The sequence below is a fragment of the Thunnus maccoyii genome, chromosome 22 (assembly GCF_910596095.1).
Source record: "Thunnus maccoyii chromosome 22, fThuMac1.1, whole genome shotgun sequence".
NCBI classification, from domain to species: domain Eukaryota; kingdom Metazoa; phylum Chordata; class Actinopteri; order Scombriformes; family Scombridae; genus Thunnus; species Thunnus maccoyii.
This window is the reverse complement of record NC_056554.1, coordinates 271,827-341,523: the sequence shown is the minus strand read 5'-3', so window position 1 is coordinate 341,523 and position 69,697 is coordinate 271,827. Positions and strand designations below refer to the sequence as shown.

The following is a 69,697-nucleotide window of genomic DNA, read 5'->3' as shown; positions in this document are numbered from 1 at the left end:
TTTCGGAGAATACCGCAACGAACAACACATTGAGCTTTAACACCTCTGTGCATGCTCGTAGCTCACATGCCATCTGAGGGGGCCCACACCATGGTGTCTCATGCGAGTATAAACAAGGCTTTAGTCATTAAGCCTTTTAAAAAGATTTAAATAGAACTACAGGACAAGATCAGACATCTTCCTGATCCACTACAGTTTGCATAGAAACCTGAGGCCAAACTGTCAACAATATATTTCATTGTCAAATGGAACATTTTACACTTCTCAGACAATAAAGCCTTTAGAATGACCTTTACTCTAGCACCATCCTCAGGACAAACTTTTTGCCTTTCTGTTTTTTGTATTCCTATACTATTGGTAAGAAGAGCTAAACCATCAGTGTGTTGTTTGTTCTGTCTAAAACTTTTTGTACTGTGGAATGTAGTGAAAATTGCTGACCAGGGATGCAGAAGAAGAATGATGGATATAGCAGGTGTGGGTCACATCATGATGTAAAGATGAGTCAGAAACTGTAACATTTAGTATCTTTTCCATGTCTGCATTTATCATGACTAGTCTGTCTCCTGACTCATCAGCAACAGTAGAGGGCTGTGTGTGTAACAGCATATATTTTATATTGTTAGGTCTTGTTAGGCCTAAATCTCAGTTTGAGGCATGTACCTACAAGCATGATCGGTGACATCACACCTAATTTGGAGCCAGTCCTGGTCCAGTATGCAACACAAGTGTGATGTGGAAATTTGAAGCCTCCGGTGCACATACACTGAGAATGGACTTTACAGTGAAGTTGGAAACATCCTCTGTCCAACAGTTAAACTTTTAAAATGAAATATATTTGCATATTCATAGATTCTGAAATGTTCACTGAGGGAGGAGAAGTACATGTCATTTTAAGGAATATAATACGGGTTTCTTTTCCTGGAAATGTGTCGTAAAACAAGTGCTCCCCTCCTTACTGAAGTGAGCCACCGTGGAAAGGATAACACATTGGCTTGATCAATCATGTCTGAGTCTAAATGTAAACAAGACAAAAGGTGTTTTTCTCTAAAACTATGGTACAACCTCCTGATGCTGATATTTTTATCAAAGGTGAAAAAACTGACATAGTTATTGTTTTTAAATATCTTGGCGTGACACTGGATCCAAATTTGAACTTTAAGAAACATGTTAAAACCGTAAAGTACAACTCAGCAAATTTTAGACATATTAGAATCTGTATCTCTTTGGACGCAGCCAAGATATTTATGCATGCTATGATTCTTTGCTATATGTCTTATTGAATCACATGTTGGGGGCAGGCTGGAGAAACAGCCATAAAACCTCTTATATAAACAAACTCTAAAAACTCTGGACAAAAAGCAAATGCATTTCCATCACTGTAGGGTACTGGAGAAATACAATTTACTGAGCTTTGACAATTTTAGATTATTCTCACATTTGTGCCTAGTTTATAAAATTTTAAATGGTTTGCCCCTCCTCCACTATGTCACTTTGCGTACACTCGCTCAGTAAGTTCTATTAGATCCTCCAGAATATCCTCTATACAAGATTGTACCATACCATTTCGTCACACTGCATTTGGGCAGTCAGCTTTCTCTGTGAAAGCCACAACTCAGTGGAATGTCCTACCTGATGATATGAAGAACTGTAGTTCAATAAATTAATTCAATGCCAAATTAAAAAATCTACCGCTACAGCTGTGTGACCACTGAGTCTAGTTTACATTATTCATTTCTAATTGACATTGTAGGTGTATGTGATGTGCTGTTGTGTGTGGCTTTGTATTTTGTATTTGGTATGGTGTGTGATTGTGGGGGACTACGGATGCAAATTAGCTTCGAGCTAACTCCGGTGCAGTGCATCTTTAATGTTTAAAACTGTACACTGTCCCAATCAATAAATCATCTGCGGTAAAACACAGAGTGGACTTCTGAGTTGTCTTTCTTTTAAGCAATATTACACAAGAGGGTGTGCTTTGTGCATGACAGTTATGTAGTCAGGAAGGCGCTTGCACCTTGCCTACTTTTGAGTCACTCACCGTCACTGTCATGCGAACAATGACGGTAAAGCACACCCTTGTGTGATATTGCTTAATACTAAGCACTTCAGACTGACCTCTGTTCATCACTGACTTCCCTACTACTGCTGTAGGGCTGTAGCCAGACAATAAAGCTTGAAGTTAAGGATTGCCAGATCAGTAACGTGTCCCCCATAACCTGCTCTGTCATGTTTTATCACAAAAAGCCACATTTTGCAGAAAACACACAAACCTGGAAACTCTGTTTATGCTATATCTTAAAGTTGGGCTAGCTGGCATTAGACTATCTGCTGTGTTAAAATCCCCCAGTGATATACAGAAGTCTTCTTTATTGTGGGAACATGACATTATGACTTTCTATCACAGTGATCATGTCTGTGCATAGGAGACTGTCCTCACGAGAAAAAAATCAGTGTTTGTTTAATTATCTGTTTAAAAATCTGCTTTGAACAATAATTAGTGTCTGCTATAATTTCCCACAAGAAGGTTTAGTTACATCTCTCTTCTTCCTCCTCACTGAAAAATCCAGAAACTAGGAATATGCAAATATTTGCTTTGTCAAAAGCTTAAATGTTGGACACAAGATGTCTCCTACTGAAAATGAAAAGTCCATTCTCAGTGTATGTGCACTGAAGGCATTCAGGTTTCCACATCCCACCTGTGTAAGTTACTTACTGGACCATGATTGGCTCCAAATGAGTTTTGATGTCACAAATCATGCTCGTAGGTACACATGTTGAACTCAGATTCAGGGTGAGCTCAGAGAATCTTTCTTCCTTCAGCAGAAGAATGTGAAAACAAACTCGGCACAAACATCATTCTGCACAGAGAAATTGGCAATAGTTGTTGCCATTAGACATGTAAACTATATGACCCATTGGCTGCTATATATATATTTTGTGCTTCTGTGTAGTTCTGTAATGTAATATATCAAAGCTGGTATCAGTAATTTCTGTCTATTTTTTTATTTGTTTAATTATCTATTGTTGTTGATTTGTTCACTTTCATTTTTTTAATTTTTCTATTAGTTTGTTGTCAATTTATTTTCTTAATTTATTTTACATGTAATTATTCATCTTATGAACTCATGAGAAAACATATTTATTCTCTTTGAAGTGATAACTCAGTTATAAAGTTGGGTCAGGCTGAGTCAACACAGACACATATGCAGTCCTGCTGTGGCTTTGTTTCATGCCAGTGCAGACTTTGACAGTATTAACAGAGAACATAGTGTTCATTCCAAATAGTGAGTGTTGCATTAGTGACTGTATGTGGTTTGAAAAGAGGAAGCTGAGGTGGCCTGGTGGCTGGGATGATTAGTAACAGGAAGTAAGTCATGGAAAATGAAAGTTACACACTGGAGAAAACTGTGTGTTATATTTATAGAACAACATGAAAGTAACTTAGTATGTTTTGGCCAGTCCTGACTCATCACAAGTATGGGAACTCCAATCTGCTTGCAAAAGAGATGTTATGTGTTTTTCAGACACTGATGGATCTCATTTAACAGCAGAGAGATTATTAGTTTGGTCTTTATATTCTTTAACTTGCATTTCCAGGCATGATCTGGGATTGTGTAAGGATGGGCTTTTTGTAGTTATGCGACTCTGTGACATGAGGAGCCTTTGAATTTATACTAAGTTATCAGAGTCCCTCATGATGAGACTTATCAACCTCATCTGGAGAAAAATAACTCTTTTATGAATAGCCAGAACATAATAACAATTATTATTACCATATTATTATTATCATTATTATTATTATTGTTGTTGTTGTGATTGTTTTTCTTCTGTCCCCCCTCCCCCTTTCCCTCTCTTTCTCTCTCTCAACCCAACCGGTCAAAGCAGATGGCCGCCCACCAAGAGCCGGGGTCTGCTTGAGGTTTCTACCCGTTAAAGGGGAGTTTTTCCTTACCGCTGTCGCCAAGTGCTTGCTCATGGGGGAATTGTTGGGTCTCTGTAAATTAAAGAGTACGGTCTTGACCTGCTCTATGTGAAAAGTGCCTTGAGATGACTTCTGTTGTGATATGGCGCTATATAAATAAAAATTGATTGATTGATTGATTGATTATTATTATTATTATTATTATTATTATTATTATTATTATTATTATCATTATTATTATTATTATTATTATTATTATTACTATTATTATTACTATTGTTGTTGTTGTTATCTGTCTATCGTTAGTTTGTGTAGTGAAGCTAATTGTATAACTATGCTGTATTACTACGATAAATGTCAAAACTCGTTTCCAGAGTTTATTTATGAATGCTGCTTATTGACTGTAACGTCATGTTAGCGCCACTCAGTGGTACCAGAAAGTATCTACAGAACATCCTTTGTGGGGTGTTCAAAGCCAAATCCGATATATTCAGTGTCAGTTTGGTGTGATTTGAAACTCTGGTTTTCGAAATTAGTTAATACGAATAAATTTAAAAATCTATTCCAGAAGATGTTATTAATTCTGCACATATCACTAGTATATAAATGATTATGTTGGTGTGTTACATCACATGGCGCCGTGGCTTAGTTGGTTAAAGCGCCTGTCTAGTAAACAGGAGATCCTGGGTTCGAATCCCAGCGGTGCCTTTTGTAGTTGTGTGCCATTTAACTTTTACAGTGACTTAAGTGTAACAATGTCACGTTACAATGGACAAGAGTCTTTTGGAGAAACGCAACCTGACGTCACTGCGGCTGAAGGCTGCGGTGGCCAATCACAGCCGGAGATCAGACTGCTCAGAGTTGTGAACTCTACCATCAGGGAGTACAAATACGTTACTAGGACGAGGGGAGGACATTTCTCTTCGTGTGATAACGTTAAAAGTTAAGTTATACTTTTCTGTCGGCTTCCCGACTCATTTTAAAAAAGAGGAGAGAGAGAGGGAGAGAGAGAGAGAGAGAGAGAGAGAGAGAGAGAGAGAGAGAGAGAGAGAGAGAGAGAGAGAGCGCAGCTATGGTCGAGCGAGCTAGAGAGTGAATGAAGAGAGGGAACGCTGTTAGTTAGAGAGCTGGTGAATCAGCTCAATAAAACGTTATTTTCTGATTGTTTCAGAGCGGTTACTTCTAGAGCACAAATAAACACGCCCACAACCCCACACACCTCCGCTCGACCCTGCGGCTGAACGCAGCCCCGCCTGATTTGATCTGAATAGGCCTTACACCAGGGACACACAGCCTACCTCCACCTGAGCGGTGCATGTGTGTTACTGACCTGCTGCGGTTCGCACGCTGCTGCGGCGCAGCGACTGCCAGCTTTATCTTTATCTACATAGAGTTTGACTTTGATAATAGCCATCAATAGAATGTTTCATATCATTTCATTATAAATTTAATTTATATTTAGTTTAGAAAGTAAAATGTTAAGATACGTGTGCTCAATTGTGAAAAATAAATAAAAATATGTAAGGTGAAAGCGGCTTTCTTTCTGACAGGCATGGTGGGGTCTGGTTGGGGATACTTCTGTCAGCCACATACACTCCTCACAAAGGACGGGGTTTTTTTATTGATTACACGGATTATTCCGCCAGTTAAACCCCCGCTGTCACCGCTCCAAGTGAAGAGTATCCCTCCAGATGACACCAAATTCCCCAAACGAGCCAAACACACTCACACAAACACACCTCATTACTTTCAGGAGGGAAACTGACAACAAATAAGAAAAGTAACAACACCAAATCTCCGCCTGGAAGCAGGTGAAACAACAGGCAGGAGCCCCGGTTTGAATATCACAGAAAGTGAAAAGAAGCTCCGTGTGTCACCGACTGTCCGTGCTGGAGTTCCCCGCCAGAGGAGTTCTCTGCCCCGGCGTGCACCACGCAGGCTGACACGCAGTACTGATACGTCATGTCTGTGACATATTCTACAGATATAGACATTGAAACTATAGTGAAAGGTGTAATGTTTCTGGTATGATATCAATATGACTGTCGAAAGATCATTCCCTCTGTCTATTTTTGTTAAGAATAATAAAATAAAAATAGGCGGGACCCCGAATCTTTGTTGCCATGCAGCAGCCGTGGCTTGGCTGTGTGGCTGCTGTAACCTTCAACGTGGGCGCCGAAACGAAATGGAAGAGGTTTCGCGACGCACACGCACTGCTCACGTAAACTGTGTGTCGCAGGCGTTATCCAGGACACTTCTATAAAGCACAACGCTTTTAATGTTTCATAGAATAACAGAATTAGCTTTACAAGGGTAAATCTCACATTACGTACCATGTTTATTTCGATAGTTCCTACAAAGGTTGTCACTATCGTTTGAGATCGCCGTTGTGTTTCACCAATTACAACACCCCACAAATTAAAATGTCAAAACGCTGCGAGCAGGGTTCGAACCTGCGCGGGAAGATCCCATTGGATTTCAAGTCCAACGCCTTAACCACTCGGCCATCGCAGCTACTGTAATCTAACAGAAGCACATTGCCCACTTGAAATTACAATAAATGGTATAGCAATTGGCTTATATTTTTGTATTTACATTTAAAAAGATTATGACACGAACGTTATTGAATCACGTTTTGCAGTTACGGCAAGAGTTAGGGCGCTTCTCAATACCAAGTACGCCAAGTTTGGACTCGCGGACTTGGGAGTTGGGACTTGGCAAGTTCGACTCGGGAGTAAAAACTCTCAAGGACGGTAGGACGCAGTATAGTCATTCTGCTATTGGAACAGCAGTGTACTTGATTACATGACGTCACCATCTCGGTTCGTCTTGGCAATAGGCGTACGTGTCTACGCCAGTTATCTTCAATGTCATGTACATTTACAATAAAACGAATTACGATATAAAACACAACCCTGCCTCTTTTCGTTTTCATTAAAAAAATATGAATATGTGTATAATTTATGTTACAAGATCTGTAGCCTACATGTAAAAAGCCAGTGGAAAAAGTTTGTGGGAGTTGTTGGTGGTGAATCAACGAACAGAGAGAAAGTAGAAAGTGAGAGAAAGTAGACTTCGGACATGGGAAAATTTGAAAGATCGTATTGAAATGGATCAGATGCAGCTGTACGCTCTACAAAGAGGCTGCCCAACTGAGGAGGCGAATCTGACAGAGGAGAGCCAGGATGTGGTGGAGGATGGAGAGGAAACGTGCCATTTAAGCATGTCTCTATAACTTTGTACATCTGTCTAATCATTATGCTTTGCTGTTAACCAGTCTACTCATTTCTATGTAGACTTGACAGTTCACCTGGTACGCCTACATAAAAACTAATGTAATTTAATATTGTCTCAAGTCTTCATTAGATAGGTGTCGGTTTATTTTTTTGTCAGCTGTAGTTTGTGGTGCTGTTGAACTGTACAGGGTTATATTGGGGTATTTTTAATATTTAGTCTATTCTCATTCATATAAATGGGATGGACAAACAACTCCCAAAAACATTATATAAAAAACTTATTTACTTCACTTAAGTTAACATTTATTGCAGGGCTGTTTTATTAGACTACATTAGCTTTATCTGGGCCTACTTAATAAACTAGTAAATACAGGGGAGGTTTGATACATTTAATACTTTAATATTGAAATGGATTAGCCTACATTCCACATACATACCTTGTTTTTTTATCTTTTTGGTACTCAAACATCAAGATCAATACTCAGTCTGACAGGCCTGGTATAGTTAGGTGCATAAACATCGCTATAAATCAATGCAAGTACATATACCTCATCTGTGTCACATATATTATTAGTCATTAACCAGGACAGACTTCAACACAAACAGGACTTTTCATGTCTATGATACAGTAATTATGTAGGCTACAGTAACTTTTTGACTCAGAACCTGGGAAAACAGGTGTGCCTTACGCTACCCATCAAGTAATGAAAGAAATAGAAACCTTCTCAATCATAAGCAAGCACCTGATCAAACAGGTCAGATGTTAGAGGGAAATTTAAGGTTTCAACCATTGACAATTCATATTGGGAATGCAGTTGAATAAATATGAAATAGTAAAAACATAAATAAGCGATAAATACATAAATATAACAATTAATAAACAATCTAATTCTAAAAAGAACTTTTTTTAACAGGACCAAAGTCCCTTGCAAAGGTATGCACAAATGAACACTAATGTGCCTATCCTCACCATGTTTTTTTCTAGAGCTGACCTGAGGCCAGCCTTCAGGCTATCCAGGAACAGCATCAACATGCTGGTCCAGATGCTGCCCAAGCAAAAAAAAACATGGATTGAGCCATGAAACTGAGGTGCTGTACCAACACAAAACTGTGTTGGTACAAAGGTCAGTGATTCATCACCTGCTTGACACTCCCTTGGGGTGTTTCCATAGATGCAGTACAGTAGACTGTAAAAATCATCAGCTTTCTCCATATCTTGAATGTTCTTCGTTCATCTTTATTGGAGTAGACTAAGCTTATTGGGTGGGATTATATATATATATGTATTTTTTTTTTTTTATGAGACTGGGAGATCCCCACACGTATGCACATAATTGACTCATGTTGATGATAATATCTTTTTATGATTGGAGTCCAGTAACCACCTACCGAGCAGCTGAGGTTAAGGGTTATTTCAACTTTTTTATTTTTACTACTGTTTTTATTTTTAGAGCATTTATTGGTTTTGCTCATTCTGAAATGACACACAGTATTCTTTTTTTATTATTTTTAGCTGGCCAGTATTTTAAATGGTAATCTAAACAGCCTGTCTGAGATTCACTGTAAATAAAAATAAATCCAGCATTAATCAAAAGCACTTTTCACTCCTAGAAATGTTAAACTTTGTATTAATTTGCAGTGACCTTTCCATCTAAGGGGACAAGTGGACCCAAACCACGCCAGCAAAATGCCCCCCCTACAGCATTACAGAGCCACTAGATCCCTTCACTGTAGAGGTCAAGTAGGGGAGTGCATCTTTTTAATTTACTTTCAACATCTCATTTAATGAGTGGTTAACAGTGAGCTACCAACAAAATGTTTTGGATTAATCATGATTTTTAAAAATCATTTGGGAGCAATGTTGTCCACCTTTGAAAAAACTAATACTATACTACTATTAAATTATAATTTCACTAATTTTCAAGTTGTTTCCTATTATTCTAATGTGGAAAGTAACTATATATGAATGCCATTAAACTTTCCTCTTCTCGTCTTCTCTGTATTAAAATATCCCTCTTCATTTAGGTGCAAAAGTCTCCTGAGGTCTCCAGAGATCTGCCTTGAACTACAAAACTACTTTTTGTCCTTTTTTGTAGTGGTGCCTTCAAGGACTGCCAAAGGGGGGTCTCTGATCTCAGGGACCAAAACAATCCATCCACCATGTTGTTTTCTCACTAGCAATAGGAAAAAGGCGACACTAAAATATCAGTGTATTTGGAAGAAAACTAGTTTTGTCATATGATGTTGGAATCAGAGATATGGCGCTACTGCTATGAGGAGGAATGTTGTACTGTAGACACAACAGAGTATGGAGGAGGAAGTGAATATTGGAACTATGTTACAGCCACAGCCAAAAGACAGGCGCTGCGGCTTTGAAGCATCAACTGGGTCCATTGATGACTGGTGTGTCTGTGGCAGATGCAACACAATGGAGACACCACTGACAACGAAGAAACCCTGACCATTCTGAGCTTCAGGTGGACAGAAAAGCTGAATCTAACATGTATTTGGAAAAAAAATATCTTCACAATATAATGTTGGATGCAGACAGGTGGTTACTTATTAAGCCGGATATCGTACCATGGACACGAACACAACAGAGTGTGGAGGAGGAAGCGACCACCGAAGCTACATTACAGCCACAGCTGAAAGAGCGGCTCTTCGGCCAGAGTGGCTTTGCAGCATCGACAGGTGTCCAGTGTGGATGGAAAGAATAGAGACGGAAGTGAAAACTCTGCGCTGCAACAAACTTTGTAGTACTTTGGTGAACCTGACTTTGTTTTCTCACAAAATATTATATCAGACTTTGCCAACTCTGAGTACTTAATAGCAGGGTCATTACTAGCTTTTTAGCGACCCTATGCAAAATCTTGTTTGCCCCCCCTCCCACTTCAAGCACTCATGAATACACACCAAATCTGCATCATGTTCCATATGCATATAAATGAGACCAAACGCTACTTTTTACACATTAAAAAAATATTTTAATTTAAGGAACTTAGCTGCATTGTTAACATCATCATCACCATCCTCAAAACTTTCGCTTTTTAGAAGCAAAGTCATCAATGATTTCATGATAGGACAGCTGCTGTCCAGTCTCAGGACTGATACTGATTATGGCAAGACTGCTGAGGACGCTTGGTTATGTAACCCCAGCAACACCTCATGACCACAGGGTACTTAAATGAATATTGGACCAGTGTCTATGTTCGTAGGGAGGGGTTGATGGTAAAGGACTCAATCAGTAGCTGGAGCCAGAGGGTAGGTTCAATAGAAGACTTTATTAAAACTTTCCTTTTGTAAGAATATAAAATTACACAGCCTAAGCTGGCATTTTTAACAAAAAATATACCTTCTTCATGTGCAATGAAACAGTTTCACAGTAGGCCTATACAAAACCCATATTTCAGCAGGCAAACATACTGTTAAAACCATTAGTACAACAGTCATATTGCAGGATGCACAATTTCAAGTAAGGTAAATAACTCAAACATGTCATGCTACAACTTTTGATGTGCTCTTGTTAAGGGGTGCAATTCATGAATTTATCAAACAACCAAAGCAGGCCTTACTAGTCACCTTCCACAACTTGAGTGTACCCTATCAACAGAGCACATAGCGAACTGATTGCTGTGCATGCAGAGTCTGCATATCACCTACCTGCAAACATGAATGCAACATGGCTATTGTCAGATAATTTCACCCAGATGCTAGAGACAGGCGTTTAGTTCCGCAAGGCGGCTTTTGAGTGCATGTATTCCCGTTATCAGCAGCACCTCGTCCCGCTGTTGGTTAAACAGTTACAAGACCCAAGCCAAGTTCCCATGTCTTGCTTACCACCTGCTGATTAAAGGGAAGGGGTTAGCCTCTTGTAATAGAGCATAAATGAGATACACCTGGTGCCCACTGGAACCTGACCAGGCTCACTTAAGGTGGACTGACCTTTAAAGTGGACCAGCTATTCTCATTTTCGTGACAATCTCAGCCACTCCTAAACAGATAACAGAGGAGGGTGTGGCTGCTCAGCAACCCCACCCCTACCCCCAATCTCAGTATATATCACAGATAAAAAAAGATATCACAATATCAGTTTTTTCCAATACTGTGCAGCCCTAAACAGGGCTATTATTTTAGTCTAGTCAAGTCTCCATCATTTATGGCCATAGTAAATCAACACATCATTAAACTCTCAACATGCCACTATAAAGTAATAGCAATTAAAAGTTGATTATGATCCTTGCGCACAGGTACGATACAACAGGACTCAATTAGTTGTTTTGTAATGTTTTGTAAATGAAAATAAGCCTCAGTAAAGAGATATAACGTTGCTCACTGCTAACACACCATTAGTGGCCTTGAACGGTGCCATACACAATTCATTCTGGTTATTGTAGGATTTCCCCTTTAGATCAATAGGGGAATTGACCACCTTCTTCTCAGTTTTCTCTAATGAAATATTTTTACTTGATCAATTATTTATTGCCCTTCATATTTATCTTCATCTTAAATATCTATGTTTACCGCAGGTGCTAAAATGTTATGCCATTAAGTACTGACAGCCCTGTTATTTGTACAACTGTGTGTGTGTGTGTGTGTGTGTGTGTGTGTGTGTGTGTGTGTGTGTGTGTGTGTGTTTGTGTGATTTTCTATTCCTATTTTTTGACATTTTGGCCTAACCTCACTTCCTGGGTCTGTTTTAGCGTTAAAGGGGTTAAGTTTTAGGGTCAGGGTTAGAATTCAGTATAGCTTAATTTTAGGTTATAGATTGGGATTAAGCATTGATGGAGTTAGGGGTGAAGAAATGTATTATGTTATTGAGGGACCTCACAAGTACAAGTACAAAAATGCCATCAAACAAATTTACTAATCACATATGAAGTCTCTGACAACTGATTTTCTGAAAGTACTGAAACGACAAGAAACCAGTAGCTACCTGGTGGTAGTCAGTCTAAAGTCTTATAGATGCCTTTAGGTAACTGTATTGTAACAGTATTGTCCTTTAAGGCAAGTATCAGATTGGAGCATTTGTCTCCATTTCACAGATAAAGCTCAGCAGTGTGAGCGTCACTGCTGAAGGAGTGAACAGAGGTCAAAGTGCAAATGGAAATTTAAGTCAGATTGGTTGCTATGGTAAACAAAGTTTGACAACAGTTTGTGTCTAAGTAGAACACTGTAACAAAGGTGATGATGCTGAAAATGCAAACCCATAAGAAGACAATGACACGTTTTACCCTACAAAATCTGATGGAATGTAAAAAGTTACACATCAGTGAGTAGTAGTAGTAGTAGTAGTAGTAGTAGTAGTAGTAGTAGTAGAGAGTTTTTTTGGTTCTCTTGCCATTTGCAGTCCTTTGGATGACAACATCACAGAGATGTTCATTAACGTTGTTGGTCCAGATTAAAGGACGGGTTTGCAATGTTTCAAGTATGTCCTCAAACAAGAGTCAGGTGACCAAATGAACATTGAAATCATTCCTCCTGTTCATACTGACATTTAGAAGATCCCTTCATAATGCCCTTACAATGTAAGTGATGGGAGCCAAAATCCACAGTCTTCCTTCTGTGCAAAAAAAATTCCAGTATGAACAGGAGGAATGATTACAGCGAGGAAAACCTCTTTCAATGTTCATAGGGGCACCTGACTGTTGTTTTACGGCAGACTTGAAAAATTGTGAACCTGTCCTTTATGATGCGCAAACAATACAGCCATCAAATTGATGTGGAAATTTAATGTACACTGTCATCAGAAGATGATTCCACATGCTTTTTGTGACCCTATAATTTTTTCTCTGGTATCAGTATCAGGTCAGCTTTTCCAATTTCCATTTCTACACAAGGAATACAATAATCCAACAAATGTCATGAACTTTACCAAGCACAATAAACAGTAATCCTCTGTTGATCTGTGCTCATGCAAAACTGATACTGACAATAATGTTTGATGTTTAAAGGTTCTATATGTAGAACTGTGAAGCAATTTACATGTATTAATAGTTTTGTTAATAGTTAACATTTGTAACATAAAAAATGAAACCCTCCCCGACTTTCTCGATTGTCTGTATCAAACCCTATATACTACTCAGAGCTTGGCAAGAGAAAAATCTAACATACAAAGGGGAGAGAATCACTGTGGATCACCATTACTCACCAACACTGCAGAAGAAGAGAAGGGAATACACAGTCATCAAAAAACAATGGAAAGTCAAAAAAATCAAGTACCAAATCATAGTGTATCCCACTATGCTGAAAGTCCATATCAACAGTGAAATAGTGGCCTTCAACTCTGCTTGGGAGGCAGCTGAGGGCCTACAAGGCCAGGGGATCACCATGGAGCTATAGGAAGAGGAGCGGCTCAAGAAAGATCTGCATTGCCTTGGGTGGACAGCAGACAGTGCGCGGAACAAGCGCACCCGAGTGGACCGAAAGACTTTTCGTGATATGGAGGGACTGCTCAGTGAACCAAATGGTTGTGGAACTTTCAGCCACATTGTTCATGTGATAACAGGTGGTTTTATATGCAGGGAGATTGTGCCCTCTGTCTCTGCTCAAAGATGGTCTCTGCTGTCAGATGTGAATGTCCTTTCTCTGACCGTCCACTTACTCCTGGTCGATGACCTCTGACCTCTTATCAGTGGATGCTGTGAGTGGTTTTGGTCTGTTCACAGACAACTGATTTTGTCTGTGTCTGGTGTTCATTCAGTCTCTTGCCCAGGGGTCCTTGCTGTTCCACTCATGTAGTGTTCCCTACAGCTGTCACGTGTGATGTCATGATGATGTCATACACCCCTCCAGTCTTCCTCTGTTGACTCCTTGTGATCTGGAGACTCTGGCTAAATCTTCTGACATTCCAGTTATGTAGGGGAGTCTTACTAGCATACCCCTGATGGCAGAGGTGGGGGACTCGAGTCACATGACTTCACTCAAGTCAGACTCAAGTCACAAATTTGAGGACTTGAGACTTGCTTGACTAACATTGGTAAAAGACTCGACTTGACTTTGACTTGATATTCATGACTTGAGACTTGACTTAGACTTGAGACAGATGACTTGAAAGAAGACTTTTTCAATTCAATATTTGCATTTTTCTAGATATTGAGAAGTTACGTTTTGGTTTTGAAACATGATCGCATATGATCGGATTTATCAACATATCTGTCCTGCTGATTTCTAGTGCAATGCATGCAAACCTAGGAACCTACTAGGATGCGGCAGACCAGTGGAGGCCAATGCACAAGTCAGCTATCATGGAGGGGGCTAGTCCAAAAATAATAAAATACAGATTTAAGGATAAGGAGCCTCATTTTAAATTCGCAAGTACAATGACAAGCGCAAGGTGGTAGGTCTGGCATGCGGACTGGGTGGGCATCTCTATGCGCACCTGCTATTTTTGGTCCATGTATGTGCGGTAGCACGACATGCAAAGGGCTGAGTGAAGTTGAATATAGATCATTTATTTAGTGGGTGTGGTGATTATTAAATACTCTCTCATCCCATCACATCACTGCTCTCTTAGCTCTGAAACAGTTGTGCCAATCACAGTTGAATGTGATAGAGACAGCTCAACAAACAAAAAGTTTTCTTCAGGAAATGTCTGGATGGTTCAGAGTATCATGACATGAACACACATCACCCCAAACTGCAGCCAAAGACAGATTGAGTGTGATTTTTCATCAGTTAGTTACTATAATAACAAAAGAAATAAAAAATAAAGAAGCTGATTTGGTAAGGCTGTTTATATGATTATATCAGACCAACGCTATTTCAGCAATAATTCTGATGTATCTCACCTTGTACATGGTCACATAGTTTAGTAATTAATGTTACACAACTGTGTTTGCATCGCAATGTGTTTCAAGGATAAAACATGAGACGCTACTTTGGCTAAAAAGAAAGTTGATGAGGCTGGTATAATGATATACATGTTCATGTGTGATGAGGTGTGTGTGGTTATACTGTATAAGCCTGGTGACATCAGGTGATTTAATCAAGGTAAACATAGTGATGTCATGCGTAACGGCACTGCGCTCTGATGCGGCACTTCTCAGAGGCTGCGGATTTATAAACATATCTGTCCTGCAGCACTCAGATGCTGCAGGGATTTAATGAACTGAAGTAGAAGCTTTTCATACAGTATAAACAGCTGTGGACAGCAGATACTGTAAGAATCATTTATAGATCAATGCAGACTGACTTACTGACTTTCCTGCTTTAACCACAATAAACGTTATGATCTGTGCCGGTTGGAGAGTTCGTTCAATTAAAATGAATTATATAAACTTATAAAAAAGTTATTGCAACATGTCTGCAGCAAGTATTTAGTTTGATCCTGTTGATAAAATCACCGAAGCAGCAGCGGATTGATGTGCCACAAATCGACATGGTTCTGAGACATCTGTTTTCAGGGCAACGTCTAGGTCTGCAGCTCAAAAATCAGTGACACAACCACCACAACATCCAACTTCATCTGTCACTACAAAACCCACAAAGAAAGGTACGTGAATGTCTCTTTGTAGCTAACTTTTGGCTGGTTTGTTTACAGCTTTAGAGCTATAGGGCTATAGTATAATTAAGAGCCCCACTCTCCATTGTTGTTCATTTAGGAGGCTTGTTATAGATTGCAACAAAATGTCAAATATCAGCAAGATTTATAAGGTGTTAGCAGGCTGAAAAAAAGTTTTCATTAATGTTGAAAATAAAACTCAACTTTTCATGACCACTGTCTCTTAACTGATTTAAATACGGAAACTGGGGTAGATCATCAAAATTTCATATAACTTGACTGGTCTTGCTTGACTTATAGACTTGCTTGTGACTTGCACATATGTGACTTACTCCCACCTCTGCCAGGTGGCTCTCAAAACAACTAGAGCAAACATTTGACAACTTAGCAAACTGCATGCACTGAGGACGACCTGAGATGCGACTGAAAGAAGCTAGTAAGTGAGCCTTAGACATTAAAAGAATAATTCCATCATTTCTATCAACTGCGATAACATTGTAGTTACCAAAGTATATGGACTGCACTTATAATACACCTTTCTAGTCTTCCGACCACTCAAAGCACTTTACACTGCATGTCAACATTCACACACTCATGGCAGGGGCTACCACGCAAGGTGCCAACCTGCTCATTAGGAGGAGTATCTAATGCATTCACACATACTCACGCACCAATGGCACAGCCTTTGGGAGCAATTTGGGGTTCAGTATCTTGCCCAAGGAAACTTTGACATGCGGACTGGAGGAGCCGGGAAACGAACTGCTGTTCTTCCAATTGGTGGATAAACCGCTCTACCTCTAAGCCACAGTTGCACAAGTAGAGACCTAGGAACATGGTGACAACACCACATCAAACATCACAACAGGGAAAGTAATGTGGAATAGATGTTCTACTGCTTTATGTTGTGATGTGTGTTGGTCTAAGGTCACCAGCTTGCAGTGTAGGCACTATCCATAAGTTGGGGGTGAGGGGTCAGCTGGAAGCACGAATGGTAGTCTAATAAAAGGCTCGAGTTACTGTATGTTTAGTCATAGTATGGTATTGCTTTTGCTCCGGAATAAATATTTGAACATAGGAAAATGTATGGGTTATCTGACACATTAAAATGTCCCAGATAACCTATAATGAGAGCCAAGCCTTTTTTACACACCTTAAGATACAGACGATGCTAAAAAGCTGTGTCCATGTGATCAAAGTATTCTGTTTATTACGCAACAAGCTCTAAAATGTCTTAAAGTACAAGTTCTTATTTGTAATATAGTGTTTGATGGGCATCCCCACCCACCCTGTAAACTGCTGAGAGGTCAAAAAGCACACATAAACACATAAACACCTTTAAACTCACACTCAAAGAGAACACACCTCGTCCCTATCTCTTACAGTTACTCATTTACACATTTTGCAACACTGAGTAATGCAGCAATTCAGCATTCACATCACCCACTCAAGACACACACCCTGGTTTCCACACAGCACCCCCCTAACCCATCCTAGCTCTCTATATAAGGTCCTCTGCTCTGTCCCTCTATCTTCTCTTGCTAACTAACAGTTAGCCATGGATACATTCAAGTTTCTAATTCTGCACTTATGGCTGTGTGTCTGCAGAGCTGGACCACAGACACAGCTCAGGTGAGCCACTACCCAACAGCTATCATGTTCATTATGACAAATCAATCTTGTTTGAAAATTTTTATCAAAATTTTCATCATTGAAAAATCATTTTTTCATAATCATTTAACCTATAAAATGTCAACATTAATAATAAACAGGTTTGCCTAATGCCGAAAACAATGCCTTCAAATCAATTATTTTCTCATACTAACACTACAAAAATCAAGTCAGTTTACACATCATATGAAAAGTAGCAAATCTTCTAAATGAACAACTAAAACTGTAATATCAAAAGGATTAATGATTAATTGTTTTGTCAGTCCATAAATCAATTAATTTGCTAATTATTCAAATGACTGCATTATGATTGCATTATTCATTCAAAAGAGTGTCTGCAGTATTCACTACTGATTTTATTTAAAGGATGGGTTCACAATTTTTCAAATGTTTCATCCTTGGTGATATCCCCTCTTGAACTTGTAGGTTTTCGTACTTTACTGTAAAGGGAAACAAACTTTAGCCTGAATCTGTTCCTATGTCTTCCTCAGCCTCCACAGAACATACAAAGACAATGGTAAGTTGATTGTCTTCAGCACACTTTAACACAATAAATTAAATGGCAAACTAATGTAACTTTGAATATAAGTATAACTTGGATGGCATGCTCCCACAGAGCTGAGCCAGTAGCACAGCATGTGATCCGCTGCATCAACCACACTGTCCTTGAGATGGTTGTGGACTTTAGTTCTCAGACACTTATACACTGCGCACCTGTGTTATGAGTAAACACAGCTTAAACATTCATATAGCAACCTATAGAAAGCCATAAATATTACTATATGTCATCACAGCAACAAGCTCTCTATACCATTTTATTTTTTTGCAATATTTGTTTGTGGAAAAACTTTCACAATCACACTTAATTAAGAGACCATAACAGCCATAATGATTTCAATGAATGTTATTGAATAGGCAGAATGCAACATTTTTGAATTGTGATTCAAAGTGAGTTTTTTAATAAATGCAGGTCAAAATTAACCGATAACACTCTCTATGTATGAAAATGTGTACCAGCTGCACAAAGAACTTAAAAAGTTTAAATATTTCAATTTTTTGATATTCACATCACATATTACACATTAACATTTCAGGCTAAAAATGTGTTTGAGGTGTTTTTATTGCTCTCAAATGTAAAAATGGGTCCACTGTGAATAGTATGTAAGGGTCAAAGAGTAGCAGCCAGTGTCTTATGGATATTTTTTTTTTTAAATATTCCCTCAAAAAGAAGTTACAAATTATCAGAGAATTAAAAAAAGAAGAAATTAAAGAACAGTGTTCTTTGTAGTTAAGATGTATTCAACATTATCTTTAATGTAAATGTGATTTTAAGTAGTGAGGGCATTAATAATACACCCCTGACTTCATAGTGTCCCCTCCACCTCTGAAACCAAACCCATGCTCATCCATCCATTGAAGATGACACTTGAAGATGACAAAAGTTTTGCCCCTTTTGCCTTGTAATACCTAGCTAGGTTAGTCAAGCCATGCTTACATTAACATATAGTGATAATTTAGTCTCCACTTTACCGCAGACTGTTGACCTGGCAACCCATGGCCTTGCTGTGAGGCAGCACTATTAATACCAGAGCCACCATGAAAATCCTTAGAAAATGTATTTCATTTTGACTCATCTCTAAACTGATTAATTATCACATTAACCTAGTGATGAAATTTTATCAGTTAGTAAGTTGAATAATTTATCTCACAAACCAAACAAAATGTTGGCAATAACTACATTTATAATGGTGGTAAATGATAAAACATTGTATTACATTGTCAGTTTTGAACTAATGCATCTGCCTGTGTTGTGTTTCTCTAGCAGCAGTGCTGACCTCCTGTAACTTTAACCAGGACAGTGAGCCGTTCTGCAGTTTCAGTCAGGACAACACAGACAGCAGTGACTGGACCCGACACAAAGGTCCAACCCCAACACCTGGCACAGGCCCCAGTGGAGACTACCCTGATGGAAGTCAGTTCTGAATGCATGGTTTATTTGAACCATTTCATTACAATTCATGAATAATTACCTCGTTCGTAACCAGGCCATGACTGGGGTCAATTTGGAGTTCTAGGATGGAAACACTGAATTCCGAATCATGATAAGATAAAAACATATCATACTTCTGTCTCGATCTGTCCGCAGAGGGATTCTATATCTACCATGAGTGTGACAATGTGTCGAATGGACAGAAGGCTCGTCTGCTGAGTCCTGCCCTCTCATCATCAACCTCTCAGATCTGTGTCCAGTTCCAATACTACATGTATGGCTCTGACAGTAAGAATGTGTTGAGAGTTCTGGCCAGGACGCCTGGCAGTGACAAAGAGGTCTGGAAGAAGACTGGTTTCCAGAGTCCATCCTGGCTAAAGGGCTCCGTCACCGTGTCCAAACCCAGCAGTCAGAGCATCACTGTGAGTGTTAGCAGGTCACTGCAAATGTTGCTTTAACAATCAAACATGGAGACATATAACTGAGCAGCAATATGGCAACTAGGATTCATCTGGTAATTAGATCATGAGTGGAAAACGTAATTAAAATTTTTAGTATTTGTTCAGACCTCACTGTTAACGATTTAAATCTTGAAATTTTGAACACACAATAAAGTATTACTGACAGGCGTGTTGCATTAAAATAGTTAAAAGGTAAATCTGAAACAACTCATTCTGACATCAAGGCTTTTAAAACTAGTTGTCTTGTCTGGTATTTCTCTGACATCATAAAATAGTCTGTGTCACTTTGACAGAAACTGTATTGGTAACAGTCTTATTATGAAAAAAAAATCAGAACTGGAGTAATGAATGAGGAGGGAAAAAAATCACACATTTTCTAAGAAATGTATTGTAGTGTAAATTCTGATACATAATTGCCTATTCATTTTATTTTGAAATTGGTATAAAATTCAAATGGATGTCAAAATTCAAATGCTGAGATAAATGTATAAAAGTTTTTTTTTTAAAATCCACATCCTCTTGTATAAATTACTTAGATTATACAATTAATATTTACCTAGAGTGGGTACATTAGATAAGACATAAATGTTTGCAGTAGCATTTACAGTATATAAGGGTTCAATTTTTGATCTATTTAATTTCAAGTACAGTGTTTTTGTCCTCGTCTTGTATGGAAATCTAAACAAAGTAGAGCAGTTGTTGTTGTTTTTTATTGTTAATAGTGATGACTTCATAATCCATCATCATCCATAACAGTGCACAACAATTCTTTGCTTGGTGACAGCTCCTTATCTGGGGTTTGAAGCCTCTCTTGCCATTCTTTGTAGAGACTTCCACCCATCTCCTCATCTCCACTGTCCTCTGCACTGCCACCACTCTCACAACCTGGAGGCTTAAATAAAAATGTCTGCCTTATCAGTCTCAACTGATGTTACCAATTCAATCACTTCCTGCACAGTGAATCTTTTATGAGAATTAGCCATATCTCACTTACAACACCTCTTCCCCTGCACCTGCCAGGAAGACTGATAGCGGCCAACTGCAACAAACCAGACATGAATAAAAAGTCATCGTGTGTGTGTGTTTTTGTTTGTTTGTTAGTGGTTGAGACACCTCAAAAAGAAACAGAGGTTATTAGTCAATGGCCCCCAACTGAAAAATTGGCGCCTCGATGACCCAACTCCAAATATTTACATGACAGCAGTAGATGGAAACCTAGCGACTGTTTTGGGAAAGAGAAACACAAAGTTGAGCTAAATGAACTGCAGCTTACTTACTGTAACTTGACTTAAATGCCATGAGAATTCATATGTAGTCTAATAAGACTGCAAAGCTAAAATCAATCTATAACTCATATATAGTACAACAGTTTTTTCATACTATCGATCAGTATGATGATGTTTTCCCTCTGTGTTTATAGATTGTATTTGAGGCTCAAAGAAACCTCACTGCTTCCTGTGACTCAGCTCTGGACAACATTGTCATCACTGAAGGAGCATGTCCTTGTGAGTTAGCTGAGCATGACCACACACACACACACACTCACACACTCATTGTTGTATCACTGATTGTCTAAATGTTTTCTCCACAGCTTGTTTTTCTGGCTGTGATTTCGACATTCTTGATGATCTGTGTGGATGGACGACTGAAACTGAAAATCCCGATGTGTTCGGCTTTGGTCAGTGGCTTGGGCCGACAGACACTGAAGGCACCGGACCCGAGGATGACTTCTCAAAGCCTGGATGTAAGTGATTCTTCTTTTCAAAAGTCTGTATGGAATTGTAGTTGACTGTTTTCACAGTCTGCCCGAACGATGCAATCATGTACACAAAAGAACATTAAAGTTACATGAGTTCAGTAAATATGATCTGACTGAATACTGTTTCCTGCGATTTGCATGAATTTGAGTGTTTTTGCAGGCGATGTTCACCCCTAACAACCAATCTACTACCTGCACACATTAACATTAACATTATTTTCCTCCTGACCTTCTCCTTTTTGTTCATGACTTGGTATCATAGAAGCCTCAAACTACGAACTTCATCTTCAACAAACACTTAAACAACACTTACACAATAAAACACATGGATGTGTTTTGCATCCACATTGATATTACAATATTTCTGCAACCGAAATAAGTGTACAGTGGAAACTCATATTAGTTACACTATTACATACAGTTTTCAATGGCATGGGCTTTTTATTATGTAACAAGCTAATTATTTCAACTTATATTATCAATAAATATATTACATAGCAGGGAGAAAAGATGTGTTTTAATTTATATTGATAAATCAGATAACAGACCAATAAAGTTAAGGAGATGATCTGGCAGTTAACTAAATTATCTGCATCATTTTACTGTTACGTTAGCATCAGAGCTTTAGAACATTCTTACCATGAAAACAGCTACAGTAACGCAAAGTAAGCTAGCTCAGCTAGCTGTAAGCTAGTTAATGCAGAATGTAACTGCACTGCACCAAAGATTTGTGGTGGATGTAGTCATGTCTATTGAGGATATTTTTTGGTCATAATTAAATTAAAAGTCCAAATAGAAAATTAAAAGAGATAAAATTAAAGATTAATTTTTGGGAACCTTCTGTTGCTGCAATAGTTTATTGAGGAACATTTATTTTAACATTTTATTATCCTATACTTAGAAGTGCAATGAAAAATTAGGATTTTAACGCCTATTTCCACTTTTATTTGAATACAAATACAAATTATTTTGCTGCCTAAACACATTAACAGTTATATTCTTCCAGACAGGATAACAAATGACTAACTCTACATAATCATAACTAAATCACTGTAATAGTAGTTAATAAAAACCTGTGGCTGTGAGTTGGCAGCCAAATGAGCCATCAGTACAGTCATGTAAAGTCTGTTCTTCTTTAATAGGGGAAATTCAGGTGCTAAGCAGTAATCACAGGGAGCACAGTAGGGAATAGCAAGATAGAAGCAAAATACAATAAGCAAAATAAAACAAGGTAATTATAGATCACAAAAATATTTTTAAAAAACTGTATAAGATAAAATGAAATACAAGACACTAACAAAGTGTCGATGTGTCTAAGTAAGAGAAAAAGTTCTGAGTATAGTGGTGGATCCATTGATCCAGTGGTTACAGAATCAGCTGTGTATCTAACGTCCAGCTTGTGCTGTGACCCAGTGAGCACTTCTGGAAACACTGCGGCAGACCGCTGATCCAAAGCTGTTCTCTGAGAAGTCGGTGCAACAGAAAAATAGTGGAGCTTATGTTCACCTCATGCTTCAACAGTCTAACCCTGTATTAAATCAGGCCTATACATTTTTAGACTAGTGTATTGGGTAATGTCTGTTTCTTATACAGATACACTGTTGTGGAGCAAGCACCCAAGACTTTCACTCGCCTTTATACTTGAAGTGACCAGTGACAATAAACGTGATTTGATTTTGATTTGACCATAGCCTCTTTCACACATGCACTGCAACCCTGAAGTTATCTGGACATTACACCTGGGACACACTGGATGCATGAGCAGTGCGTGTGCTTTTCATTTTGGCGCCCATGTTTCTGAGAACCGCGCACGTCACGCGGAGAAAATAGGCGAGACCTCAAATCTCTAGAATTGAATGCTCTAACCTGGTTAGAGTAGCCACACAGCCCGCATGAGAAGCTGCTGCGTCATCTAGAGATTCGAGGTCTCGCCTATTTTCTCCGTGTGACGCGCATGGTTCTCAGAAATAGACAGGGAACACAATATGCAACAGGCTAGCTAAGCTGCATTATGTTGACTGGGCCTGAATGCTCCGCTGTGAAGCTGGCACTAATAGGAAAGAGGACTTCCTATGATTTCTCATAAAATAAAAGCCGTTTTATTTCTGGTGAAAAGCTTAAAAAAGCCGAATTACTAATGCAGCATACTTTTTGCATCAAGTCCTGCCACCTGCAAACTCTACCTAGGTGCCACCCCACACCTAAACCAGAGTATTTCCAGTTGGTGAGAACGTGTCTGACACAGACAATCTCCTGTTGTGTGCTATATGTGTGAAAGGACCTGATTCTCCGAACATTGCCTGGAGTTCATATGTGAAAACGGCTCATGTTTCTCTGTTGCTGTTTACTCAGGTCTAATTCAATACTTGGAGGTTATCATGATGCTCAGATTAAGTCAGTTAAGTTACGTTAGCCCAATCAGCTGGCCTTCACTGTTAGCCAGCGTCTCCTGGCAGACCCATATGACAACAGTGCAGGAAGACGTTTTTTTTCTCAGTGCATATTTCTACCTAAGTTACTTGACACTGCCTGTTTATTGTTTGCAAGTGGCCATGGTATCAACATAATGTTAGTCATGCATGCCAGCAAATAACAGCTAGTAAAGCTAGTCGCTAATGTTAGCCTCTTACCTGCTGCACTGTCCAATGCATTCTCGCTGTCAAACTGATAGGGAATTGTGGTGTTGGAGTTGTTAATGCTCCTTTCACTGGTGACTTTGTGTGAGAGGCCACATGGACAGAAATGTTAGAACACTTTCATCAAGTTTGCCTTATAAATGGGTGGAGAGGCGAGCAGATGGCTGCATAATTTTGAGCTTCTGATAGCAAGCTAAAACTACCCCCCTAATTCATTAAGTAAAGAAGACATGAAAACCGAACATGAAGACCTGAAGCAGGAGATTTATCAAATACTTTCTGTGAACTCCACACAAATCCATGCCCTCGAAATTGGACTGAATGAAGCAGAAAGACAAATTGATGAGGCTGAGACAATTAACATGGCTATGAAAGATGTGCTGATTAAATCAATGAAGACACAGAAAGCCATGCAGGAAAAACTGACAGATTTGGAAGGACGGTCTAGGAGAAATAATATTCACATTTATGGCGTACCTGAAGAGAAAGAAGGCAGCTCCATGTCTTTATTTGTTGAGCAACTTCTGAAAACTGGACTTGCACTAACAGAGGTACCCAACCTCCAGATCCAGTACACTCATAGAGCTCTGGCTCATAAGCCAGACGGAATGAGCCACTTAGGTCCATAGTGGTAAATTTTCTGGAGTTTAATACCAAAGAAGCGGTATTTAAAAAGGCCTGGGGAAAGAAAATTATCAAAGTACGTCTATCATTCGACCACAACTATGCAACGGAGGCTGTCCAGAAGCACAAAGCATACACAGGAATGAAGGGGGTCCTTCCAGACCCCACTGCACAAGATGTGCATTCACTGGAATTCAGGAACACGCACATACAGACAGATGACAAATTAAAGGAAAAACTGGTACAGGTCTAAATACTTGACCCCTACAGTGAGGGGATCTGGTGGCTCTGTTATGCTGTGGGGGGCATTTTGCTGGCATGGTTTGGGTCCACGTTTCCCCTTAGAGGGAAGGGTCACTGCAAATCAATCGAAAGTTGTTCTGAGTCATCACCTTCATCCTGTGATGAAACATTTCTATCCTGATGGAAGTGATCTCTTCCACGATGACAATGCCCCAATTCACAGGGCACAAAGGGTCACTGAATGAATGAAAATGATGTGAAACATATGCTATGGCCTGCTATCGCAGTTGCCAGATCTCAACCCAGTTGAACACCTATCCCCTCACTGTAGTGGTCAAGCATTCAGGCCTGTACCGGTTTTTCATTTTAATTTGTCACCCATCTGTATGATAATGCACAAGATACAGCGCAAGAGCTGAGGAGGAGAAGCTACTTTATAGAGACACCAGGCCACAGAGCTACAGAGCCAGACTGAGAGATGGAGTGTCTTCTTCAGGCAATGACATGGCAGCGCGCTGGGTAGAAAAGTGTAGACGAGACCACACGTCCAGCAAAGGAAAGATTACAGGAGTTTGAGTGGACACCCTCCAAGTAATGTTTATTTTGTGGCAGTATGTGAAACTTCGTTAGCCCCTTTGTAGAACCAGTGGTGACCACTACATGACTTTTGCCTGTGGCGTGAATCTCAATATAACAAGTGTATGCAGCTTTTTTATTTCGACTTTGAAGGACATTTTATTTATTTATTTTTGGGTTTACTTAGCGATTCAAATAAGGACTGACTGGTAGGGAAGATACCTCCCTCTTGTCTTATTATTTTTTGATGCTGGTATATATTGGGCTAAATAAATTTTGATCAATGCTTAAGACTTCATTTGGACCACCAAATAATTGCTATTGGATGATGTTGGACTAGTAGGATGCGTGAAATGGTGTAATTCACCTCTAGTGAGGGGCCCTCTGGAAGGAGGCTCTCCCCTCTACCTCCCAACAGTGACTCAGGGTGGCGAGGAATCACCTATACTTGGAAGTCATCTGTTTTTCTTTCATTCTTTTCTCTAGTACACGTTGTCCAGATGTTCAAGTCAAAATAAAATTGGTGTCACTTAATGTAAATGGGATGAATAATCCAATTAAAAGGGGCAAAGTCCTGGCTAAATTGAAACAACAGAAGGCTCAAGTACTATTTTTACAGGAAACCCACCTGCCTCAACAAGAACATGAGAAATTAAGATGTTTTGGATTTAGAAATGCATTTTGTAGTTCCTACAACCCTAACCGGAAGAGGGGAATGACTATCCTAATCACAAATGCAGTCCAATTTGAATGCCATAAAGAAGTCAGGGATAAGAGGGAAGGTATGTATCAGTCAAAGAAAAATAGAAAACAAAGTGGTGACACCGGTCCATGTATATGTCCCCCAGAAAATACCAAATGTTTTTTCAAAACTCTGTTTGATATTATTGCCTTAGAGACTAAAAGTATTTTTATATGTGGAGGGGACTTTAATGTGGTCATGAACCTTAGTCCCAATACAACAAGTCTATTAACAAATTAGTGCAGGAAATGGGACTAATTGATGTTTGAAGAGAACTCCACCCCCTCGAAAGGAACTATACACACTATTTGGTACTATACACACTATATGGTACTATTTGTCTATTCCAGAATTTATTATTTATTAATGAATAGTGATGAAAGTCACAGGGTCACAGAGTGAGATACAGAATGATGTCGTTACTTCACAAATTACAAGTAGGGGCCTGGAAGCTGCAATTAGTAGACTAAAGGCCATTAAATCACCAGGTCATCCTGTTTTAACTGGACCCTTAAAGAGGGCAGGGCTCTCCCATCATGAAAGGAAGCAATTATTGCCATTTTACCTAAGGAAGGCAAAGACAAAAAACCAAATTAAAAATTTTAGGCCAATCTCACTTTTAAATGTAGATTACAAGATATTTACATCAATCATTTGCAAAAGATTTGACACTTTCATACCATCAACGAAGATCAAACTAGTTTTATTAGAGGATGTTAAGCACGCAACAATATTAGAAGAACCCTCCATATTGTGGACAATGCTCAAAAAAAGGGCACAAGTATGGTTCTGGTTAGTGTGAACGCAGAAAAAGCATTTGATTGTGTTAGTTAGGTATTTTTATATGAATTATTAAAGAGATTTGGTCTTGATGAAAATGTGATTCGGTGTATTAAAACTATTTACCATGAGCCTACAGCCAGGATTAAGATAAAGTGAAACCTGTCTAATAGGATTCAGTCGGAAAGAGGTTTAAGACAGGGCTGCTGTCTTTCTCCTACTCTTTTTGCTTTATATGCTGAACCCCTAGCACAAGCAATAAGGCAGAATGAAAACTTGCAGGGCGTAATTATAGGGGGGAGAGGACAAATAATTGGACTTCTCACAGACAATGTCATTATTTTTCTTGAACAACCAGATATATGTTTCCCAAATCTAATGAACCTACTAGAAACATATGGACACTACTCAGGGCATAAATTGAATATCACAAAAACACAAATCCTTTCATTTAATTAATCTCCATCCCAACAAATCAGAGATGCATATAATCTGAAATGGAATTCTAAAACAATGAAGAATCTTGGAGTAACTATAACTAAAACACTTTCCAATATGTTTGAAACCAATTATAACAAAATTGATGAGAAATCCAAAAGGATGTTAAAAGGTGGTGTACCCTACCTTTAGTAAATTCCATATTTATAAAAGGAGGAGGCCAGGGCACACTTTGCTGTAGAAAAATAATCTTCTGGGAGCATTTCCAGTTGTAAACATTATTGGTGTGTATGCACCTATACTGATCTTCACCTCTAAAATTTTATGATTAATTTAGAACCACAGTAAATCATATCTCATATCATATCATATCATATCATATCATATCATATCATATCATATCATATCATATCATATCATATCATGTCATAACATATCACATTCAGATTAGCCAGTTCTGAATGTGCCGTACCTTGGCCAAAACCGGCCCAGATATGTTTTAAGATGACTTGGCCACATTGGCTGCATCATATGTTGGCCACCTCAGGCTCACTTCCAGATTAGCCAGTACTAATTGTGCCGCATCTTTACCTATAGTTGCCCAATACTGTTCAACCATATTTGGAAATTCACCATTTCAAATATGGGCCATACTAGGCTCACATCCTGATTAGCCAGTGCTTACTCTGTCGTATATTTGCCAGAACTGGCCCAGATATGTTTAAGATAAATGGGCTACATTTGCTGCATCAAATGCGGGCCACTTCAGGCTAACATTCAGTTAAGCCAGTACCAATTGTGCCACATCTTTACCTAAAGTGGCCCGATAATGTTCAGCAATATATGGGTCATATTTACTATTTCAAATGTGGGCCACAGTAGCCTCACACTATGACAGCCAGTGCTGACTGTGCCATACAATTGCCAAAAGTGGGCCAAATTTGTTGTATAGTATTTAGGCCATATTTGCCATATCATATGTTGGCCACTTTAGGTTCACATCAAGTCAAGCCAGTGCTTACTGTGCCGTATCTTTGTCAGAACTGGCCTAGGTATGTTTTAAGATAACCAGGCCACATTTGCTGCACCATATGTGGGCCACTTTTGGTTTACACACACATTAACTATTGTCGACCAGATCTTTGCCAAAGGTGGCCCACATCTGTTTTGTGTTATTTGGGCCATATTCACTATGTATCACATGGGCAACTTTAGGGTCACATCCAGTTTACACATCGCCAAGAGCACCGCATCTTTGCCAAAAATGGCCCACATTTGTTTTAGCCACTTCAGGCTCACATCCACTTTGTTCAGGCCAGAAGAAGGCCAGCAGTGCTGCATCTGGGTATGATATCCTCAAATATGTGGATGTGTGTTTCCAACTTTGAGAAATGTGTAGTAGAATAAAAGTATTTTCTTGTGGTATAGAGAATCAATCAGCAACATGATGTCTTTATTTTATTGTATTTGTTTTCTTACCTAAATGTTAATCATTTATTTATACCCCTCCATATGTAGTCGGCGCCTACATGTTGATGGATTCTTTTGAGGCTGTCCCTGGAGTCCAGGCTCAGATCAGAAGTCCTCTAATAACTCCCTCCTCGAGATGTCTGGACCTGAACTTCCACTACTACCTGTATGGCACCAGCACCACCATGCAGCTCAGTGTCCACACCATCACCACAGGTAAAGACTGAATTTATCCTAATGTCCATACAGTAAGGAACACAGGCAGCATGAAAATATTTGTTTGTCTTGAATTTGTTTGTCTACTTACCAGGTGGAAGCCTTGGACCTGCTCTCTTCACTGTCAGGGGGAACCAGGGCCAAGGCTGGAAGCCTGCAGCGGCCCGCTACCTGGGAACTGCTGCCATTCAGGTAAGTACTAGAATTCTGTCTGTCTCTGTATGTGTTTATGTGTGCATGTGAGCACATAGGTTTACATTAACTTTCTTTTCACATTTATGTTTATATCAGTTTGTGATTGTGGGTACCTATGGAGAGACTCCTGAGACAGATATTGCTGTTGATGCTGTGTGTGTCATGGCCTGCAAAGGTGAGAATCTGACCAGAGCGAAATTACTCACTGCACCATTAGAAGCATTTGCTGTGTCAGTGACAGACATTTCCATGATTTACAGCTGAACCAACAACTCCTCTACCACCGGTAACAACTCCAAGACCAACTATGCCTAAACCAACAACTCCTGGATTGACCACACCTAAACCGACAACTCCCGGTCCATCTACACCAAAACCGACAACTCCTGGACCAACTACACCTAAACCATCAACTCCTACACCGACTACACCCAAACCAACAACTCCAGGACCAACTACACCTAAACCAATAACTCCTGGACCAACTACACCAAAACCAACAACTCCCGGACCAACTACACCAAAACCAACAACTCCCAGACCAACTGCACCAAAACCAACAACTCCTGGACCAACTACACCAAAACCAACAACTCCCAGACCAACTGCACCAAAACCAACAACTCCTGGACCAACTACACCAAAACCAACAACTCCTCGACCAAGTACACCAAAACCAACAACTCCTCGACCAACAACACCTAAACCAACCACTCCTCATTCAACAACACCTAAACCAACAACTCCTCAACCAACTACACCAAAACCAACAACTCCTGGACCAACTACACCAAAACCAACAACTCCTCGACCAACAACACCTAAACCAACCACTCCTCATTCAACAACACCTAAACCAACAACTCCTCAACTAACTACACCTAAACCAACAACTCCTGGACCAAGTACACCAAAACCAACAACTCCTCGACCAACAACACCTAAACCAACCACTCCTCATTCAACAACACCTAAACCAACAACTCCTCAACCAACTACACCTAAACCAACAACTCCTCAACCAACTACACCTAAACCAACAACTCCTCGGCCAACAACAACCAAGCCACCAAGTATGACATGTCCTTATCAAAGGTTTCCAATAATTATGAATTCATTAACTATTTATCTAATTTTCTTTTCCCTCTTTTTCTTTCTTTCTTTCTTTCTTTCTTTCTTTCTTTCTTTCTTTCTTTCCTTATCAAATTTATATTCCCTCATTTTTCTTCAACCAATTCTTTTGTCTGCTGTACAGAACCGTGCCCTCCTAATGCTGAGTATATAGACTGTGGTCCAGCTTGTATCCCTACCTGTATGGAACCCTCCACCAACTGTACCGGCTCCTGCATCAGTGCCTGCTTCTGCAAACCAGGATTTGTCTTCAAGGGACGCCACTGTGTGCCACTGGAGAAATGTGGTTGCCTGGATGACCAAAATAACTATTATAAGGTCGGATGTCATTGTTAATATTCCATTGTACAAAGATATAACGACAAGACAGTAAATGACAAGTAGGTTACACTATGTAGTTCTGATGACATACAGTACACTCTGCCAATACCGATCCTTTGTTTAAATTTGTTTCAGCCTGGTGAGGTCATATTTGGAGATGGCTGCTCAAAGCTGTGTCGCTGTGCAGGGAACTATACTTTGGAATGTGTTGATAACTCCTGTGACCCTACTGAAGAGTGTCGCGAGGTTAATGGTGTTGCAGGCTGCTATCCTAAAGGTAATAATGTCTTGTAACTTGTCAATGCATTGATACAGGAACTTGTTGTCCAACCACGTCTGAAGGAAAAACATGTTCTAAACAGCCACACTCAAAGGCAGAAAGTCTTTTCAGGGTCTAGTGAGAGTTGTTCAAGAGAATTGTTCAAACAGGGTAGCGGTTCACACTTTTGACCACTTTTCCACAAAGACATTCATAGTGGTGCACTTGGTTGTGCACACAAATGTAATGGTATTAGCTGTGAGAAGAATGAAAAAAAAGAGCATGAGGGAGAAGGTCACCCCTTGCCTTTTATCTCACTTCTGCACACCAGGTGAATCACTGTGTAAAGTGGACTTGCTTGTCAGATTGGTGTAGGACTTTCTCACAGCTGAAAGGTCTGGTGGTGGTGGTGGTGATGGTGGTGGGGGTGTTTGCTTTGCTTTTGAACTTTTTAACGCTGTTTGACAATCCAACAAGCTGTTTGTTTGAAGCATACTGACCTGTTAGAAAAAGTCTTGACAGTGTTGATCTCAGAGGGTGTGGTCATACTGAGTCCAAAATAGAGGAGCTATCATTTTAGCCAATGCTTTTTTATGCACTGCTTCTATAGCTAATGTTAGACTGACTGAGTCAGTTTGCTGACCTAATGATTTATCTCTACTTATGCTACTTTTAGACTACATTTTAGCATTAGACAGTCCTGCAACTGTCAACTGTGACCAAAAGTGACCAAAGTCCCAGGGTGATTTGTCGTCACCATCAGCTTTATTCTACAGATGTTAGGTTTTAAGTTAGGGCTTTCTTAGTCTTAAAATTATTGATCAGGCCAGTAAAACCTGTCTGTCACAAAATAACTTTATTTGTTATTCCCTTAGGTACATCTACATGCATAGCGTCTGGTGATCCCCATTACACCACCTTTGACAAATTTAATTACAACTTCATGGGCAACTGCAGCTATTTGATGTCTGGGCCCTGCAATGAAACGACTCTGCCACATTTTGAGGTCCATGCTGACAATGAAAATCGCTATAACAGGCCCACCATCTCATATTTGAAGGCTGTACATATATACGTACACATGGTGAAGATCTCCATCCTCAAAGGTGGCACTGTGCAAGTAAGAAATGAAGGCAGGAAACACACTAATGTCATATCTACAAATCACTTGCATTCTCTGCTGAAAATACACCTTTTCGGTCACTAATGCCATTGTAACTTTAAAGTGTTAGATTTTATATGAAGAGTTTTCAATAATTTTACCATTTCTATTTTCTCAGTAAGCGCTCATTCACTTGCACACTTACTCACACCTGCTCTCCCAATACAGGTGAATGGGACCAAAGTAAACCTGCCAGTGACTCCGGTCCCTGGTGTGTCTGTGTTCAAGTCAGGAAAGCACTACACTGTGTCCATGATCTTTGGTGTGACTGTTCGCTATGATGGAAACCATTTCATGGACATCAAAGTGATCAAAGAGTGAGTGTAGACTGAACACCTGCTGTCACTGGAGGCTGTCTCATTACATGTATTCTTACCACAGCCCAGGACAGAATACTATTTGTAATGGAAGTTTTAAAATAATGCTGACAATAAACTCTGATAATCATACTATTGCTTGGTTGGAGTGAAAGCAAGTTGCAAACTCTTGTAATCTCGTAATGTTTCTTGTAATATTCAGCTATCAGAACAAGCTGTGTGGACTGTGTGGAGATTACAATGGAGATGCCAAAGACGACTTCCGTAAACCAGATGGGTTGTTGACCACCAATGCCAATGACTTTGGACACAGCTGGAACACCGATCCAGAGTGAGTTTTGCAGAGGCGTGTGCCTGGATACAAGCAGACACAGATAGTTTTAGGACTTAATCCGATGATCCCACATATATTTATCTCTCTGTCAAACTAGATAAAATAAAGGGCCAATTCACCCAAATCATAATAAAACTTTTTTGTCCCCAGTTTTTAAAAAAAAACTGCTAGAATTAGAAATAAATAGAAAAGAGAATAACATAATACAATTTCTTAATATTAGTCTGAGTTTCAAAATGTATCAGATTATTTCACAATTTATATTAAGTGCCTTTTATTTATATGATTATATATTTTATAATGTCTTTTTGAGTCTTTAAATACAGAATGCTGGGTCTCCATGCCAAACAAATGGGTACAGATCAATATAATTACAAGGGACAAAACTAACTAACACACACAGAGCTTTTCTAACTGACTGTCTGTGTCCGCAGGTGTAATAAGAAACCCAACACCACCATCCCTGGATGTGGTGAAGAGGACCAGGAACTTTATGAGAGCTCTGGATATTGCGGCATCCTGCTGGACAAAAAGGGTCCCTTCGCTGTGTGTCACCCCAAAGTCAACCCCAATGTAATTCACAACATTCACACACAGTACACAGAAATATAAAGCTGTTCCCTCTTTTGATGTTGTGAGAAATTCAGCAGTACAATGTCATTAAAATAACTAAGCCATTTTTAGATGCTCAGATTGAGCTTTGGACTAGTAGAGAGTCATAATGGAATATTAGTAAAAGTGGGTTTGTGTGGTATTGTCTCATCTGCAAACCCTTGAAAATTTGCAGATGCCCAGCTGCAACAGTTTCGTTAGAGTTAATTGAGTTTATAACAGAATGGATTGACAAACCAGCCCCTGATAGCACAACATGAGGTATTGTAAGTGCTGGTACTCAGTCCTCTGCACCAGATATAAAAGAGTTTGAAGCAGCAAAGAATCAAAAAAGCAGGAGACAGAAATCACTGTCACAGTGGAAAAGGAATTTAAACACAAAAATAAAGTTATTACTTTTTGTTTTAAGATGAACAGACAGAATTAAGCATTGTAACTCAACAAACTATATGTGTCTTCAGAATTACTTCAAGGATTGTGTCTTTGATCTGTGTGAGCTGGATGGAGCCAAGCCCATTCTTTGTGAAGCTATCGAAGCCTACATCAATGAATGCCAGGACCGTGGGGTCAAAATCGGACCTTGGAGGAATGAAACCTTCTGCCGTGAGTGTTGGGTGAATGAGTGGACATAGAAATGATAGGTGGATGGAGAGATTTAGAAAGGGTGAGATGAAAGCAGTTCGAAAGTTGCATTCCAAGGGTCAGGAAGGGTTCTTATTTGATATGGGCCTGTATTTATCAAGCCTCTCAGAGTAGGAAATCACTGCAAACTAGCTAAAAGTTCAAATTCAAAGAGTGATGCAAATTTGGTCCTACAGGACTATGAGTAACGCATTTTACTACTTTCCACTACTATTTACTACTTTCTTGATTTAGAAAATGACTCCTGTCTCAGGCAATATTTAGGGGGGCACCAGAGGAGTGCTAAATTGCTAGGAGTCAAGTCTGAGATGCTTAATTAATATGGGCTCCAGTCTCAGCATATACCTCTATGCCTGTCCTATCACTGACTTCAGCTTCCCATCCTCCCCCAGCCCTGAGATGCCCCCTGAACAGCCACTATGAGCCCTGTGCAGACCCTTGTCAGGAGACATGTTCTGGGAAACCTCCCTCCTGCAGTGGGCCCTGCTCCGAGGCCTGTGTGTGTGATCCTGGCTACATCCTGAGTGCCGGCAAGTGTGTGAAAAAGAGTTTGTGTGGCTGCAAACACAATGGCCAGTATTATGAGGTACAGTGAAGTGTATCTAAAAGGAAGGGTGCGTGTGTGTGTGTGTGTGTGTGTGCGTGTGTGCGTGTGTGTGTGTGTGTGTGTGTGTGTGTGTCTGTATGTGTGTGTGTGTGTGTGTGTGCGTGCATGAGAGCTTTATACATTTCTCAGGACATCTTTCTGTTCACATGCTGTCCTCTTTAAGTGCATATTTGAAATGTGAAAAACACTAACAAAGCCAACAGTGCCCATTATGCTACTCTACTGAATTGTCTGTTGTGTTGATCTGACCCCATTTGCTCCACTGACCCTACTTCATCAATACACTTTATAAATGTTTGATTGAGGCTTCCCTCTGCTAACGCTGTGCACATGTGTCTCAGCCTGGAAAGGAGTTTTATGTGGAGGACTGTAAGCAGAAGTGTAGATGTGATGCCTTCTCCGTCACCTGTGTGACCTCTGAATGCCCACCAATGCACGAGTGTAAACTCCAGGGTGGAGAGCTGGGCTGCTATCCAACCGGTAAGTTTACACCCACCACACCATAAGAAGTGAGTGAGTAACAGATAGACAGAAAAACAAATTACTTACTAAAACAATACTTTTAGTAAGTAAGGATGCCCCAGATAACTCTTAGAAACATGGATGATTCCATTTAAACTTTCTAACAACCTAAATCCCAACACAGGAACAGTGGAAATGTACTTTGTCACAGAAGGCCTCTGCTACTGCTCTCAGTCTTAGTTAAAAACTGAAATGCATTCCAAAGGTTTACTATCCCAAATTGCAAATGGAGTGAACCACACAACATAGCGCTCTACCTCCTGGGCGGCTGTGGCTCAGGAGGTAGAGCAGGTCATCCACTAATCCAAAGACAGGCTGTTCGATTCCAGGCTCCTGCAGTCCACATGTTGAAGTGTCCTTGGGCAAGATACTGAACACCAAATTGCCCCTGCTGGCTGTGCCATCAGTGTGTGAATGATTAGATTCCCTCTGATGGGCAGGTTGGGACATTGTATGGTAGCCCCTGTACCTATTCAGTGTGCAAATGAGTGAATGTGACTCATAGTGTAAAAAGCACTTTGAGTGGTCAGAAGACCATACTGTTGAGTTAGGTTATGTTCCAAGGCTGGATTTTTGGTAATTTCTGTTATTACAGATATCAGTTATTTTGAATATGGTTTTAACTTCTGGAACACAATCTCAAAGTTCTATTTTCAAATCAGCTCTCTGTCAAGTTGAAAAATGTAACTCAATTGTACTGAAGAGAAAAATCTGATTACCTCATCATGCTATCACAGTTATTTTTTGGTTAGCACCCAAACCAACATATCCTAAATGCAAGCTGTACTTTTCCAATTTTAATGTAATTACCAGTCTTCTTCTTTGTTAAAGTGGTCAGGGGGTTCATTTTTACTCTAACACAGTGGTTAATAGTAATATCCATGTAGCTTATAATATGGACAGATATGAATCAAAATCAGATGAGAATCGAACAATTCAGTCATTGTTTTAGGAAAGCAGTCAATCAGCCGCTCATAGCTATCTCAGCTGTGCTGTAATTTAATGTTCTAGAGTTGTTCAGGCTGCTTGTCCCTCTCTCTCAGGTTCTCAGGACTGTGTGGTCTCTGGAGATCCTCACTACAACACGTTTGACAAGAAGTTCTACAGCTTCATGGGAACATGTACATATACACTTGCTAGAACCTGCAAGAACAACACAGGTAGGAACAGGTTTAGACATTTATAAGTGTTACATTATAGATTTTTCACACTTTTTCACCACTCCTACAAATTCATCCAGTATTCATAAAATTGTGTACCAGAAATGTTTAGATGAGCAAGGTTTTGTTTTGTTTTTGTCACCTATAATTGTTTCAAAATTCTTGTGTGTGTACCTATTTGACATGAACTGCCATAACACATCATGCAATTGCATCCACATTTAGATGACATATTGTATACACATATCAACTCTGGGTGATCCTATAAAATGTGATGGCCATACACCAGGAGGTGGCACTACAACTGCATGATAAATTAAAATAACCATACCTTCATCAGTTACTGCAAAAAGCCAACAATAAACTGTTTTGTGTAAATGTACTGACTGTGACAGCTGTAGGTAGGAGAGACATCTGAATACTGACTATTGAATGTAGCTTTTACATTAATAAGACTATTTCAACACATTTCAACACAAACTATTTATCTGATTTTTTGTCTTGACGTGATCCGTCACAGAAGTCTGGTTTAAACCATACCTGCTATAGCAGGACAACTTGGTAGAGCCCGAGTCATGCACCATATCAACCAATATTCATTTTTAATATTAACACACAATATCTGTGGTACTGTATGGTGTTGTGTTCCTCGTGCAGGTCCTTGGTTCTCAGTAGAGGGGAAGAATGAGGAGAGAGGAGTGTCAGGTGTGTCCTACCTGAGAAAGCTCTATGTCACTGTGAATGGAGTGACTGTGACCCTGATGAAGGCCAGGAGGACAATGGTCAGAATGACAACATATACACCAGTACACAATGTATTCTGTGTGTGTATAGATAACCTTTACAACCTGTCATTATCACAAGAGGATGACTAAGCAAAACATGTGCAAATGAATGTACGCACACACACACACACACACACACACCAGCTGTATCACTCTCTTTATCAGTATTAATCCTCCGGTTTAGTGAAATTACAACTCAAAGCCTGTCCCTTCTTCTCTTCACCTTTCATTCGATCTTTGCATTCTCTTGCTATATCTTTTAATGCCATAATCCCAGAAATCTGTCCACACTCTTCCTGTTCATCCTCTTTTGTACTCATCTGTTTGATCCATCCACAGATCAAACAGGTTTTCCCACTCTCAATACGTCATCTTATCTTACAAAAATAGAGCTAGAGAAAAAATCCCTGTGTGCCCTGTTCAACTTGAAAAGCTGAACGGAAACCACAAATATGTAACAAACATAACCTGAAGCTTCTATTTAACATCTTCTTTATGTCGTATTTTCTTCCTTCCATCCTGCAGGTTAATGGTCTGCGGGTGGCCCTTCCGCATTCCCCCTCTCCTCTCATCTCTCTCAGTCTTGCGGGTCAATACGTCACCCTACAGACACCCTTTGGCCTCCAGGTGCGCTGGGATGGAAACCATTACGCCCAGATCTCAGTTTCCAGGTTGGTATGGGTAGAGGTTCATTCAAACTTAATAATCAATGGTGACACTCTGTCAGAGGTTGACCCTCCTCTGCAGGTATTTTTCTAATGTTTATCAAATATGTCAACACTCTGAATTGTTTGGATATTTTAGGACCTCTTTGATTACTTACATACATGTGATAGTGTATTTCTTTAATTCTTTTTTTATTCGGAAAATTGTGACACATACTAGATATATTACATAATACATAAAATACAGGTGCATTTTTCCAATATTTTCCAAGAAAGCAAAGAGAAATAATGGAACTCCTTTAGTTTGTTTAAAAACATTCCAACATGGTGTCACAAACTCTATCAATGGCGTCCTCCATAGTTTAGAGGTTGGAGGAAAAAGCTTCAAAGGCCACATCCATACTAATACGTTTTTGTTTTAAAATGCATACCTTTTGCTACATTTACACCTAGCGTCCACATTCCCCTGGCATTTTCGAACCCCTAAAACGGAGACATTTGAAAATGCTGCCCCGTTAATTATGAAAACTTTGGGAACGCTCTCATAGCTCTGAAACAGTTGTGCCAATCACAGTTTTCATCAGTTAGTTACTATAATAATGATAGAACTAAAAACTAAAGAAATTGATTTGGTGAGGCCATTTAAATGATTATATTAGACCAATACTATTTGCCTACACAGAGCTGGTGCAGACAGCTGCAAAGATTAAAATGGGAGCGTATCGGTTGCATGTGACGTGCGCGTGAAAAATGACTCTTACATGCTTGCTGTCTAGACACAGGGTAAAACAGACCGTTCCAAGACACGTTAGATTCCACTGCTTTTCTTGGCAAGATACACCCCACATAGCATTCAAGCGCTAGGATTGGCCAGGCATCCATGCTCGAACATACAGTGAACATACAGTTAGACTAGCAGCGCCATCATAGCAGGATGTGTCTTGCCAAGAAAAGCAGTGGGATCCATAATAACACTTCCAAGACACTCAACCAAAACTAAATTAATAATTGACATGTCTTTGGAATTACACCAAATGTATGAAACTATTATGATTCTACTGACATACATGCTTAATTTTAACATTTATGTACAGCTGTTTTTCAATCCACATTTTTTGTAGAAATGATGAACTGCTAATTTGACTGCTGTGACTGTTTGCAGTTCATGTTTATTTGCCCCAAACAGCCAATGTAGTTATTGTCTGTTATTTTCCTCCAGCATCCTCTCATTTTCTTCTGATTTCCATACATTTTTGATCAGTCAACTAATTTTTTCACTCAAGTTGAAATATTTTCAACTTACATTGACGCATCTACACCTCTTTGAATTGACTTTTGGTCACACATGAAACACACCTTAAAAGGCAGAATGATATGGGTACCAAGCAAATCTTTTAAATCCTAAATATTGATGAATTTCTTTAAATCCGGTCATTACAGTCTGGAAAAAATCTGTAAATGCTGAGGGTCATTTTTTACTCTCTTTTAAATACAATTTAACACCTGATCACTGCCCTTGGCGTAGGTTGACCCAACTACGGAGGTATATTTCATGAAAAGAAGAAATCACCTTGGCATCTGTGCAAGCTGTAGTTCAAAGGTCATTGCTATTTTTAATAAATCCTCTCTACATTCTACATTTGGTCATACATCTCTTACTGATGATGCCCTGGCTGATTATATGAGATGAAAGGATTTTTACATTCGTTCTCTTTGTAGAATTCCATTAAAGGGCTAAACAGTATTTGGCCTTTTAAGTCTTCTTAAGACATTCCTCCACATTTCCTAATCCTGTATCCTCTTTGTTATTGTCGCTCCAGCTCCTACTATGACCAGATGTGTGGTTTGTGTGGTGACTACGATGGGAACGCAGACAATGATTTCACCAGACCAGATGGCACTCTGATAGGAAATGTCAATGACTTCTGTAACAGCTGGCAGACAGAAGAGGATGAGGACGACTCGTGAGTTTATGCACATTCATCCCTGTGCTGTAATCTTAGAAGTGACAGATTTCCTTACAATTCCTTGGAAAATCATACATGTGACTAAATTACATGTCAATAGGCTCATGGATACACTCTGCATAATCTCTCTATAATCTGTGTATGCATTCAGTAAAAATATAAACCTACAATATAAGCTATGCATGCAATGTATGGATTAGTACTTGGATGTCTCAATTCTGAGCACACAATTAGACATTTTGATCTCAAAATGTATTTCTTGTAAGAACATAAAGTTTGTCTGCTCTAAATGTGCATGCTCAGAGCTGAGACACAAAGATAATGCTGTAGAATGTCTTCAGTTACCTACTCACCTGCTCTCACATTTCTTCCTGCTATAATTCTTGAGAATGAATTAAATTGTATGGGTTGTTGACTTAAGGAGTGGCATAAACTTGACCCTCTTGATGTGTTTGATCAGGTGTACCTCGGGCACCAAGCCTGACCCAGACTGTGACCCCAAACTTGAGGCTGAGGTGGTGAAACCAGACAAATGTGGCAAAATCAAAGATCCTGCTGGTCCCTTCAGGTGAGGAAGCCACTTTTTGTCTGAATTATTGACTTTGAAAAAAGACAACAAGAAAAATAACTCTTTTCATGATCAGAATTTGATCTATACAGTCCAATAACATTTGGAAAGTCTAGAAGAGCAGCATGATCAAATTAATTTATACCATTCATATGTGTGGGAAACCAACAGGAAGTCAGCCAGCTTGGCCAGTGGAAGTCTCAGACATGCATGGTCTGAACTGGCTTGGCTGGGCAAGGACTCTACTGAGCATGCTCTATGGGCCTATAGACATGTTGATAACTTTTTGTCTGTTTTGAAAACTCATTATTGGAATCCATGGTAAAAAAACATGAATTCAGGCTGACCACAGTCTCTGCTCATTTTAATGATCGACTTAGTTTCATGTCCTCCATTTCCTTAATTTAGCTAAAACTAGAATGCATGGTACAAATCTCGAATTACACTTTCTCATGTTGACTTCATCAGACTCAAGGATATGAAATTAATGTTGAACTTCAAAAAGAGACACCTCCCCCTTGTGAGCAGTGTCAGCACTTATTTATCTGACTGGGTGGGGGTGCATCAGACTATGCAGACTATTGTGGCAAAGGGTAGTTGGAGGGTGTGATTCAGTCTGAATATTTCCAAATGATGCTTTACTGTTTTAATTTTGTACTTGTTTTACAACTATGCAGACAGTGAGGACTTTGTTTTGAAAGAGGTGACCAATGGTTATTGGAGGAAGTCATCAAACACACACACGCACACACATATACACACACACACACAAACACACGCAGATTATGGTATCCTTACAAAGATTATCTAACTATCTCATTTATCTTACTTCAGATTACAGTTATAGTTTGTTCTTGGAATATTATATGAACAGCATTAAACTCTGGACCACACTAAAACACACAAACACACGCATGTGCGCGCGCACACACACACACACACACACACACACACACACACACACACACACACACACACACACACACACACACACGTCTGTCATCAGATCCCATGAACAGACAGATCAACTACATAATACTTTCTGGCTTCTCGACCCTTTCTGTGGCTCTCAGCTCCAAGCCCATTGGAGCCCATTGGGCAGCACATTTTACACATTTACACCTTCACTTAAGTCTTAAGTTTATGTTCAAACTCTAAATAATTCATATGGATAGCAATCTGCCAAATCATAACAACACTGAAATACATCTATATTCAACCAAAAAACAAGATGTGGTGTCAGAAATAGAGCCCATTGAAAGCTTTCCTGCTGCATTTCTATAACTCGTTCCTATAGAATACACTGTATCTTACTACATCTTACTGTATTTACATAATATACACATTTCTAACACTATCAACCATTAAAAAACTATAAATTAAATAAAACAGCGATGTAACTTCACAGACTGTCATAAAAAGATCCTCATGTGCTGCCTGCCATTAGTGTTTTTATCTCAGTGTGTTCTGATTGACACATGAATTGTTGTGTTAGTGTGTGCTGAAAGGATTTGCTTTTGTGTGTAAAATGAGCTGCTGTGCCCAGCAGTGTGTTGGTAAAGTTGACTGTGTGAAGAGTTTTGAAGATGCATTCTCAGTGTTGAACCATGTGGTAACCAATCGTAAAAAACTGTAATACACATGAGGTGAAATCTGGCTTTAGCTCTTTCTTTCCTTGGCAAGGAATGTGTGGATGATAGAGCCCACAATATCTATCTTTTTTAGGACATGATTTCATGTATTTCTATATTTGTAATTTTTACATGAAAAGAACTGAGAGCTACTTGAGAGGGTGGTATAAGTGAAATCAGCAACATGTGCCTTTTCCTCCCCAAACTGACTGAGTGTGTTTTCTCTGTTCCAGGGAATGTGTCAGTGTGGTGAATCCCACTCCCTTCTTCCAGAGCTGTGTGTATGACATGTGTCAGTTTAACGGCCAGCAGCATGTGCTGTGTGACCAGCTCCAGGCCTACACTGATGCCTGCCAGAGTGCTGGGGCCAAAGTCCATCAGTGGAGGACTCCAGACTTCTGCCGTAAGTGTTCATTGTTTTAATATGACATAGTTTATCATTCCAAGAGAAGATCACACTCCTTCCTGCTTCCGGTTGGAGCACAGGACATCCTGAGTGCAGCTAGTATCTTTCTCATCGGGGTCGCTGAATATAATGTCCCTGTCACTCCAAATGTATTAATTATTTTTTCTTGGAAAATGTATATATTTTGTAATATCTCTCATAAAATGTTTAGAGAAAAAGTTACTGTATTTAACCTTTAGGGATATTGGATTAGGCTCTAGGGATGGCAATGGTCAGCCCAATTAGTCCAGAGTGAAATATCTCAACAACCTTTCAAGAACTAGTGTGTAGGATTTAGTGGCATCTAGTGGTGAGGTTACAGATTTCAACCAACTGAATACCCTCCCCCACCGCTTCCAAGCGTGTAGGAGAACCTACGGGTGCTGCGAAACTCGCGAAAAACATGAAAGGCCCTCACTAGAGCCAGTGTTTGGTTTGTCTGGGCTACTGTAGAAACATGGTGGTGCAACATGGCGACCTCCATGGAAAACGACTGCTCCCTTTGTAGACCTAAAGGGCTCATTCTAAGGTAATGAAAACACAATTCTTATTTTCAGGTGATTATACACTAGTTAAAATATACTTATGAATATTATGTTCCATTTCTGCCAAGTCCGTTCTGCTGGATGTCACTAAATTCTACATATTGCACCTTTAAATGACCATCATCAGTATTTCAACTTTGATATTGGACATCTTAGTTTAGCACACTAAAACACAAAGATATGGACTTTACTGTCATAGAAGATTGGGAAATCCAACATATCCTCACATCCGGGAGGCTGGTGGCTACAATAGTAACTGGACATGACATGTAGCTTAATCACCTCAACACCTCAGCAGAGACGAATAAATTAATCTTAAGCCAGAAGGTTACTATTGTGTTATTCATCCAGAAAAAGCTCGAACAACAACCATCATCCGACCAACAACATAACATCAAACTTTTTGTCCTTGTCTTAACCCTACTGTCCCTCCTTTTATCAATCCCTGTCTCTATCCTACCTTCCTTCCACTCGTCTATCTTCTGCTTCTCCTTCTGCTCCTCCTTAATACACTGCCTTTGTCCATCCTCCCTCCATCTGTCATGCCTCCGTTCCTCCATGTAGCGCTGGCCTGTCCTCCCAACAGCTCCTACTCTCTGTGCGTGAGTTCCTGTCCAGAGACATGTCTAGGCGTGGTCGGACCATCCGGCTGTGAGAACGTGTGTGTGGAGGGTTGTGAGTGTAACCCAGGATTCATCCTCAGCAATGACAAGTGTGTGGCACTGAAAGACTGCGGCTGTGTGGACACCAGTGGAACCTATCACCCTGTAAGTGAGCTTCAAGTGACTTTAATCACATTCCATTAATTGTGCACATGAAGCAGTACTAATCTGATACTCAGTTTGCCATAACAATGAAGTTTGTCAATATTATACAACATGACGAGAACAAGAATGGTACTCTGGGTTGAATTATAAGCAAAGCATACTAACAACAGATGGAGGAATTATTCATGTTAAGTGAAGGAGTGAGGCTATTATACAAATGCCATCAATCTTAAGCTAATGGCTTCTTAGCTTTGCAGCTCTGACATACTCCAATGTACAACCAATTGTAGGCATTCGCTGCTCAGAACATGTGCTAAAGAATGTTGAAAATGTAAAATAGCCAAAGGGAAGGTGAGCAGAACAGTCAGGAAAAAACATTAAGATGGTCTAAAGTAACAAAAAATATAATTCATGGCCCACAGCCCATTGAAACAAATAAGTGAAGTAAGTCTGCCTTAATGCTTGTGGCTCCATTAATAGGCACAAACATAAACCAGAGTTCATGTAACATGTTTTTGAAGGTTAATATTCGAATACATCAATAAATGAATACATGGAAAAAGCAGAAATATCTCAGAAGAGCTATTATGCTTAGCTGTGGTGGAAAGGTTGGTGGAAGTAAAGGATACAAAAAAAATATAAAAATAATATTAAATCATTACAAATACTATTATGATTTTGCAAAAGAAAAATAGGATTGAAAATATTTCAAGAACATACTCAAGATATTTTATTGTTTTAGTTTTCCATCATGTAAGCAAAGTCAGATAATAGAATTATGGGTGGAGATGATGAATATTTACAATAATAAAATTCCAACAACAACGACAAATTACAATGGTAAATGGTAAATGGACTGTACTTGTATAGCGCCTTTCTAGTCTTCCGACCACTCAAAGCGCTTTTTACACTACGAATCACATTCACCCATTCACACACATTCATAGGCTGAATGGGTACAGGGGCTACCGTGCAAGGTCCCAACCTGCCCATCAGAGGAAGCTAACCATTCACACACATTCATACACTGATGGCACAGTCATCAGGAGCAATTTGGGGTTAAGTGTCTTGCCCAAGGACACATCGGCATGTGGACTGGAGGAGCCGGGAATCGAACCGCAGATCTTCCGATTAGTGGACGAATAATAATAACAATAATAACAATAATAATAATAGTTATTATTATTGACTATTATGTGAGATATGAGCAAGCAGGTGGAAGCTTAATGTATGTTTTGGTCTTGGAAATATCACACTGGTCAGAGCTTTGTGCAGACCAGCATGTACTTAATATCAGTTAAGAGACTGAGAGAAGACCCTCATGCATTTTGTGTGTGCTTTTGTTAGGTGGGTGATGACTGGTACTTGCCCGGTTGTGAACAGAGGTGTGTGTGTCACAGTGGAGGTTTGATCCAATGTCGCAACAGCAGCTGTAAACCAACCACTGAGAGTTGCCACCTACAAGACGGAGAGTATGAGTGCCGCCCTCTGGGTATGTTGTTTATATTATTTATTTTTACAGAAAGAGAGGGGGTTGTACCGGCACCCAGCAGCTCATTTTTGCATTAGGGCCAACTCACAAGGACCTTAAAGTCAGGAGGTCCTGTCTGAGAGGGGTCTTGTGTCAATGTATCAAATGTATCTTTCAGTTCTTCATTATCTCAGCTCATTTTGTGCTTATAGTGCATATTCCTAAATTAGTTTGTGCCTAATCAAATTACTAAACTGTAAGCCTGGGGCCATGTATTATTTCAGCAGAATACATACTGTATACAATGCATAGAGAGTGGGAGAAATGGGGGTTAATAGGCCCCCACTACTTCATTATTTTGCCCTGGGGCCCCCAGCAGGTGAATCCAGCCCTGGACTTTCATGACTCACACGAAAACATTTGGATGGAAACTGATCATTTGTGCTGTTATGCAATATCTTTTTTTGAAATAATGCAGCTGGGAACTCAAATAAGTATAAAATTGGAGTATTACATACATACATGCATAGGTGTATAAAATTCACAGTGGAAAAAAAACTTAGAGACTCCTTAAAGAACCATAAATATTTTCCATGTTTAATCTGATTTACAACCCATTCCATGTACTGCATGCTACAGTGGTTTATTTTTTTTCAGCTCAAAATAGAGGAAGACTAAGATACATCAGCAAACTCCAACAGACAAAGTTTAGACTCCACATACGTCAGTGCACACATCAAATCAAGCTCAGTTCTTCCCCCTCTTGTTCTACCACAGGAAACGGTATCTGCTCAGTGTCAGGTGACCCTCACTATACCACCTTCGACAAATACACCCACCATTATATGGGAGCCTGCTCCTACACCTTGACAAAACCCTGCAATGTCTCCTCCGGCCTGTCGTACTTCACCGTGGACACCCAGAATGAGCACAGAGGAAATAACAAGAAGGTGTCCTATGTCAGGGCTGTGGTGATCAATGTGAGTGGTGTGACCGTCATCCTCGGCAGGGGCCGCACAGTGCAGGTATGTCACCTGACTCAGAGGGTTGGTACTTAAATGTGTCTGATACAGTGGTAGATTTAGAAAGAAGTTTGGCAACCATGTATGTACAATCCTGTCTGACTTGGAGGGAAATCTGCCACCTTTGCGGTAGAGCAACAAAAGGAAAACGTACGTTCAGCATGTCACAAAATAATTAATAATTGATAATTAGAGTAACGTGCCATTATCCTGTAATTACCACTTATTGCCACAGTGGCCACTGTTGCAGAAATCACAATGGCTAAATACATATGTCTCTGTTCTGCAGGTCAATGGGACAGTGGTCGTCCCACCTGTCACCTCCATCAGTGAAGTTAAGATCTACTTGAGTGGGAAGTTTCTTGTTCTGGAGACATCCTTCGGCCTAAGGGTGCGTTTCGATGGTAACCATCACGCTGATGTCACAGTGCCAACCTCCTACAGTGGCCTGCTTTGTGGAATGTGTGGTAAGAACCAGTATCAGCAATTATCTGTGTCCCATTTCATTCACTGTACCATAAACTTAATATAACAACTAATGACTAATGTCATGTCTTTTTTATCATGAGATTTGTCACTGTGTGGTGAGTCTTAACGTTGTTGTCTCGGCAGGAAATTTCAATGGAAACCCCAAAGATGACAACATGAAACCAAACAAAACACCCGCTGCCAACACTAATGAGCTGGGAGACAGCTGGCAGGTTGCTGACCCACGGCCTGAGTGAGTCACACAAACATGAATACATGCACAAACAGAACTCACTCTCCAAATTCAGTCAGACGTAACGAAATCACTTACTGTTACAGAAAATACTGAACTGCAGAGAGAACCAGGCCTTAATTTGCAATAGGCTTATATTAGAAACTGGTAAACTCACCACTTCCTCTATGTTTACCCGCTGAATTATAAATTCAGTATAATGTCCACAGTCACACTCTCCTGTCTGCTGCTCTCACTTTCTCTTTTTAATGCTGTTCTCATTCATTAATTCCAGTTGCTTTTCACCATTTCTCTGAGTTCAGTTGGGGATGAAACTTATCGTATGAGCCGTTATAGCACAGATCATTCCACCCCCTCTTGATATTTTTTAGCTCAATGTTAAGGACCACCCTTTCTTTGTTCATGCTGGCCATGAAAAATATTACTTTAGACTTAACCACTTAATACTGGCTTGTATTTGAGAATTTTCCTGTGAGAAAAGGTTTGGGCATCTGATGCTCTAGACCAAAGTGTTAGGTGACAGACTGACAGTCATCTGTCATACACAAATATGCACACACTCAAGCACATAACCAACATTCATCACTTTATGCCATTGTAATGAATCTTCCACCTCTTCTCCAGCTGTACCAATGGTGGCGCACAGGAGGACTGTGATAAAGAAGTGCAGGAGGAGGCCGAGAAGCCCACCAGCTGCGGCATGATCACTGATCCCAATGGTAACTGTCCTCATTCATCATTCATTATCACCATTTTCATCAATATCACAAACAGCCTACTGTGCAGATTCCATTTGATATTTCAGAAAACATGTTAGCAAATTTTCATAGAAGAGGTAAAGTGTAAAATGGTTTAAAATAGGAGCTGTACTAGCAGGTTCAAGAGGATGTTCTGATGTTCTGGGCTCTAGGATTTTTGCCTAGAGCCCAGAAAATCACAGCAAAATGAATTTAATAGCATTCACCACCACTACATCTCTACTCCTTTCCCTCTCTGACCTCAGGTATCTTTAAGCCCTGCCTCTCTGCCGTGCCTCCTGAGCCCTACTTTGAAAACTGTGTGTATGACATGTGTGCCACTGGAGGCCAGACAGTAGCTCTGTGCCAAGCCATAGAGAGCTATGCCGACATGTGTGCTGCTGGGGGAGTCCCCATCGCATGGAGAAACAACACCTTCTGTCGTAAGTCTGTGTGTCAAGTCTGTTAGAATGAATGTTCAGTTCCATACACTCAGGCTTGGTCTGGTGTGACCAGTTGCTTGTGGTTATAATGGTAGTTCCTGTAATTGCCATTTGCCACAGTGGCTGCTGTTCATTACAACACTAAATAGACTTGATTTAAGAAAATAAAACTTATTCTTTAGCTGAGGAAATACAGGATCCTGCTTTATGAAAGGAGAGAAAGTGCTTCTGATCCACAAGTTTGTGTTGAATCAAATTAGTTCACTGAAATTTAGCAGCAATATTGTAGTTTGACTCATTCTATTTACATGATATCTTTCTGGTACTACAGTTGCTTCTTATAATTTTTAGTATAGCCTTGAGTTTCAAGAAGAAGACACTATGATTTTAGATTTAGACTATGCATAATGCACATGTTTTTCTTTTTTGTTTGGGGAGGAATGACAGATATAAAATTGTGTATTTCACAAACATCCCAAAAACATCCACTTACCAATGTCCTCTTCTGTGATACCCCCGTCCAGCTCTGAAATGCCCCCCAGGCAGTCATTACACCCCATGTGGCCCCGCCTGCCCACAGCCCAGCTGCCAGGACCCTGCAGGCTCTGGTGGCTCCTGCAACCAGCCCTGTGTGGAGGGATGCATCTGTAACCCCGGGCTCATCCTCAGTGGGGACAAATGTGTCCCGCTCAGTGAGTGTGGATGTACGGGTAAAGATGGAAAGTACAGGCCGGTAGGTGTGCTCTACTATGGAACGCTCATGGGGAATGATTTTCATTTTTTTGCAAGAAAATATCTTTTCTTATGTGTGTGTGTGTAGGTTGGAGACTCTTGGTTCACAGAGATGGACTGCTCAGAGCGCTGTAAGTGTAATGGCAACAACAACATCACCTGCGAGCCCTGGCAGTGCAGCCCTGCACAGGAGTGTAAAGTGGTGGAAGGAGTGCTGGACTGCCACTCTACAGGTACATGTAATAATAGACTGAATGATCAAAGATTCACTACACCTGAAGCTGTGTCAGTTGCCCTGGAGGTCATTTAACCCTTACCCTTACAATACACCCAGATTAAAGGATGGGTCTGGTTATTACAACTTAAGTCTTATTTTTGTCTCTTTGAAATGATGGAAAAGACCACAAAATTATCAAACATATTTGTCACTTTTCCCTGGATATCATTTCACTCCTCAGGTAAAGGAGTGTGTCATGTGGCTGGAGATCCTCATTACTACACCTTTGACAGTGTGATGCACACCTTCATGGGCACCTGCACTTATACTCTGGTGGAGGTATGGAATGAATTTGAATTTTATGTCACATTCTTTTTCAACTTTACAAACATCTCTTATGTTTGTGCCACTGTAGTAACTTCTGAACTGTAGAAAACAAAACAATGTTATTTCTTCTAGGTGTGTAACGTCACCAAGGTAACGCCATTCAAGATAGTGGCCAAAAATGAGGAGCGTGGTCAACCAGAGGCCTCCTATGTTCGCTCTGTCAAGGTCTACCTGCCTCATGACACTGTGGTTGAACTGCAGAAGAGCCGCAGAGTTCTGGTAAGGAACATTTTACATTTTTTATTTTTTTTTTTAGATTTATTGGATATTGGTGAGAAAACAGGAATGGGAAACAGCGTACTTAAATCATTCATGGTGGACTGACGTCTCTATCTTGCCTTAGCTGAATGGACGGCGGGTGCGAACCCCTGTTTCCGTTGACGTAGCTGGAGTCAAGGTGATAACCAGTGGATCCTACAGTCTGCTGGACACAAACTTTGGTCTGCAGGTGAAGTTTGACGGAGTCCATCACCTGGAGATCACCGTGTCTGGAGAATACTTCAACAAGGTATGAAGACATAACACTAGTCTGCCTGTCTTATTGTCCCTCCTCCAAAATTTCTCGGTGTAAATAATGTTGCTCCGCCTTGCTTCTCTCCAGCTGTGTGGCATGTGTGGGAACTACAACTACAACTCGTCTGACGACAACCTGATGCCCAACAAGAAACCAGCCAAGGATGTGATTGAACTGGGCAACAGCTGGAAATCAGATGGAGACAGTGATCCTGGGTCAGTGGAACTCTACCCTACTCACTCTGACAACCATTTGCATGCTCCATAAGTATTTCAAAAATCACAAAGTACACTGTAGTCAGTATGGTTTATGATAAATTCTATGAAAGTTGTATATATATTGTATAGTTGTACATATATAACAAGGTCTCTAGTTTGATGGCAGTAAACTGGTGCAACTGGTTGATACATCACAGCACTATGTTTTCAACCAGTTAGAAGTATATTCTCTTGTTAACATTATTAGAGCTGTGCTGGATGTAGAGATGTATTATGAATATCCTGCTAATGGTTTTTAGCTTTGCAAACCTTTAGCAAACTAACATGTTCAAAAACTTTTTATGAGGGAACATGTCATCCAGTGCAATAGTGTGGCTCATTGATGTGTTTTTAGGCTTCATAATATCAGTATCTTACTGTAATGGTGAGCTCACATAAGCTCATTGTTTTTAATAAACCCTATCTTCACTTGGCTGTGAACTTCATCTTTACCAATAATGTAGCAGTGTGTCAACAAGTGTTTTTAGTGCCACCCTTGAACAGTTTAAAGTGCCACTAGCAGCCCCTAAAGGCTGCAATCTTTGCTACACCCAACAAATTTGTATTTGGAATTCACAACATATTGAAGATTTAGTGGGGTCTTTACCATCAAAGAGAGTCCTTCCAATGGGAGCACAAATATGCATGGTGGTGTACTGTAGTTGCAATAAATCAACCAGAGCATCAGTAAAACATTCTTTGTTATTGCAGATCAAGTCAACTCAATTTTATTTATATAGCGCCAAATCACAACAGAAGTTATCTCAGGGCACTTTTCACATAAAGCAGGTCTAGACCTTACTCTTTAATTTATAGAAACCCAACATTCCCCCATGAGAAAGCACTTGGCGATAGCAGCAAGGAAAAATCTTTAACAGGAAGAAACCTTGAGCAGAACCAGGCTCTAGGTGGGTGGCCATTTGCCTTGACTGGTTGGGTTGAGAGAAAAAGAGGGAGGGGGAGAGGGGAGAGAGAGACACAGAAAAAGCTACAACAACAACAATAATAATGATAGAAATATGACTAATAATAGCAGCAGCATAGGTGTCAAACTGGACAGCAGTCGGTCCGCAATCGAAGATGTTTTGCGAGACGAGGAAGCACAAAACTACGGTGAGGATGCCAAATTAGAAACATGTTAATGGTACATGAATGCATATAGATGGAGAGCAGGGGAGGAGGAGAGAGGAGCTCTGTGCATCATGAATATTCCCCCGGCAGTCTAGGCCTATAGCAGCATAACTAGGGGCTGGTCCAGGGCAAGCCTAGTCCGGCCCTAATTATAAGCTTTATCAAAAAGTTTTAAGCCTATTCTTAAACTTAGAGAGCATGTCTGCCTCCTGGACCAAAATTGAAATATGGTTCCACAGGAGAGAAGCCTGATAGTTGAAGGCTCTGCCTCCCCTTCTACTTTCGAGACTCTAGGAACCACAAGTAAGCCTGCATTCTGGGAGCACAGAGCTCTAGTGGAGTAATAGGGTACTATGAGATATGATTTGTTAGGGCAGCCTGATAATAAGGAATTGTAATAATCCAGCCTAGAAATAACAGTAATAGATGCACAAATTGTCATCTATATCTATATGATATCAGTTAAGTCACCAAGGAAAGCACTCATCCAAACACTCTCCTCTCTCAAGCTGTCAGCCAGACACTCGTCCAGACATCCATCCCAACTGCACAGCACAAGAAGAGAAGATGTACGAGGCTCAGTGTGCCGAGGTCATCCTCTCTGACCGCTTCAAGCCCTGCCACTCTCTGGTGCCTCCCGAGGCTTTCTTGGGTAACTGCGTCTATGACATGTGTGAGTATGACGGCATGCAGGTGACACTCTGTGACAATGTGGAGGCGTACGCTCAGGCCTGTCAGAGCGCCGGAGTTACCATCAGCTGGAGGAACAACACATTCTGTCGTAAGTAACAGTAATTAACACTTTAAATGAAGAAAAGATTCTAGTTTTACTCTTTTAATACTTAATTCTCTTCCTGCAGCCCTGCCCTGTCCTCCTAACAGCCACTATTCAGACTGCAACACGCCCTGCCCCCCCACCTGCTCCGACCTCTTCCCCATGTTCTGTCACCTCCCCCCAGCCACCTGTGTGGAGGGCTGCCAGTGTGACGCCGGCTTTGTCCTCAGTGACAGCAAGTGTGTCCGTCTAGACAAATGTGGCTGTCTGGACTCAGATGGAGAGTACCATGATGTGAGTGAAGCAGAGTCAATACTGTTGCTGGCTGGATATGGTATCATACTGCACAATATCCTGAATACTGAAATCAGAAACACATACAGTTTATAAGCATTAAAGGTGCAGATTAAATGTTTTAGTGCACAGAGTTTAGTAGAGACAAATGGTAGGGTCTATACCAAAAATAAATTTGATGGGTAATAAGGGAGAAAGAAAAAAAGTAAATTTAATATTAGTTTTTACAGCTGTATACTGTCCAAATAATGTAATAATAATAATAATTTTTGTGCTAATTATAGAAAAAACATTATAAAATCAAAACTAATAAAAATTAGAATTTTCTTGTGAAATTTTGAACACTGTCACCACTTCAGATTTCTCGAAAACCTTCAAATGAAACAGAGGGAAATTGTTTACACTAAGGCATTGACCTGTTCTGAGGACTCAAAAGTAGACATTGTTTAGTTTGTGCAGTCTCAGATAAATGGTATTTAATTAGAGAACAAATTATAGCCAAACAAATAAAATATTACATTTTCTAAAGGCCAAGTTACCCGTACTAACTCACATGGTAAATTCAGTACAATGTTCCACAGCACTAATTCCATCAGTACAACAGACATGTCGATACTCACCACTCTGTGGTAATAGAGAAAGTTAGAAAGTATATGAGTTATTTTGAAAAAAAATATTGTTACATTACTTTGCCACTTTGCGGTTTTTTAAATTGTTGAACATTATTGTTAATAAGACTCAACACATCCTGGATCCTGAAAAAAAAACAGGAAGATGTCCTACTAAAATATTATCAAAAGTACAAAACAGAATAGAAAAATGAATAAAGGCCTGTCTGCAATATAATTCAATCAGAGACATATCAAGGAGTGACCATTTATAGCAAATGGTTACACAGTTAGATTCTCCTCCTTACCACATAGGGAGGAGGTTAGGGTGTTGGCGTTGGCATGAGTGTGACAAGCAGAGTACAGTGATAGCATCAGGCTATAATGTCTGCAATGTACACCTACATGGAAATAATAGGATGTTACCAGCCACACAGCTGTGAATTCGCCAATGGTTGTGAAGCATACTACAAACAGCTAATACAACCACAACTTGAGTGCCCTGCCTTAACTAACACTATGCTCCAAGCCAGTTTAAAATAAAGGCAATATATATTTTTTGGTATAAAATGTAGTGATTAAAAATGTCATAACACTGGAAGAGGCAATTGTAACTCCGTATAAGTACAATAGAAGCATATTGTGAGTGCATAAGTGTAAGTATGGTGCGGTTGTCTCACAACACCAACTGAAACTCTTCGCTGTCAGGTATAAAGAAGCAGCAGGCAATTCTGCAAAGGTTCCACAAATATAACTTGAAAAGAAATATCGTCAGATGTAGCAATACATCTTTGTACCAAAAATATTTTAATTCAAAGTCCAACTGAAACTGATACTGAGTAGTGTCTGTAAATCTAAATGAGTGCGTGTGTGTGTGTGTGTGTGTGTGTGTGTGTGTGTGTGTGTGTGTGTGTGTGTGTGTGTGTGTGTGTGTGTGTGTGTGTGTGTGTGCGTGTGCGTGCGCGCGTAGGTGGGAGACTCATGGCTGACAGATAAATGTGCTGACTCATGTACCTGTAACCTTGGTGGCAAAATCACATGTAAGGACCACAGCTGTGATTCCAACTCAGTGTGTGCCCTGGACAAATATGGAGACCTCTACTGCAAACCCACCAGTGAGTCTATCAGTCTGAACGGCCTTATGTGTCATATTACAAAAAGCTTTGTTAGTGTAAGAAATGTTTTGGTCATAATGCATTTTAAATATTCCATGTACTTTATCATCCTCTTTAGAGTTCGACAAGTGCAGCATCTCTGGGGATCCTCACTATCGAACATTTGACAGATTCACCCATCACTTCCAGGGGCGCCATACCTACATCCTGACTCAGGGCCACAACCTGCCAAACTCACTGTCGCCCCTGGTGGTGAGGGGGAAGAACATCCGACGTGGGTGGAACAAGAGGGTGTCGTTCCTGGATCAGATGTATATTGATGTTTACGGTCTAAATATCCGCTTCCTGCAGAAGAAGAAAGTTCTGGTTAGTAGTTTGTCTTTGTCTGATGGAAGCACTGTTTATTTTTTGCTGTTCCTTCTAGTGAAAACTAAACACTCAATTTGCTGTATCTCCTCTAGGTGAATGGGGAGCGTGTTGCACCTCCTCTCAATCCAGTTGATGGTTTGAGCATCACAATGACGTCCAGGCAGGTCCAGCTCACCACTGACTTCGGGCTCACTGTGCGCTTTGATGGCAATATTCGCGGAGGTAAAAGAAGAAGAAACTTTTGCTAACTTTTACTAACTGAGCTCTTCTTTGACTTGTTCGTGAATCATTTCCCTCATTTATCTGTGTGTCTACAAATCAGAGATCATACTGCCCAGCACCTATAAGAACTATGTCAGAGGGCTGTGTGGAAACTATGATGACATCACCAGAAACGAGTACATGAAACCAGACGGGACAGTCATCAGGGACCTGAACGCATTCGGAGAAAGCTGGAGGGTCAGTGACAGACAGGCTGACGGACTGAGGATCTATGACCTTCCTCACACAGTCCATGCCCACAGGTAAGAGATTCATTCTTGACCTTAGAAACACCTATCAGTAAGATATTCTAAACTTCATTTACTAGCAATTTCCTGGACTTATGGACCATATAACAGCCTTCTTCAGGCTATGATCTAGAGAAATTTGGTCATATGACTGAAGTCTAACACCTGAGTAAGTCTCCAGATGTTGGGGTTTGTTTTTTTCTGACCTTTGTGTTAAAGTGAGCATGAGTCATACATCAATAATAGCCTAATTTTACACATGATCCATGATGACAAAGATACAGAAAAATAGAAATTCATGGCAAAAATAGCATATTGTCATATTTGAGAGAACCCCAAAAATTTCAGAAATGTTCCCTGACTCCCCTGTCGTTCGCACCCTGTGTATCAGGTTAGACACAGCAACATTAACAAAGCACTGTTTCCCTCTGTCTTCACATCCTTTCTGCCATCTGTATCCAGGCGGGAGGTGGAGACGGATCTAGATACAGGATTTGAGACATCAGACTGCTCTCAGTCTCAGCTCAATGACTTCAACAGTTTAACTCAATGTGGAGCACTGTCTGACTCCAAAGGACCATTTGCTGCTTGCCACGCCACCCTGCCACCCCAAACCTACCAGGAGTGAGTAGTCCCAGTGTGTGGAATGTAGTTTTAATATACCACCCCTCTTCCAGATTGTCCCTGTGCGAGATAATGTGTTTAATGTGTGTGTTTAATGTATGTCCGTGTTTGTCCCTCAGTGACTGCTTGTTTGACCTGTGTGCTGAGCCAGATGGTGTAGCGCTGCGTTGTGCCAGTTATGAAGCGTACGCTGCAGCCTGTCAGGAGGCAGGAGTCAAACTGGGATCCTGGAGGCAGCAGCTGGACTGTGGTAAGATGCTGAAGACACACAACAACATTCACATCAAGTAGGAATAACAAGTATGTTAGAATCAGGACCATACCAGTGGCTTGCTTTTTTCACCCCATTTACTTCAAATCCTTTAAACTAGACATTTTTATGACTATTTTGAATGCATGTTGCGCAGGTCTGTTTGTGTGTCAATTCATTTCTACAAAATCAATTAGAAGACTGCTGCTTGGTAATCCAGATAAGTGAAGATAAATCTAGAAAGTTTGCAGTGTGTTATCTCATAACAATAATGTTACTTTGACAGAAATGGCTGAACTCAACTTAAGCAAGTGTCTGCTTATGGATTCTTTGACTGTATAAAATGAATGAAAACCAATGGAAGCCTGGAACTGGAGACACAGTTATTCACATTTCTAAAACACAGTACTGTAATCAGCAAAATTTTTTGCTGTAATCTGAATGAAGCATACATGATTTGAAGTAAATGCACTAAATCAAGCAAAACCACTGGTATGGTCAAAGTACTGTGGAGTTTAACATAGCCTTAATCTCAATATGTCTTGTACAGTCATGTATGTCCACAATGCCTTTTGTGGTTTTGCAAACTACAACTAGCTTGTTAAAATCGAACTGTATGAGCTCAAATGATCTGCAATTATCCGTATGAGACGTGTGACTTCTCTCTGTCTCTCCTAGTTCTCTCCTGTGGTGGCAACAGCACCTATTCCTCCTGTATGTCACCTTGCCCTGCCTCCTGCGCTGACCTGGCCGCGCCCTCCGAGTGTGACACCACTTCCTGTGTGGAGGGGTGCCAGTGTGCCGCAGGCTTTGTCATGAGTGAGGGAATCTGTGTACCATACACACAGTGTGGCTGCACCTTCCTCAACAGATACTACCCTGTGAGTACAACACCTTATGGAACAGTTGCACCAGCAACAGAAAGATAGTCTTTTTTTCATCCTTTCTCTCTCTTCTCTCCGTCCATCCTGCAGCTGAAGGAGAGGTTTGTGACTGAAGACTGTTCTCAGTCCTGTGAATGCACCAGCACTGGCGCTGTGTGCCAACGCAAAACCTGCCAGCATGGTGAAATTTGCACCATCTACGACTTCAAACGTGACTGCTACAGAGGTGTGTATGTGTGTGTGTTTGTGAGGCGCTCTCCAAAATTAAATTCCAGTCCAAACCCAATGTCATTTCAGTGCAAACTCCACTAACTATACATACACATATTTAGCCACCATGTCAAGCTTCTGATGAACACCTTTTAGAACTCAAAAAAACATTTACATATATTTTTTTTATTTTTGTAGCCTTGAAAAATTGGTAAAACTCAAGAAAAAAACAAACGGCAAAGGGAAAAACATTGTAAGCTTGTTAATAAACCTGCTGTGTTTTTTATTCTTTTGCTTCTTTTTAGTACCTTAACACAGTGATTCTGAATCAATGCAAAAAAATGATTGTGAGAAAAAAAAACTACATAGATTTGCCCCCAAAATGACATTATCTTTAATGGATATTCAAGCAACTGAATTTCAAGTTAATAAGATTGTGCAGTAAAAGACTTCTACCAGCTCTGTTCAGAATGTCTGTCTTAATAAATATCAGATAATGAAGAGGATGAAGCTCTCTGCGGTTGTAATAAAAAGCAACAAATGTCATCTCTCCACTGAAATATATTCACTGTGGATTTTTTGGATAAAAACACTAAAAGTTTTATATGCAGAACTTACACTCCTCCTCTTGATATGTAATGAAATGCCATTGTCTCCTATTCTTTGCCTGATCCTCAACATGCAATTAGGAGAGAAATGTGGCTTGACACAAAAGATGCAATTGCAGCCTGATGCACCTGTTTGATACGTGCAGAACATCTGGTCCAGAGGGTAGGCTGTTAGTATAGTAAATCTAACATTACAATATTTATAAACCCAATAATATCTTATTCTGTGTTGCAGCAAGCCCCTGCCTCAGTTACCCTTGTCTGAATGGAGGAATATGTAAGGAGGCCAGCAACAACAAATACACCTGTCATTGTGCTGAGGGCTTTGAGGGCACAAACTGTGAGGTGGAGATCACACAGAGTGGAGGACTCGGTAAGAGCTGCTCAATCATCTGTTTCATTCTTCAGGACAAAAAGCAAAACTAAAGCTTACACATTGGGCCCTATTTTACGCCCAGTGCAAAGTGGCGCCAAGCGCAATGTTAGTGTCTTTGCTATTTTAAGATTGACGCAGTTGTTATTTTCCCATCCAGTGCCCACGTTGTTTAAATAGCAAATGTACTTGCGCCCATCAGTGTGCCCGTGGGCGTGTTGGTCTTAAAATGAGGTGTGGTCAGGCGCATTGTTGGTACATTGCTATCTTGAGGCAGCACAGAACGATTGCGCTATTGACCAACAAAAACCTGGTCTAAAGTCAATGGCACAGTGTTTCACTCATTTTAAGGGCGCATTATCAAGATAGTAATATTCACCTACACAGGCACACAACATACACTCTGCTTGTTACACACACGGACGCACAGCAGCGCACAAACGTGCAAAAGATGACAAATAAAAAGATTACAATGTGAAATAATATTATTATGTACATCAACATATTTAAAAAAATACATGTCATAATGGTTAGTCATAATATTTATCAGAATTAACTAATCGCAGTAATGACAGATAAAATTGTCTAATTACTTGACCAAATCGTGGCAAAACACGTAGGTATTTAAGCATACATACATACATGATGACATGAGGAACATGAGGAAATAAATGAGGTGAAAACAATGATTAAACTAAAGAAAGAAATGAATCTGCACAGCTTCTAGCTGCTGCCAGCAACAGGATCAGCACATTGAAGATCTGATCAAGTCCTGATAACTGTGTTGATGATTCGTTACATGATTAAAATTAATGATTTAATTTATGAACAATATTTAACAAATATTCTTTGCATTTTTGAGAGTACAGTGATCAGGTTTCCATACTTTCAGCAATTAAAACCTCGCTGATTTTACCTGTTACTCCATGACTGAACAAAATGGTTTCAAAGAAACAAAAGCTGTAATCAAAAAAATAAACCTTTTCAAAAAACAAACGAAAATAAATTTCAACAAATTAATGAAATTAAGGACAAATTAAGGATCTTAAACTGGTGGTCTGGGGCTGGTCACAGGAGGGTTCAGGAGCAGCAGGGGCCAGTGTGCTCGTTATGGATCGTATGCTTTCACTTTGCGCTCCTTCTCTCTGCTTGGCAAACGTGCCACCATAATAGCAATACACCAAGGTACAAGCACACCTGGCTCTTAAAGGGAATGGGAGATGACACTCTGATTGGTTTATTGCATGTTATGCCAAAAACACACCCATGATTAATCAGGAGACTATGGACAACCCCTTTGAACCATGTGCCTGGCGCATTGACCATTTTTCCGCCATTAAAATAGCAAAAGTGGATTTGGACACACCCTAAATGCACTTGCGCCATGCGCTTCAGACCGTGCACTTTAGATTGTTAAAATAGGGCCCATTGACTCTACTGCAAGTCCGCAAGAAGCAAGTCAAACTTATGACGGACTTTCTGACAGAAAATTTTGATATTTTTATTTCTCTTGTCAAGACTTCCTAAGACATATTCTATCTTTCTCTGCATAGACAGTAGGTTCCATAAGAATCAAAGTTTATTTTATTGCTGTCTTACAGAAACCAAATGGATCATCCTGATTGCGGTCCTGGTCCCAGTGGCTGTCATCATAATTGTGATGACATTCGTGTGTGTTTGCAAACGAAAATCCAAGTGAGTCTCTACTGCTGCCAGACAAATAGACACTGGGCCCATATCAAGGCCCAAATATTATAAAAACACAAGTGCAATACAGAAAAACATATGAAACTACATTTGAAAACACATAAACCATATGCTTAACGAATTTAAAAATATTACATATGTTCAATAGTTTTTTATTATGGGGTTAGATAAATTTGGCAGTTCTTCTTTTCTCTTGTCCAGCTTGGTTTTGGCAGCAGGGATATGGTCAGTTAAGAAAAATGTTTCATTTTCATTCCAGGTCACAAGTTTATGTAATTCAGAAGCAGCAGTCATCTCACAGTGGATGAGAGAAAATTACAAATTCATCCCCTTTTTAAGAATTTCTGGGAACATACTGTATCAGCAGTGGGGAGGGAAGGGTTTGATTCACTGACTGCCTTCACTGTATCTATAAATCCTCTGTTCAGGCAGAATGTGTTCATCATGTCCATCTCTCACCTCCATTCTTTTTCACAGGAAAATCAAGTGTGAGGAGAAAAAACTCAGCCTGAAATCCACAAGTAAGAATGATCACCATTGTTAGTAATCTTAAATTGACTAAAACTCGGGTACATTTTTTATTTCAGTACTAAGACTAAATCTAAAAATGGCTCCCAAAATTAATGTTACTGTTTAAATATCTTTGAAGGCAAAAGGGAAGCTTTTTAAGTACATTTTGAGGTACTTAAATGTTCCAGTTTAGGATACATCACACTTCTAATTTACTACATTCACAGTTTTGATATTAGTAACCTGTTACTTTCCAAATGACAATTTTACATTCAAACGTGAGTTAAGTGTGTAAAATCTGATGCTTTTGGAGTGTAAATCCACCCACAGTATATAAAGTTGTTAGAATTAGCAGCATCTGGCCCAGCTGCTTATGTGATGACTCATCAATAAATTCACTCTCTAAGTTATGAGAACATTTGTTGTTTTACTGCCAGTATTTGTTTCCTTGTATGCAATTTAACTTAAATTTAAAGTTGATAAAAATGTGCAGATTATAAATGAGAATCAGACCTTTTTCTCATGACATTAGTGTCATGAAACTAAAAAAAAAAAAACAAACAAAAAAATCAACTGGACCCCATAATAACAGTTTTCCAGAGGTCCAACCCAACACATATGTATTGGCATGTATCTTGGCAGATATGCAAATATAAATTGCAGTGCATAAATGTTTTCTAGACTGCATTTAATTAACATTTTAAATCTATTTGTTGTGTTTTATTTATATTTGTATGTTGGTTTAATTTTCAACATATTGTTCAAGATTTACTGTTAGTGTGATCTTAGATCATCTAATCTAGAGTTTATTTATCAACTTCAAAAACCCGGCCCCACTCGATACTTTTGTCACAGCTCTTTAATAACTAAATATTAGGTATAATATCCGAAAAATGATTATGTTTTTGTGTAAAAATAAGAAACTAGCAGCCAATATCACTCTATTTTAAGGATCTTCTTATAGGATTTTCTTATAATGTCCAGAAAGTGTCCTGGAAAGACCTCTGATATTTGGGACTAAAACTTGTGAGCTGGCCTCATGGTGATCATTGTAGTATGAATTGTAGAGCTCTAATACCTATCACTTTTTTCTCTTTTAGGTGTTTCCTATACAAACATAGATGACCAAAGAAATGAGAAAGCGACAAAGCTGTGATGGCAAATTGTGTCAGCTGTTTACACCTGCTATATGAGGCGAACATACAACAATCTGGTCTGAAGCTTATTCAACATGCCTCTCAAAGAAAAATAAAACTGTACGAAATGAAGGAAGTACACTTTGTCTTGTGGAAGGTGTGAATATTATAGATATTGTTCATATGTCCATGTGTTGCTTTCTTAACTTATGCTTTTGAAAATGTAATTTTGGCGTGCCTGTAATTAATGGAAAAGTCTAAATTTTTCTGTGTGTGCATATAGTAATATATGTATTTTTTGCATAAAATACATTCAAAAAAAGAAAATGTGTCTTTGTCTTTGATAAAACACCAACACATCCATAACACCATTATACACCAGAGGAGGCTGGTTCATAGAGGCAGAGGAGGTTTTTTGAGAGGCAAGAGATCAAAATATAAAAAAAGAATATTTGGTTGAAATAAACCATTACCAAATCTCAGTATCATTTATAAAATATTTTTTCTCTCTTTGGAAAAAAATCCATTATTGAAATTCTGATTAAAATGCTTCAACAGCGACACCTGCAGGGCAGGAGGAGAAAGGGCAGTCTGTGTGAAGTGGTGTGGGGGGGGCAGTGGGGGGCAGAGGAGGACAGGCTCCTGCTGTCCTCCTCGGGCGGCATCTCTTACATCAATTTAATGTACTTAATTTTTTTTCATGCTAAGGTATGATTGGCCAAGACACGTAAAATGACGCTCCAATGGAGGACCAGAGCCATATTAATCTCTTTCCATATAAATCGCTCAGCCTCAGCTGTGCAGGCTTGGACCCTCAGCGGGACAACGGTTACAGGCTGCGGCCCGACATACCACTGCTCTGAAGTGAACTCCTCTCAACGACAATAGAAAGTTAACAACATAATGAAACAACCAGGAGAGTTAGTTTGTTTGTAATTGTTACTAATGATATCAGACTGGTTAACCAGCAGCCACAAAATTCTGTAAACTAACAAACAAGATGACCCACAGCCACAAATGGACGTTATGACATGAATACTTAATTTCTGTGAAAGAAAGAAGACATCAGATAACGTGAGTCGGATACAACTTCTCTCTCTGTGTCTCTTTGGTCACTTATTTCATCTCTGATGGTTAAATGTCTCTGTGGCTGTTGTGTGAATTTATCTCCTTAACAAGAATGTAGCAGAGATCATATAATGTGCTGTGGGTAGTTTGCTTGTTGAAGTTACAGTGAGCTGTCCAGACTCACTCATTCATTTGGAATTGATCCAGTTTTTAATTGAGTGGTTGTTCAGTCACCTGTTGATGTTGTGTGATTTGTGAATGAGTGTGCAGGAGGTCTGGCTGCTGGCTTGTGACAGTTTCTTCAGTTCGTTCTTAAGCTGAGTTGTATACTGAGTAATTCGCTTAAAGTAACTAGAATAACAAGTGTTAACATGTCAGCTTTGTAGACTATGTTTTGTATGTGGTCCATATAGATAAGAGTGTGTAAGTCATGTATTTGATACATGTATTAATACGTATGTTCAGTCTTTCTAGTGTTCAGCACTGATCTGTACCTGTATCAGATTATAAACTTGGTGATACTATATATATTTCTTTATACTAAGAAAATACATATTCCATGTTGGTTTTCCTCCTGTCCTCCCTTATTTTTCAAGTCACCAGCTGCCACTGTTATAGACTGTAGATAAAGCTCATTGTTTTCATTGTTACAGACTGACACTAGGATTGTTGCCATGCTTGCCATAAAATGAGGCACAGACATTCATGTTCCCCATGGGGTTAATTCCATGAACTGATCTATGTAAAAGACTGCCTCACTGTCCACAAAATCACTTCATGCACTAAGCTCAAGAAATATGAATATATTGTGTTCCCTGTTTGGGTAGGGACATGTACGTGACCATTGTTGGTATGTATCACTCCCCCTCAGCACATTTTTAAGCTCTGGAAGATATTGCCAAGCTCTGGTCACTCTATGGCTCCTCTGAGTTAATAATAATGGGGAATCTTGACCTGTGCTGGCTCTCTGACAGCTCTAACAAATTAAAAGAACAGTGCCTGGAACTTAATCTTTCTCAGTTTATAGACAAACCCACCAGACAGAATTTTTAAAAAATCCTCTTAACTCCACATTAATTGATATTATACATTCATCCATTCATACACATTCATACACTGAATGGGTACAGGGGCTACCATGCAAGGTCCCAACCTGCCCATCAGAGGAAATCTAAACATTCACACACTGATGGCACAGCCATCAGGAGCAATTGGGGTTAAGTATCTTGCCCAAGGACACATCGACATGCAGACTGGAGGAGCCAGGAATCGAACAGCCGATCTTCCGATTAGTGGACAACCCACTCCTCCTCTAGCCACAGCCGCCCCCTCTATTACTGATCCTGCTGTGGCACTAGAAAACTTTTCAAAATCTTTTAATGTTATTGCTGCAAGGCATACCCCTTATATAAAACAGAAATAAAAACAGATACAGTCCTTGGTTCTCCCCACAACTCTCCAATGTCATCCACAACAGAGACAAAGGCTGGTCCAAGACTAGATCCAGCAGCACCCTTGAAGACTGGTTAACCTTGAGGCAACAAAGAAACATCTGCACCAGGAAGGCTACATAAAATTATTATCAGTCAGCTCTCTCTGCCTGTGATAGTTCCACTAAAGTTTGGAACACTACAGCATTTCTTAGGAATACATCATGGTCACATCTCCCAGCACAAATCAAACAAGTATCTGGTCATATTTCTGATAGATCATCCATAGTTGAAGCTTTTAATCACCATTTCCTCTCCTCTGGTCTTTATTTAATGTCTGCTGATTCAACTGTAGACGATTACCATATCTGTCCAACAGAGGGAGTCCCCAATGCCTCAGCTTTGTCTGACTGCAAATTTTCTTTTAGCCTGGTAAGCAGTGCAGATGTTTACAAAGCTCTGCTTATGTTAAAGTCCATGTCAAGGAAAATCATAGATTTCTTTTTAAACACATTATACATGTTAGAAAATAATTGCTGAAAACATGAAAAGACTGTGAACTATGTAGTACTGCATTGATGAGTTAGAATGTTAAACTGTTTTTTACCATTTCTGTGTTCAGGATTGTTTGGGAGGGCCTGAAATGGTGGCTCAATGATATAGAGGGGTTACTAGCATGACCCCTCCCCACTATATAAACACTACAGCGCACATACTCATAGTAACTATTTTTACACTGAGAAGTTTTACAAACTTTCATTGGAGACAACTCCGATTCACTTTGGATAATCTGCTGTTATTGGTGAATAGGGCCATTTTCGGTCAACCCTAGCGCTCAAGGAGTTATTTTAAACCAGCTTAAGCAGCTTCGACTTCAGCACCAGCTGTTCGGCTAGGAGGTCCCCAGCCAGAGGGAGAGCATTTGCCGGCAGCACTTCACCAAAATGAGGTGAGTGGCAATTACTCTAAGGGTGATGGCTACAATGAAGCCACTTTTCAGCAGAGAAGTGAGTAACGTTAAGTGCACCGAACTCCATTGAAAAAAAATTATTTAACATAATTTAACATAATAATGATTGGTGATGGATGGCTTGTTAACTAGTCAATGAGTTACATTTTTACTGAAACAAGTCCACATTTACCTACAAAATATGCGCCAATTAAATAGTGGCTCCTAAAGTTACTTTATTTTTTAAAATATCATCCATCTTGCATGCCTTAAATCTACAAACAAGGCCTGTTTTAAATTGTGTATTTTTATACAGGAGTTTGGTATGAGCGTTAAAAACTCACAGGCTGTTCAATTGGACTGTGCTTTCAGTTCCTTCAGCGGACATGCCCCCAGCGTTTCAGAGCAGAGAATACTGCTTATTTTTCCACTATTTTGAAACGTAATTTTATATATTTGGCAATCTTTTTAATCATTCAAATTTGGCTGGGTATGTAATTACACATTTTTCTGTGGTGTGACAAACTCACAACACATTTATTATTGCTTTACATGGACTTCATGGACTTTAAAAGCATGCAGAAACACTGGTGCAGATAATCTTGACTCATATCTTCTTCATCTAAGTGCCCCCAAAATCCGTCCACTTTTAGCACATATTTTTAACCAAACCTGGCATGATTTCAGCTTTGTGGAAAAGCACCTTAGTAGAGCCCTTACAGAAAAGTGTTGGACATTACTGGTAGGCTAAGCATAGGAAGACTGGGACACCTTAAGTTCAGTGATAATACTGTCTTGCCCTCTAAAGTGCCCTCACAGTATGATAAAGTTCCCTCTAAGGTGCCCCCACAGTATGATAAGGTGCCCTCTAAGGTGCCCCCATAGACTGTAAAAAATAATGGACACAGCCACTGTGATGTCACCCATTGGTTTGTGGACTCCTGTTTTGAAGCCTCGAGTTTGCATTTTGACCATTGCTGTCTTGGAATTTTGGAGCCAGAAGTGACTATATTTGGACAAGAGGGTGGAGCTGACCCTAACACTAGCTGCTAGCTGCTAGCTTGGTTAGCACAGTGTATTTACAGTCTATGGTTAACTGTGATAATGCTAATGATAATGCCAGTTTTCACTAGCGAAAAACAGGCTTAAAATCATCAAAACAAAATTTACTTACCAAAAAAACTCAACATCAAACTCCATAGAGGGTCTTTTAGTACAACCAAATGCTGAACAAGACTTTTTTAGGCAACCAAAATGCTACAATTAACTTTCATGAATATAAACCCCAGATTTTGTGAATCTTAGTTTACACCATGGCTATGTTACCCAACCAACACTGTAGGTGTGGTAGCAACTTGTCCATCACAAGGGAGTCACACCTTAAAGCATACGCTGCTTTATAATCAATAATTGATAATTGATTGACACTGCAATCAAAAAATGTTTTATTGCAAATAAAATAAATTTGTGATTAAAATTCAAATCAAAAAAATTTGTTTGGGAATCCAAAAGTTTTGTTTGCAAATCCAAATGTTTTGCTTGCTGTTGAGCTGAATATTATGGGCGGGACCTGCACTGAAAGATGTAAGACACGTCTCTATTGACCAGTATTGATCAGAGCGACATCTTGGCAACATCCACAGTTAGTAAATGAAAGAGGGATTTTTGAAGTCCATGGAGACGACAGAGTGGGAGCGGAGAAGAAAGAAAATCAGTGTGCAGGTATGTTGACTTCCATCTTAGTAATGGCAAGAATGTTATGTTTGAACTGGTGCATATAGATTGCTTTTATTTAACAATCTGTGATGTTGTAATGAGTTAAAAAATACAGATTATTTTGTCAGCCTGTAGCTGCTAGCTTAGCTCAATTAACTAGTCACTCTCTCGTCATGGGGACTGCCCATTGGTCCAAAGGCACAATATTCCAAAACCCCCAAAACTTTGAGTATTGATACTTTCACTTAAGGATCTGTGTACTTCTTCCAACACTGCAAGTCACAGAATCTGATGGGTTGATGACAAAATAAAATGTATTTTTTAACCCATTACTACATCACAGACAGTTAAACAAAAGCAATCTACAGATACAAGTTCAAACATAACATTCTTGCCATTACTAAAATGGAAGTTATGTGTAAACATACCTGCACATTGCTTTTCTGTCTTCTCCACTCCCGCTGTCTTCTCCATGGACTTCAAAACTCTGTGCCTGCAGGGACCTTGTCCATCAGCCGCTGGAAAGTAGCTGGTGCTTCATGGAGGCCAAGGGGACAGTAAACTGAAAGTGTCCAAACGGTGTTCTGAAGGCAATGATATCTCTACTTTCTGGGGTGAGCGGAACCTACCAATAGCTCTTGCAAGGGTGCTGATGTACCTTGGACTGGAGCATGTAAGTACCCCACAAAATTTGAATGTCTTGAACTGTCTTGAATGAGGTCATACAGAGTTGGCAGGTCTGTCTCTAGCAAGAAAGGATAGGGCAATTCAGGGGCTACACCAACCTTCATTAAGTTGACCTGTGTTCTTCACCACAATGAATACCTCTGCAGTGGGGGCCTGTTCTTCATGCCCATGGATGCAGATGATGGGGACAGTGTCCTCTTTGTGCCACAGCTCTCTTGAAACCAACTACGCTTGAACAAGAGACTGGGAGACACCTGTGTCAAGTAAGGCTGAACACACTTTGCCATTAAGCTGCACAGAAATAACTGGTGCATCTGACTGTGTCTCAAGGGAAATGGAGAACTCAGGTCTGGGTACATAACACAAACTGGTAGCCTTATGCTTTTTAACTGGGCACCCTGGATAAGTATGGCCTGTTCACCACAGTTGTAACAACAAGTACAACCAAATGCTGAACAAGACTTTTTTAGGCGACCAAAATGCTACAATTAACTTTCATGAATATAAACCCCAGATTTTGTGAATCTTAGTTTACACCATGGCTATGTTACCCAACCAACACTGTAGGTGTGGTAGCAACTTGTCCATCACAAAGGAGTCACACCTTAAAGCATACGCTGCTTTATAATCAATAATTGATAATTGATTGACACTGCAATCAAAAAATGTTTTATTGCAAATAAAATAAATTTGTGATTAAAATTCAAATAAAAAAAATTGTTTGGGAATCCAAAAGTTTTGTTTGCAAATCCAAATGTTTTGCTTGCTGTTGAGCTGAATATTATGGGCGGGACCTGCACTGAAAGATGTAAGACACGTCTCTATTGGCCAAGAGACTGGGAGACACCTGTGTCAAGTAAGGCTGAACACACTTTGCCATTAAGCTGCACAGAAATAACTGGTGCATCTGACTGTGTCTCAAGGGAAATGGAGAACTCAGGTCTGGGTACATAACACAAACTGGTAGCCTTATGCTTTTTAACTGGGCACCCTGGATAAGTATGGCCTGTTCACCACAGTTGTAACAACAATAATCTGCTGACTGTGCCTCACTCCAGGTATATTCCTACACCCCTGGTTTACTAGGTCTAGGCTGGCTGGCATAGTTAGTTGGCGCAGTTGTCCAACATAGCGGTAGGTTCCTGGCCCCCTGTGTGCTGTGACATAAGCCTCCATCAGCTCTGCTGCCTCTGCCACTGTCTCTGGATCTTCCACCCAGGCCTTCACCTCTGGATACAGCACCCTTAAGTAGTGTTCTAGGACAATCTTCTCCATGATCTGCTCCTTGGTGGCTGTGGTGAAATCTACCCACTTGCAGAACAGGTGGGCATATAGTTCTTGGGAGACTCATCTGCTGGTGTGACAGGGGCCTGGAACCACTGGTAGTAACTTTCTCTGCCAATTTCATATTTCTTTAAGATGGCAACTTTCAGCTGATCATAGTATGTGGTGCATGCGGGGTCCATGGCTACAAAAGCTCTCCTGGCTTTGCTAGTCAGGAGGGGAATGAGGCGAACAGCCCAAACTTGTTGTGGCAATTTGTACACCACTGCCAGTCTTTCAAAAGTGGTCAAGAAATGTTCAGTGTCATCAGACTCTTCCAATCTGACCAACTTGGGTTCTCCCACCAGCACCCCCATGCCTCTTGATGCTGACCTGTTTGCCTCTAGGTCCAGCTGAAGTTGGGTGACCTGATGGTTAAGGACACTCAGCTAATGCTCCTGTTTGGTCGACTCCTAATTTGTCGTTTGTCTCTTCCCATCTGGAACTTTATAAATGTTTCAAACATTTTGACTAGGCTGGAGAGCCTCGCCTCTGCAGATGGGTGTGGAGTTGCAAGAATGAGGAGTTGCAGGCAGAGTTCAGCAGTCCAAGTGAGTTTTATTCAACATCAATGGAGTCCCATGCAGATATATACAGTGGGCACAAAAACTGCATTGCACATTGTTTTTCCAAAGTAAAAAAAGAACTAACTGACCAAAAAAATAACCCTTTGCTCAAAAATAGGGAAATACAAATCAAACAAACAAACAAAAAAGAAATCAACTCTGAACTAGTGGTTACGCTCGAAGCAGACTACTCGGCATTGTATCGACCTTTGAACAAAGATATTGCGGCAGGATGTATCGACTCCTCACTTCACAATGGCTAAAATCACCTGACCATCCCAAACGAAGCTTCTTTACGTGACACACGTACGAGTGTGTTGTGCGCATGCATGAGACTGTGAATGTGCTGGTTAATTTCTGAACTGGGTTGGTTGAATCATATGGGTTGAATGTGGGGCGGGCACTTGTCAATCTCCCATAATGTTTAAAAGTGGGCAGAATCCCTCCAAAATTTGTGG

At 39.9% G+C, this 69,697-nt stretch overlaps 1 protein-coding gene and 2 non-coding genes across 3 annotated transcripts; 2 read left to right on the top strand and 1 right to left on the bottom strand.

The window, feature by feature from the left end:
* Positions 1 to 4,556: 4,556 nt before the first annotated feature.
* Positions 4,557 to 4,630, top strand: trnat-agu. The gene has a single exon. It is a non-coding gene; the product is annotated as a tRNA-Thr (tRNA).
* Positions 4,631 to 6,354: 1,724 nt separating this feature from the next.
* trnas-uga lies at positions 6,355 to 6,436 on the bottom strand. Its single transcript has one exon. It is a non-coding gene; the product is annotated as a tRNA-Ser (tRNA).
* Positions 6,437 to 28,545: 22,109 nt separating this feature from the next.
* On the top strand, positions 28,546 to 61,770 carry zanl (zonadhesin, like). The gene is made up of 47 exons (XM_042402400.1): positions 28,546 to 28,920; positions 29,094 to 29,261; positions 29,356 to 29,453; positions 29,553 to 29,631; positions 29,717 to 30,529; positions 30,712 to 30,905; positions 31,044 to 31,185; positions 32,043 to 32,287; positions 32,498 to 32,646; positions 32,849 to 32,977; positions 33,415 to 33,553; positions 34,054 to 34,195; positions 34,627 to 34,820; positions 35,183 to 35,321; positions 36,407 to 36,523; positions 37,181 to 37,305; positions 37,834 to 37,979; positions 39,794 to 39,937; positions 40,401 to 40,508; positions 42,373 to 42,542; positions 43,694 to 43,896; positions 45,244 to 45,388; positions 46,145 to 46,392; positions 46,679 to 46,856; positions 47,002 to 47,110; positions 47,735 to 47,829; positions 48,114 to 48,290; positions 48,815 to 49,023; positions 49,111 to 49,255; positions 49,481 to 49,578; positions 49,699 to 49,845; positions 49,970 to 50,134; positions 50,228 to 50,355; positions 52,038 to 52,309; positions 52,389 to 52,597; positions 54,176 to 54,320; positions 54,439 to 54,686; positions 54,782 to 54,911; positions 55,012 to 55,213; positions 55,661 to 55,822; positions 55,942 to 56,072; positions 56,751 to 56,953; positions 57,047 to 57,182; positions 58,010 to 58,147; positions 59,749 to 59,842; positions 60,332 to 60,375; positions 61,465 to 61,770. The coding sequence occupies exons 2-47, from the start codon at positions 29,105 to 29,107 to the stop codon at positions 61,518 to 61,520; spliced, it is 7,647 nt and encodes a 2,548-aa protein (XP_042258334.1). The 5' UTR covers positions 28,546 to 28,920; positions 29,094 to 29,104; the 3' UTR covers positions 61,521 to 61,770.
* Positions 61,771 to 69,697: the final 7,927 nt, after the last annotated feature.

Coding starts and splice junctions, on each gene's coding strand:
- zanl (XM_042402400.1), top strand. CDS start 29,105: ATGTTGATGGATTCTTTTGAGGCTGTCCCTGGAGTCCAGGCTCAGATC. Junction 47,111..47,734: donor GTTGCTGACCCACGGCCTGA/GTGAGTCACACA, acceptor CCTCTTCTCCAG/CTGTACCAATGGTGGCGCAC. Junction 56,073..56,750: donor GAGGCAGCAGCTGGACTGTG/GTAAGATGCTGA, acceptor TGTCTCTCCTAG/TTCTCTCCTGTGGTGGCAAC.